The sequence below is a fragment of the Psittacula echo genome (genome assembly GCF_963264785.1).
Source record: "Psittacula echo genome assembly, chromosome: 12".
In the NCBI taxonomy this organism is placed as follows: domain Eukaryota; kingdom Metazoa; phylum Chordata; class Aves; order Psittaciformes; family Psittacidae; genus Psittacula; species Psittacula echo.
In genome coordinates, this window is record NC_137747.1 from 1,016,149 (window position 1) to 1,088,237 (window position 72,089).

The 72,089-nt window shown below is 43.1% G+C and overlaps 1 protein-coding gene across 1 annotated transcript; it reads left to right on the forward strand.

The window, feature by feature from the left end:
- Positions 1–12,239: 12,239 nt before the first annotated feature.
- BMP7 (bone morphogenetic protein 7) lies at positions 12,240–57,186 on the forward strand (the record flags this gene model as incomplete). Its single annotated transcript, XM_080628023.1, has 7 exons — positions 12,240–12,750; positions 36,620–36,812; positions 47,553–47,701; positions 52,665–52,862; positions 54,516–54,592; positions 55,199–55,309; positions 56,531–57,186. 7 exons carry the CDS (start codon positions 12,240–12,242, stop codon positions 56,678–56,680), a joined length of 1,389 nt encoding a protein of 462 aa, XP_080484149.1. The 3' UTR covers positions 56,681–57,186.
- Positions 57,187–72,089: the final 14,903 nt, after the last annotated feature.

Genomic DNA, 72,089 nt, shown 5'->3' on the forward strand with positions numbered 1-72,089 from the left:
TCACTTTTTACATTTTGCACTACAAGGTCTAAGGATGCTTTGTACTTCTCTGTTCCTCAGCTAAAGAATGTATCTTCCTACCAGAGGAGCGCGGGAGGAGAGAAGTAATAAAAGTCACAGTGCTCTGGCATACATTGGAGTCCCTCATGATTCCCTTTGAACTGATGTTACTGGAATGCTGAATCGCTGGTTACACCACTGCAGAATGACATGGGAGTCATGAGTTATAGTCACAACAGCTACAACTTTATTAAATGCACACCAAATAAAGCTAGTATAATGATCTTTTCAGGTCAAATAACAGCAGATTCCTGCTGTGTAACAGCAAGGCAGTATACCAGCTATATCTAATACATGGAATTGTGTAAGGGTTAAATCAAAGTGTAAATGTATCTGAAATTCCAAAATTAAGACTTCAATACTTTCCTAACACACGATTGCCTGAAAAGTGGAACTAATGAAGTGTGCTTTTTTTTATGGATTTATGTTGCATCTCTTACACCTTCCTATTGGAACAAACTGGGCTGTCCTCTGCCATTTCAGTCTGCAATGCCTCCAGCCCCCTGCATCCTTCCAGCCTCTTGCCTCTCCCCAAGAACAAGCAGTATCTCTTATTCTCTGGGCGGTACCACAGCATGCCTTGGCATCTTTCCCCCAGCCATCCCTTGACTTTTTTGATTTGGCAGCTAAAGACAGCAGTGCTTTCACCAGGGAATATCAGAGAAATGTGCAAATCAGTTGAATGGCTTGCTGTTGTCAAGCACAAAGACCTGGTGAATTCTCCCTTCTTCCTCAATGGGAGCATTAATGAGGATTCCTTCTCCTACTTAGGTGCTAATGCTTGCAAAACAGGTAAGGACGTAGTATCTCCAAGACATCTGTGTAACCTGCGACAAATGTGTCAGCAGATTGGAAACTGGGTCAGACAAATAATAAGATTGTGTAAGTAGTTTCCCTAGGGAACCAGACTAAGAGGTGTGATAGGATCTCCACTGACCAGAAGTCAGTAGGATCTTGTTTATATATTTCATCTGAAGTAGAGCATCACCCAGTGCTTCCCAAATTACAGGAAGTGTGTGCAGCACCTGTTCAGACTACCTGTGTTAGCTCAAAACAAGCTAGACCAGGTTCTAGGAGCAGAACAAGAAACTTGCACCAGAGCTCATAAATTCTGTGTCTCAGTAGGTGAATTAGCCCAGCTAGACCAAATCCTGGGCTGGAGATTACTTAGATAGCATTGCTGTCCCTGCATAGCATTCATTTCCACTTCTAGACACTTCAGTTGTTCAGAAATGAATGTCAAAAGTGAAACATTGCAGATATGGAATCTGTACAAGGAAAGGGAGCTGAGAGGCACATGTGACATCAAACATAACTACCCCCAGAATTGTTCGATATCATTTAATTGCCTGGGGAACTGGGCAAGCCACATTCAACATCCGATGCATAAAATATTTCCTTTCTATTTTCCTAGGAAAATAAGGCATTGACTGCATACATAATCTATAACAATGCTTTATTCAAGGCATGCTGAACTGGACTGACTTCATCTACAGTAATGGGATAACTGTTTTCAAGTAGGGCCATTAACTCAATAATCAGCTTTCCAATAACCAGTTGCAGAAATGGCAAACATCTTTAAATTAAGTATGCTGATGAATGAATCGAGAGTGCTGAGGCATAGAGATAACGTGCTGTTCAAACACATGTGCTCCACCTCTACATATGCCTTTAGATTTCCCTGAGAACTTGGAAGTCTCAGTTCTTAGTCAATAATGCCTGAGGGTGCACAACGTTTGGAAGTGTGTTTGTGGTAGGATCAGGCCTGGGTGTAAGACAGACAGCAGGGAGGAAGGAATACAAAATAGTGGGAGGTTGGCAGGAACACAGGCTAAACCAGAAAGAGAAGCTGAACATGTGTGTCCAGTGGAGCTTGATGACATTCAGAATGGGACTGGGAACGAGGATGAAAGGCTTGGACTGACAGATCCATGGTTGGTTTACAAGTGCTTTTTGGCATCAGAAAATGCCAACTTGCAAAAACAATATTTTTTTTTTAAAGTAATATATTGATTTCCATGGCAATATAATTAGGCAGGTTAAGGTACTTCCATGAGAAAAATCTCTTCGGAATGTGAATGGAGCAGAAATGTGAATGTTACTTTATTCACTCCCAAAGAAGGAAAAATACCCAGACCCACGCGAGCACCTTACCAAAACACAGCAGAATAAATATCTGTCTCTTCTCTATGCAGATACTTCCCTTTGTTTAAAAAAACAAAATTCCCTTGGCCTGAGAGAGATGGAGCGATGGAACACCCTGGTGACTGACTCTCACCTCTGAAGTACAGGACTCCAAGCAAGCTCTTTTTTAACTCACTTCAGAGCCCAAATTTGAGTCTGACAAAAATAATGTCGAAAACATTATGTCAAATGTCTGTTCCAAATCCCATAAAGCATTACTTGGACATGGCCCAAGTAAATACCCCAGCCACTGGATGTTGGTTATTCTGGGATGTCTCATTCTTTCTATTCAAGTTTTGTTTTTTAAATCATTCTGTGACAAATCTAAAACAAATGTCAAAACCCTTAATTTTTTTTTATATACGAGATTTTTTTTTTTTCTGTTTCTGGACAACTCTCATTCTCAGTGCACCACTCTTAATTCTTCAGTTCATTTCTTCTAACTTGATCCAAGCTGCTGGCCTTCAGGGGAGTGGAGTCTTTCAGCTCTTGCATAGGGAAAATTTATTTGATTTGTGCATTCTGTATTGTCCTATGTCACAGATGTTTAAAGTGTGACATAAAGTGCACTTCACAAGCATTTGGGGCCCATAAGCTGCTTTGACAAGAATTCAAGAAGATAAATAAGACAAAATTGCTTTGATATGACATAAAGAACTGGCTGCTGCCAGTGTCTGTGAATCAGAAAATTTTCAAGATCTACGTTTTATACCAATACACCTGTGTCCTACTGTTTTTAGTATAGGTTGAAAGCTTGCAGTAAGCTTTTGTTTGCACTGGGATAAATAACTACTAACATTAGTAAAATCTAAGAGAATAGCACGATTGGTTGAAAGACAGGAAGAAGAGTAGTTTGGCTCAGGAGATTCATATTTAACCAGATTCATCACTTCAAAAAGAAAGCAATTTTACATCAGTCAAAGTTAATATAAGGTTTATGTCATTACTTTTTCCTCTTCTTGACACTAATGGAATCATACAAAAACTAGGAATAAATTATCTTCTTTGACACTGTTGTTCTTCATGATTAACAGTTATCACGTCTCTAATAAGACCCATAAACACGAGAGTGTCTAGTCAAAACATTAAATAAAATCTGGTTTATATAGCATTAAACACAGAAATCCATTTGTTTATTTATCCTGACAGATTAATTCCCATAAAAGTCTGTAGATAGATTCAGAAAAGAAAGTGTTTTTTCAACTTATCCACCTGCACTTCTCAAGCAGTCTCTGAGGCAGCAAATTTTAGTCTGATACAGTGAGTTGGGTTTGTTGGGGTTTTTTCCCCTGCCAGAAATTTTCAGTAAAAACAATCCTCAAAGGTGTATTTTTGAGGAAAGATGTGACAAAATCAGTACTGTTCCTTCCTGCTACCACATTACACACCATATTTAATCCTGAAAACTGGAGCTACAGCACTCTGTGCAATGCTTACATGCATACAAATCAGAAAAATAAGATCACATCAATGGAGAACATTGGCCCGTGCTTATGGACCTCGACTATGCTGCCATGAAAAGGCGTTTTCAGGAAAGGCTAGGTCAAGTCTCAGCTGCTCCTGCTCAACTCTATCCTTTAACAGAAGCATTTTCTCCATCCCTAGCACAACACCACAGCTTGCAGCAAAGAGACTAATTCAGCTCTGCGTTTTATTAGCTCCCTTGATGTCCAAACTGCTCTTCCATACATACCAAATATAGTAAACAGTAAATGCTCAGCTTTTTGTTCTTGCCTCAAGGCTTAGAAACAATTTGCAAATCCTCTCAATTCATTTTATGTCCCCATTCCTTCCATTAGACTTGCTAACAGTACCTTTTACAAAGAGTCTTTTGTTTCTACTGGAAGTCTCTTGAAGATTTGACATTTCTCTTTCTCTCAGTATCCTGTCACAGGGCACTAGACCCCCATCCTGCACTTACCCAAATCCTTCCTTTTACCAAGACACACTGATACCTTCCACAAAGGCAGGGTGCAGACACTATCCCTAATCAGGAAACAAAAGCCCAAAGCTGTGAGCTGCTGAGCACTTCCCAGAAATGGCAAAGTGCCCTCAGACCCCCACTGCATCTTGCAGACGTGAAGGTGTTTTGAATCTTGTGGCCATTACTTTTCTCCATGATTCAGCCTTTACTCAGAATATGTGGTTCCTGTCTTAATGGATGTTCTCTCTTCTCCTTCCATGATCTCTTCTATCTGCTTCCAAACGAAACAGTAGTCCATGGTTTAAGTCAGAAATACCTCTAGTAAATCAGATGCTAGAACACAAACTGCAGCTTCTTTCAGAAGAAACTGGCATTTCTGTTTGCAAAGTCAGTGTAATTGCCAAATCATCCAAATTATGGACTTCTGCTGCCTGACCTATCGTCACTTCCCTGTTACATACAATGAAGATGCTCTGGAAATAAGTTTCTGTTAAAGTGGAAGGTCTGTTGTGCTATTCTTCTGATGTACTCAGGACACAGAAATAGGGACAGAAATAATCAGGAAGTGATTCATAATCTCCATAGCTCTTAACTGCATGAAGACACACTGTCTATGCTACACATATCTGTACTGAGTGTCCTATATCTGGAAGAAAAAGAGTTTGGTCCTTAGTGGTTTCAGTCCTTCACTGTACCTCCAATTTCTCTAGAAACTAAACAACTGAAACCTTTCCCTTGCTTGTGACAAACACACATGCCCTGGTTTCATGACAACATGTTATTCATAAAGATGATTTTAACCCCCAAAACAAATGTGAGGATCTTACTGGAATGTAAAAACCTGAACCTCTTTGGACTTTACATTTTTATTTTCATATGAGCTTAACAGATAACAAGTAATCTCCTCAAACAAATTTAAGCTTTTATATGGGACTCATAAGAGTCTATTTTATAGCCCCTTGATTTAAGTAAACAAACAAACAAACTGCTTCCTTCTGCTCTTTTCCCGGCAATCCAAATATTTAGAACTCTTTATAGAATGTTAATTGTGGAAATTCATGCTTTTAAATTATGCTTTTTGGGTGCCTTGAACAACAAAAACAGATTTGCTCTTGTGGTCAGACCACCAAAGCGGAGTAAAGTGCAGTAACTCTGAGAGTTTCTGCCCCATGTTCTGCTCTGCTTGTCCTTTTGAACGGGGTCTCAATGAAGAGCCTTGTTGAGACCTCCACTGGTGCCACTGTTTATAGAGGGGGTCATTAGGAACTGTTTAGTCAGAACAAAAGGGGTTTTGTTTCTATTGTCCCACTTGCAGTTTGACAATGCCTTAACTGAAAAATTATCTTAATAGTCTAACAGTATATATTTGCCTATGGGGCTCAGACAACTGCAGAAAAGGCTTTGGATGAATGCTGAAAAGATGCACTTTACAAAGCAAACTCAGTGCAAGCTCAGCACTATTTAGGAAGCAAAAGATTTCCAGCTGAAAACTTAGAAGTCCCAGTCTCAGAAAGATAAACTCTGACAGCGCTGCACTTACGACTAAAGGATCCTCCACTAAAAGAGCAGCAGGAATACCAATCACTCCATATGCTATCACGGGAGAGCGCCAGGTTAGACCCCTGGCTGGTATAAATAAGCATACCTCCATCTACTCATACAGTGCTATGCCAATTTACACCAGCAGAGGAAACAGTCCCTTCATATTATTTTAAAATCCTCCAGCATAAAAATCCTCCAGTATAAACCTCTGATTAAGGATTTTCTGCTGCTAAAGCTCTAGGAGATTGCTTGTAAGGTGGCAAACCTCCTCCCTCGGTCAGACCAGGAGCTGGGACAGTCCTTAAACTATAGAGAACCGCGGCCAAACCGTGCTACTCTGCGCAACTTGGGACGGGATTTTTGTGGCTGGGGCTTTAGAGAATCAAATGAGTCTCCAACTTCCATCTTATTTCAGACTGGTTCAGAAACACTGCTATAAATCACTGCAGATATAAAAAAAGTTATTTTAGAGGCAGAACCAGAGACCAAAAATGCATATTGTATCTCTGCAGCCCCACACAGCTCGACACTGGCAGCTCAGAACTTCCAATTTGAGTGGCTCTAGTATGTATTCAAAATAAACTCTGTTAAAAGAATTGTTCCTATGGAAATGAAATATAAATAAAAAGTAGAAGCTTGAGACCATATTAAGATAATGTTGGACCAAACTCTGCTTCCTGCTTACTTAAATGCACAAGATAAGCCTCAAAAGCAGAGAAACTGTGGGGTGCAGCTGTCGTATATAATCCTGCTTCCAACAGACCTGTAAAACACCGTCTCCAAAGATCTCTTTGCTCCAGCAACACAAGTTTTATGATTCAGGGGCATGGTACATATGGTTTAGCATACACACCCCAATTTTCCATGCAACCTCCCCTGTTAGGATTACTAATACTTGTGGCATGAGTAGTTCGTACAGCAGCTGTGTGAGGGTTATGCAAGCATTTATGTACACATTGGAATAAAGGCTCAAAATAATGGTTCTTTGAGGTATTACTCTGCACCTGCCTGGAAAGAAAAAGTAAAGCCATCCAAATTTGTCCCATTGCATTTCATAGGTCAGAATCAGTTATTGTTGTTCCCTTTGAAAATAATCAAATAGGTTTTATATGCTTTTTGTACATGGCTGAATGTAAAAATACCAAACATCTCTACCTTTAGTGAATGCAAACAGCAGAAAATTAAAAAATACTCTGCAAGACATAAATATATGTTAATAAGAAGAATACTGTATGTCTGATGATGGACTATAGAAGCAAGGATGATCATATATTATAAGAAAACTTTATAACTAAGCAGACTTTCAGAGGCACATTTCCAAGATGCTGCAGCACAACTTCAATCTGCTCTGAACAGTAACATGTAAGTGTGTTCTCAGTGCAGTTTTTCCACAAATATAAGCCTAAGATTTCAGATATTCAGATTACACTGGTACCAATGAAGTAAATGCCTGGGTTTGTGCCACAAGCTTCAACCAAATCAAGTGTGCACAGAATAATTTAATAGTACAAAATTAAATTCAGTTTTGTTTGGGCTGCTTTGGCAATATATGGACCTAAAAGTGGTCCCACATTAAACAATATTCATGTGCATGTATCTGTGCTACAGAAGTATATTACTTACATAAAGGCATTATTGAAGTATAGCAGAGTATGCACACATACACATGCTCCTACCAATATACAATTACATACAAACACACGTGTAAAATATAACACAGGTCTACATTCAAGCTGTATATAGATGTGTAATTAATACAATACTACAAATGCTTCAATGATATGAACTCATTTCAAACGTTCTCTGGAGTAAATAGTAATAAAAGAACCCCCATGGAGATCCAGTTTTATAAAGTGTTGCTGCCCATGGCGGGGGTTGGAACTGGCTGATCTTTAAGGTCCCTTCCAACCAAAACCGTTTCATGATTCTATGAAAGTGAAGTCCTTTGAAGTGCTGAGCAGTGAAGGACTGAACTTTGTTCACCTTACTCAGCTGATGGGCATTAGATTCAGCACGGCAGTCCCATCTCATAAACCCAAAGATCATTTTCTACTTCAGCTATCACTAACATCTCCAGGGGCTTTCATACCCCAAACCACAGACTTCATTTCTGACTCTCCTCTGATCAGTAGCAATGAGAATCAATACTTAATTTTTATAACATAATCAGTATAGTCCAAACCAGCACAATTCAATCCAGATCTGTTCAAGTTCCTGGATTAGAGCTAACGGCTTAGCCATAATGCGATTACTTTCACATTCATGAATATGTTCTCAGTAATAATACCGAAGAGATGAATAGAAACTTTTGATAAAAAAGATCCAATATAGCACAGTTAAACAGGTCAGCTAATTACACAGTCTTATACAAATAATAATGCTATTATTTCTGTTATATAAGGGCTTTGCATGCACAGGGCCCAGAGGAACAGTTCAAAATTCCCCAAACACATACTATTTTAGTGGGAATATTTGGAAGAAGAAAAAAGTTTGCCATAATTTAGGACTCGCACTTTGTTCAAGACAAATGAGAGAAGATGCAAAACAGAATGGAAAAGAAACATGGTTAAAGTTAAAAAGAGGACATCAAAGTAGGAAGGCAAGGAGCTTGAAACTGACTCAGCAGAAAAGAGGAAATAATGCTTTGTGTCTGATTTTCAAGAAGTCATGAAAGGAGCTTGTGAGCAGAACCCACACTTTCTAGTGTCCATCTGATAAAACTGAATGCAAATGACCAAATTCTGCCACTGGCATGTGCTTACTATGAGTCTATGATGACAACAGCAGCACATCCAAATTCATCAACCACAAACCTGCATATTTTTGTCCATTTCATGTTTTCAAATCAGACGCTTTATTTCCTAAATACGTGCTTCCAACTACACTGACTTCCACACAAACAAACACAATGGCAGGAATTGGAACAAAAATCAGATAAGAGCATACACTCAAAACTCAGAGATCAAAAAGTTGACTCAAGTGGTAACATGGCTTGCACAGAACCTCAGAAACATTGGGAGTTTGTTTTTATATAAGTTATCTGAAGCAGCAAGTGCCAACAAACAGGGATTACTTCATCATGAGCATTTAGTTTTCCTTCCCAAGAAGGAGAGGACAGACAAGAGAGGTAGAGATGAGTAAGAGGAAAAACTGGTTTCTTAATTGATCCAGGAAAGAGGAGGAAAAAGACAATGACATGAAGGTGCCAATATTTCAGCAACCTGAGTGGAACTGATCCTAGAGGAAGCAGGACAGGGTTTATGCAGCAGGCAAGGACAGGAAACATTGTCCATGGGAAAGGCAATCCAGTTTGTACCTTTTCTGTTTGAAAGGTAACTGAAACTGAAACTCAGATCTGAGGACCGAACCACTGCAGTTTGAGCTGCATCATCCTTTACTGTACACAGTAGAATAAAGGCTGCTCTTTGTTATGTCTCAAAGCAAGCTGGAGTCAAGAGCTGAACACCTCACATTCAAAAATCCACATTCTTCTAACAGCTTCCCTACCTCATCACACACTCATTAAGAATTTTTCTTGGGCTGTTTACACACAAGCTGTACCCCATTGCAAACTATCATATACTTATTTAATGCTGTACCTGGTGGAACAGGATCAGAAAAAGCTGCTAGAAAAGAATAAACTCTTACAACTATTCCTATGAAAGCACAGGATACAGTTGCAGTGTTGCTCCCTCTTTAAAAAAAAAGATATCCTGTGATAAATAAGGATGTATCTAAACAAGGATGTATCTAAACTTGGATGTATCCAAACTTGGATGTATCCAAACCCAGACCAGTTAAACAGACAAACCAAGAAGGAAACAGAAATATCACTTTTTCAAGAAATCTGTCAAATCAAGAGGTTTTAAGGTTTTCTTTTCCTCTGATGCTTCTCCCATGACACATAAAATCATAGAATCACATACAGCTTCAACAGCAGTTACCAAAGGTGTTAACAAGTCAGGATCCACACCTCCCAAACTATCTTTTCTTTCTCTTAGACTAGTGCCATTCCAAAGCACGACACTGACTGAAATTCAGTCAGTTTTCAAACGTGAGGTACAAGCAATTCAGGCATAGGTAATTCAGGCTGCAGAGACACCCGCTCTCCAGTCCACTCCTCCATCCTTACATGTTTTCAGCCTCACTGTCCATGCCCTGCTGCTGCTTGAGGAACGACCAACACTCAAAGCTGGGGAAAAACAAACTGCCTACAAGGAGCAAAGAACAAAGTGAAATCACGTTATCTGCCACTGAAAGGGAGAGCGGAGGGATACTGAATCATCTGCCTGCCCTTGCACCACCAGTTCAAGCCGACCCAAAGCAGCCCAGCCCAGACACCCTCTCCTTGCCCCCAGCTGCACATTCCTGTGGCCTCCCTAGTTCCAGCGCAGTGTGTAGTCAGTCAGAACGAGGAGCTGACCCAGCAGTAAATTAATTCAGCAAAACCAAATACATAAATGATTAAAAAAAGAGATTACTTTTAAAACCAGAATCAGGTTCCTGACCTGTGCGTGGCTGCAAGTGTTAGCATCGGCCTTGGGGAGGGGTGGGGCTGAACAGCTGAAGGCCCAGGCTAGGGTGGGATGAGAGGAAAACATCTCTCTCAGGAGAGCCTGGCTTCAGGTCAGCTTAAATTGATCTAGAAACCACACCTTTGGCAGGAGAGAAATTAGGCAAATACTTGCTTGGGTAACAGCAAGTTAATGCTGCTCCTCAGGAAGCACAAAAGGTGCTGGAGTTTGATCTTAACTGGGCATCCACAGTGCAACTGCTCAGGTCCTGGTGTCTTTCTTAGTGGGGAGCAATGGGAAGACAACTACAGGGCTGGCACCTGAGCACCCCCCCTTAGCACCAGTGAGTTTAGCAAGTGCTCTCATGTTACCCAAGGTGGATGTGGTTTCACAACCTTTCTTCCCTCCACCACTCTCCCCGAGCTTGAGACATTGCTAATCATGTGTTAGGACTGAGCTAGGACTTTAATGCTGGTTCTACCACTATTTCAATAGCTCTGTGAGTCATTTTGATGTCATGCCTCAGTTTCCCTGTTATTAAGAGGTACACATGCATGTATGCAAACACAGTAAAGCACTCAGCGTGTTTCCCATGCAGCTTTTCTGACTAGATACCTGTTGTTCACACTAGGATTTTAAGCAAAAAGAGCTGAAAGAAGTGCTGAATATCAGTTTCCAGAACAGATGCAGGATCTGGTGCTGAACAGTACTGGATATTGCTGGTCTGAGAATATCAGATGAACATCTACCAAAAAACCAATGCTGGCCTCCTTTATCCCCTGCCCCTCTTCTTCCTCCTTTGCCTAGGGAATGAATCTTAATGCCAGCATAAACTTAGTGTATGTATATGTATAGTTTCTGAAATTACCTCAGCCCGGATTCAGTGACCCAGATAAACGCTTCCATCCTGCCTTCCCCTTGCTCTCCAAGTACGATTTGGGAAGCAGTAGTCTACATTTGTTATCTGAGGTTATTACTGTTATTTACTGTTGCAGTAGACATCTACTTGGACTAATCAGGACTGGGGCTCCATTACTGTATGTGTTACACTCACTGAGTTAAGTCACTGCCTTAAAAAGTTGACAGTATTCCACAAAGATGTGTATGTACCAGACAGCAGGAGGAAGGGGGGAGGCAAGAGAGCAGGACAATGTGATAGCATCAACCAGCCGTGTGCACAGGCTGATGGTTTCAATCCAGGTAAAAGTTGCTGGTTTTATAACTCTTCTATAGTAACTCCCCCTCGCATTTCTAGTGCATTCACTCTCTTTGCTGCCAGCTGGAAAAAGTGACCCGGGGCTCTCTGCACACGAACATACGTGCCTACGTGCGTGCATGTATCATCATCGCAGTCTAAATAATTCAGTGCTGCTGGTTTTGTCCTGGGCAGTCTCTCCCCATCCGTACTTATTCAAAAAATAAGCTGGAAAAGGAGGAAAGCAGCCTGCCTGCGTCCGCCTGTTCGTGCAGACTGAGGGCAGACTCGCATCTCGCCACTCTGGGAATTTGGGCCCCTTCCTTATACATAAACCACCCTCCCTCCTGGGGTGTCTTCTTAACTAAGTTGGAGTTCATTTAAGCACTTGGGACCAGCTCAGCCTCTCCCCCAAGCCTGAGCAGCCTCCACAAACATCCTGCAAAGCAACCTGATCAGATGTTCCTCCTCTAGGCAGTTACACGGATTTTCTCTCCCAAGCGGTTTGGAGCGGGCGAGCGAGAGCGCTTGGGTTTTCCAGCCTGCTCCTCCCACCAGAGACAACCTCCCGCTGCCTCTCCGCCGAGCAGCACTGCGCACACGGCTCCGCCGCGGCGTGCGGGACGCGGGCACAGCGCACCGCTCCCGCTGCCGCCGCCGCTGGGGGAAACGCCTCGGGCCGCCGCCGCTCCGTCCATGGGCCGGGGCCGTTAGGCAGCCCCCGCCGCCGGGCCATGCGCGGGCTGCGCCGCCTCCGCGGGGGCTGCCGGCCGCCGCAGTGAGCGCGGGGCCGCGCCGTCCGTCCGCGCCCGCTCCGCGCATGCTGGTGGGGCGCGTCCCGCGGCGGGGCAGCCCCGCGCCCCCCGCGCCGCCCCTCCTCAGCCGCCGCCGAGCCGCGATGCCGGCGGCGGGGCGAGGGCAGCCCGCCTCCTGGCTGCTGGTGCTGGGCGCCGCCGCGCCCGCCCTCTGGCTGCGCTGCGTCCTCGCCGACTTCACGGTGGACAACGAGGTGCACTCCAGCTTCATCCACCGGCGGCTGCGCGGCCCCGAGCGCCGCGAGATGCAGCGGGAGATCCTCTCCATCCTCGGCCTGCCGCACCGCCCGCGGCCCCACCTCCACGGCAAGCACAACTCGGCCCCCATGTTCATGCTGGACCTTTACAATGCTATGTCCGTGGAGGAGGGAGCAGCGGGGGCCGCCGCTGAGGAGGGCGAGGGCTTCTCTTACCCCTACAAGCCCATCTTCAGCACCCAGGGCCCCCCCCTGGCGAGCCTGCAGGACAGCAACTTCCTCACTGAGGCTGACATGGTCATGAGCTTCGTCAACTTGGGTGAGTGCCTGCCTGCTGGACACGGGGTGATGGGTGGGGAACCATGCTATGGGAGACTGGAGCAGGGCCCTGGCCACCAAGGGGAGGGCAGGGGCTGGTGGCCCTGGCAGGGAGCTCTTACTGCATTGGGCTGGATGGGTGGCAGCCCACTTGGGCAAGGAAGGGCAGGTAGCAGCCCTTGGAGGTGGTAGCAAACGGCACCAGCGTGAAGAGGGCTGGCTCCAGCTCCCCACCACAGCATTTGGACAGCCACAAGCTCTCCATCCCACACACCAACACACTTCAATTTGTTGTCTTCTCCCTTTGATAGTTTCTTGCCGCACCTCAGGAATTGGATTTGCAGGTAGGAGTTGAGCAGAGCTATCCTGCATCCTGCACAGCCAGGGAGGACATGACACCCAGGCAGGACCATGGGTCCCAGTATGGCCCCCGTCTGGGATGCATGGTCACCAGGGCTGCCTAGATGGATAGTTCCCTGCAGCATCCCAGCACCATGTTCCTTTGGTGGAAGGGGCTGAGCTGCTTGCACATATTTTCCTAACTGCTTGAAAGGGATTCCACGGTGAATCCTTATTTACTCCTGCAGCTTTTTCTGTTGACCCCAGTTTATGCAGCTAACTTGCCTCTTTTCACAAGCACATGTGGATGGGTTTATGCAAATGATACCAAAGTTGGCATGCTTTGTATGCAGCTCGCTAGGCCTTTCTAATTGGATGCCACGGCCCAATCTGATTTCCATTTCCTTGCTGTAGATTGCACACCCGTGTGGACTGACTTGGCTGGATTTGAGTAAAACATTGTCAGGATGAGCATTCTATTTTAAATATATAATTATAGACCTGGTTCACTCTAGCCATTTTTAGACCTCCTCATGTGCAGCTCTGAAACCACCACACGTACAGATTGGGTGACTGCAAGTTCAAGAGAGAATCTTAATAGTATTTCCAAAACAAGATCAACTCAAACTTTGTTCCAAACAAAGGGGCATTCAGAGAGCAAGAGGAGCCCATATCTGTCATATAACCCACGAGGGATCATCCCCATTGCCAATAAATCCATTGACACCTTTATGGATGTCCCTGTTCTGGACACTTCCACTGTCCGGAACTACAGAGGCAACAAAGATTAAATCACCACCTAAATCACCACCTCTCTAATCCCAGCACTTTAACTAACTTGAAAAGACCAGTAGCTGTAAAGGCGCTGTGACACTCGTTAATAATTGTCAGACACGGTAGCCATCCCGGCACAATTCTTGCATGATAGGGAAACATGGGACGCTGTGGGAGATCTCTAGTTTGCATGAGCTGCACCTCCTTACTAAGGACCGTCAGCTTCACCATGGGAAGCTCTGAATTACATCTGGCCTGGGGGCTGCTGCGCTCCTTGAGAGCACTGGTGCTTTCCATTTGGAATTACAGTGTTTGTCTAATCGCTGCTAGATACTTAAGCTGATCAGCAATGGTACATTTAAAATCAAATATTTGAGCAGCCAAAAGTACCAATGGAAGTCAAATATTTGACTTTAGAGATAAGAGTGATCTTGCTAACATTGTTCTCTGTGGTTCTTGGGTCCTACACGGTGTACAGCCAGAGTGCAGGGAGAGTCCTGAACAGAAGACAAAGGCTCATGAAATAACGATAGCAAAATTCACACTTCTCTTTCCATTTCGGCATAGAGGAGAGAACCTTTATGAAACATGTAAGTATCTAACTGAAGGGAGTTTAGCCCTGGGGAAGGAACTCTGCTCCATGGATGTAGTTATTTACTGCACAACTTGCATCAGTGAAACGGCAGTGCTCCCATCCCATGCTTCCTCTGTGAGGAAAAGTCACCTTTGCAGCCCATGGAAGTTTTACAGGAAAGGAGTTCAGGTCCCTGATTATTTTGAGTACAAAGGAGTGGAATCGATCCATGAACTGTAAAATAAAAATTACATTTTGGATGTGTCTGTTTCTATGTGAGAACTTTTTATTGAGCAGGTTTTACCTGTCTAAGCTCTGTGTAATCAATAATCGACATCCCAACGTGATGGGATGACTGTAGTGGATATATTCATTCATTTCGACCTGCTGGGTTTTGTAGTCAGCTTAGAAATTCAGAAGTGTTCTTTATGTGAAATATCATGTAATTGAATTGCTGTCAGCATGGTCAATGAATAGTAAGAGCACAGGCAAAATCCAGCAGTTTTAGGAGGACAGGTGGAATTATTATCAGGAAGGCACATTTTGGGAATTTATCTGTGCTGTTTTGTTCCCTTGTCAGCTGTGCATGCCAGGACGAGTTTAAAAAGGACACAGATCTATAATAGCTTTCTTCATCACTGTGCACACCTTTCATCCCATTATAGTCATTGGTCTTTCATCTTTATAGGACAAAGACAGGCTTGTTTATGTACATTCTAATGAATTAGACCAGCCACTCACTCCCATATATAGTCAAATACAACACCTGCTTTGAAATATACAGTTTTCTATGACATTCAGGGAAAATTAGAAGATCTGTTGTAGAACTGATATTTTTTTGGAGACTTTCTACAATGATCCCTTTTAAAGCAGAGCTGAATTCCTAAATGTAGACTGTACTAAACTGTGTCCTACTTTTGTAAGAGATACTCTGTGAGCATTGCATTTCACAGGTAGGCTTTTATTACTGTACTAGAGCTGTCACAATGAGGAAGTGTCGCAGCATAATAAAGCTTCATCTTAGAATGGAGGAAGTAAAAGTGAGTAAAGAAATGATACTTTTAAATTTCCATAAACAAAACATGTTAATTGCAGGCTTCCAAATGCTAATCTACAAACCCACTTCTTTTTCTTTTTTATTTTATTCATATTCTTTGTCTATTGATTTTACGACTTTATAGGAGAATATGAATAATAGTGTTTACACTGCAAGATTTACTGGGTTATGTAGTAAAAAATCCCCAACAACACCCCCCCCACAGTGATTCCTATGGAGATACTGTGTATATTTGTTCCAGAGAATTTATACTGGGTATTGGTAGGGAGGAACCTGAATACAGGTGCTCCGTTTCAGGGCTGTGTTGCATGGAGCTTTGTATTAAGCATGTAATGTTACTGTAAAATGTCAACAATTAATTAGATTTAGATTTATGACCAGTTAATTCACAGGCTGCATTTTGTCTTAGCTTACACCTGTGCTAAGTTGGTTGGGGAATGGATTTGTGTCAAGAATGAAGTTACATGTAAATTAGAAGAGAATTTAGCCACAGTTGTCTAAGTTAGTCAGTTAATTACTGGCTAATTTGATAAAATTTATTACTATAATTTCAGTATTTGGAATTTCCTTCCAGATCCTGTCCAAAGCACAGTTTACAAATGGATCCATTTTAGGAACTGAAAAAACGCAATGCATTTTTTGAACAAGTTGAAATTCAAGTTTATAAACAGCAACTAAGGAGTAAACATCCTCTAGATTACTTAGAGGCTCTCTTCTAAAAATAATTGAGTTGTTCTTATGCGGGTAATCTTGCCTTGGTAAACAGACTTGCTGAGGATGTTTCTTGAGAGAGTGATATGCAATTTGTTAATTTGTCTCGTGGTTGATTATAAAATGAACAACATTGTTTAATCCTGGCAAAAAATAAGGGGGGGGAATTAGTCATTCTTGGAGCACATGAAAGTGGCTTTTGTTAATGTAAATCAAGAAACTGAAGAGCCCCCAAGTTTCCTTTTATTTCATACCATCTGGCTATCCTTTTTGTTGACAAGTGTTTGGCATAGAGAACCATCTCTTTGCCCTTTAATAACAGGCTTTAACACTGTAGGGTATTAGAAAAAGATTCTATAACAGTTAAAAAATTTCCTTCGGGGAATACTTTATAAAGTGAGCACGGGCTGCAGGCATTTGCAGCTGTAACCTGGCTTGTGTTAAAATTTGGAAGGGGCTGCCTCGCATTCCAGCTCACTACAGGCCTTCATTGGTGTACAGCCAAAGGTTAATATAGATGTCACACAGTTTTTCTTTGGAGAGCCTCAGATATAAGAGTACGCGTACAGCTGTGTTTTTAGTAACCCTTTCATAATCACTTCTTTTAAACCTCATTTTCCTGCTTATATAAATCAAAGATTTTCAAGGATATTTGACCTGGATTTGAACTTATTTGATCTTCACGTATTTCCCACTTGAAACAAAGCAGATTAAATGTTAGCCCTGGATGCCTGGTCACGATCACATGGTTTGTCCATACATTAGGCCAAACCCTCGGCTTTTTTTCCCTCTCTCCTCCACCTCACACTGTTATAAGCTCTCAAGCCTGAACAGGTACATCCTGTAATTGTTTTGGATATGCATGGATGTATGCAACACTTAGTGGTATAAGATCAGCTAAAGTAGAAAGCTTGAAGCAAACGAAAGGTATGCAGTGCACTGACCATGCAGCAAGTAACCAGCAGCTATTCCTTGACAGTACAGAGCTAATCTAGAGAGAAATTGATTCATTTCCTAATTTTCAGGTGCAGCATGACAGAACGGAACAGGAATTATTTATTTCTGCCACACAGGTCTGGTGAGAGCAGAGAATGGAGCATCCCAGATGTCCTCATGCAAGGACAAAGGCTCTGTGTGGTGGATTTATCCCAGAGCAGGGTCTTTCCTCTATTCCCACGCAGCCTGTCCTGGGGAGGTGAAGCCCCCTCCCGGAATTGTAGTTTAAAAGCCAAAACACAACAGCTTGTAAAGTGCTTTGAAGGAGACAAGCCTTGATGGCCAGACCTTGTGATGCTGGTAACGGGAGTTAGGCACAAGTGAAGCGTACAGGACCTGCTCCCATCCGGGCGCTGCTTGCCGTGGTTTTGCTTGAGACTGAGTGTGTGTGTGTGTGCATCCCCCCCCCGAACCCCCCCCCCCGGCACTCCTGCTGCAAAGGATGTTTAATGGCCTAAGGGCAGGCAGCATGAAACCAGGAGTTAGGTTTTCATCTGTAAATAAGCTTGAAACAGGTTTTTGGGTAAGGGGGATAGATGGGTGAGAGGAGGTTACACAAGTGGTTGGAAACATTAATTAAAATACAGATTATAACTATTAAAGCCTAGTCACAGCTGTTGACAGGCTCCTTTTAAATAGGACACTGCAATGTTTTAGTTTAATACATTCTGGCAGTGTCACCGGGGTTAAGGCTAATACTGGGATGTGTGGATCCTGTCATGTTATTGTCAGGAGGAATGCAGGGATTAGGTTTAAAAGTGGCGGTGGGTGAGTGGTGCAGCTGTGTACACTTATTATAAAAGATTTAAGTCCCACTGGTAAAATCAATATATTAAATTGCAAAAGCCTCTGTTTTTAATTAGTTTAAATCAAATATACTGTTAGTGCCGTTATGGCTTCTATCCTTGAACCAAGTGAGGAAATGCTAATATTTATATGGAAACTGTTAATTTCTTGTTAAAATGATAACACATTTAGTTTTATGCCTCTAAATTGTTCTAACTGGATGAATACCACTGAGAAGTTGCAACGATGTTGGAAGTCATCTGAGCAAGAACACAAGTAAGCCAATTTTGATAGCATGGCAGATATACAGACTACCTGTTGATACACGGCATTAAGAGACCATGATATTTTAAGCCCTTTTTCAGTGGTACAGTCCTTCTCTCTGGGGCATTCATCAAAATACTTAGGTGAATTAACTATGTATTATATATATATATAAAAAATATATGCTAGTATATGTATATATTCTCTAGAGGGAAGGAACTTGAAATGAGTGAGCTGTTTAAATTAGTAGCAGGATGATTTTCATTCTCCAACTGTTCCAAGTAAACGCGACTACTCACGAGGACTAACCACATGGATAAAGTTCCACGCGTGGATGTGTTTGGAAAATGGAAACCCAAGAGAAAGTTCTTGGCTTGATCGTCGTTGGTGTAAATTGTCACATTTCTACTGAAGCTGGCCCTGTGGTCTCATTTATACAACCATACATCCAAAGTAATTCCCATAAACTCCCTCTTGATTTACAATAGCACAATTGAGAACAGAATTGGGCCAAAGAAATGCCCCTATGTTGAAATTATGAGCATTCAGTAGTAGAAGTGCTAGAGCTTAACACAGTTTTCTCCCCTAACCTTTGAATTGTTTTTGAGGGAGGCTTCCTTTGCTGCAAATAATCAAAACATGAACTAGCTCCTATTAGTCACTCCTTGTCATTATTAGCCCAATCCACGTTGTTGAACTACAGCTGAATTCCCATCTTTGCAACAAACAGAATTTAACAAATAATGTTTGACAAAAATATGAATCTGATATTTCTTAATACAAGGCATATTTCATATGGAGAAACTTCAGTGGTGAAAGATTCCTGGTATCAAAATATCTGAATCACAGTACAAATAAACAGCGTGTTGTAAAGACTGCAGGGCCAAATTCCATGCTGGAGTGATTCCACTGAAGTCAGTGGAGTTGTGCCAGCAGATAAACTGCCATCTGGATTTTTTGGTGTATATGTGAAAACCAGAAGTGTTTAAGGTTTTGTCAGTAAACATCTTTGCTATGAAAAAAATCACAGGTAACAAAGTTTAAACTGACTGTAATTCAGATATCTCTCTTGGAAATCCTTATTTTGTTGATGAAAACTATAGTTTGCTGAGGCCCTTTTTATTTGAGTATATGTTCTACAATTCCATTATTTCTACCTAAATTTACCTGATTTACAGCAGGTAACGTGAGAGCCATTCTTGGGTGCAAGCCTCACAGTGCCGTGCCTTGCACTTTCTTTTACGCGTTTGTGTTATCTACATCTTGAAGTCAGCGAAAATCCTTTAGTGATCCAGATTGAGTGGATTGAATTAATGGCAACTCTGAGACTACAAGTTTTAGTGTAATGGCTTTATTGTTTCGGAACTAAGATGCTTGCAATCCAGTTCCTGTGCAAACATGTTTAACGTGTGTTAATGTGTTTCCAAACCAGACCCTCTCCGCAAAATTCTGCTTTTCATTAATTGACATCAGTAGCATGGTACAGTATTTCAAAGCACTGGCCAAATATAAACTGTGTTTCTAATTTCCTTACTTTCCTGTGTTTGGAATGCCAATGTTAATTTGTTCCCATGGAAGAGTGAGAGCTGCCAACCACAGTTTTATATAAATGGCTTTACAGTGCAGGGCTGCCAACATTAAATGATACTTATGAATTTTCATGACATTTTGTATTTAATGCTTGTGTGTGTATGTGTGAGAGAAATAGAGATATATGGGATGCTGAACAGCACAAGCATTGATGATCAAGGCAAACGTTTGACGAAATTTATCCTTTGAGCATCTGTTACTTCATGTTTCTTCTCATTTAAGGTTTTTAAATTGTCTATCAGATATTACATAGCATATTTCTTGTGCTTAGGAAAAAACCTATTTTGCAGTCAGTTTTGTTGCTAACTGTCCAAACAGTTCTCCCCACCTAGTAATTCTAGTTATTTATTAATAGATGAGCAGAAGGGCTTTTGTTTGTGTTGTTATTCTGATCATTATGAACTAGATTGTAAGAATGTGGTATTACTCAGCATGATAAAATGCAAAAGTAAGAAAAAAGCAGCCACAACTAAGGAATAAGGGAATGAAGAGATTTTGATTAAATTGCCAACAGATACTTTTTTCTTTAAAAGGAGTAGCTACATAAAATAATTTGCTTTCTTTAAGTCAAGCATAATCATAGTTTCTTTAGTAGAGTGTATTGTCTTTGTATATGAAACAAATGTTCCCTTTAAACAAATCTGTTTGATGATGGTGAAAACAAGGTCTGTTTATGGATCTCTCCTTTTATTCCTGGAGGATATTCAAAACACAAACTGTTCACGTTTCGGTAGATTCCTCTTAATGAGTGCTATGGTTTATCTCTCTATTTTCCCATTTTATTGGAACAGGTGCCGTGTCTGCCATCTGTGCCAGCCCTGTGCTATACCAACAAACAAAGTGCTGTTTTGGTTCACTGGGTTTAGAAGTCTCCTGAGAGTAAAGAAATGAAAGAGAAAGAATTTAGAAAGTGTCTAGTGAAGGAAGGGCACTTCACGTAATGTGCTTTGTCACTCAAGGCTTCCCGTAAATTACCTTAAACTATTTCTAAACTGCTTAAAAAATTTTCTCCTTAGAGTATTAAGTTTCCGTTGCATCTCGGAGGTCCCACGCTATTCTTTATCATCTTTATCCCTCTGCGGTAGCTTCCAAGTGCGACTCTTTTGTTGTCACACTGAATTAAATTCTACAAGAGCAAAAATTCTCTTTTTTTCCTTGCCTGAAAATAGAATTGTAAATTTCCAGTCTCGCACTGTTTCTGATTCCGCCTCATTTAAAAGATTCTGCAAATACTGCAAACAGCCATCCGAGTTTAAACAAGATTATGTTGTAATTAGACAGACAAACTCATAATTATTTAAGGACTAAACCACCACTACCAACCCTTTCAGGTTCATTTTGACAGTGTTTATCCAGTGTATCTGGAAAGGCTTACAATTAAAGTGTCTGAAGGGTGGGGATGAGATTTTTCAGCATGCAGTCAGTGCTATCGGGTCCACCTGGCCTGGGAAACTATGCAGGCTTTGTAGTAGAGCAAATCCTTTAACTTAGATCTTCATGGCAAGCTCTTAAAAGCTACTTTCCTTTTGAAAAAGAAAAGGGGAGGAGGAGAGGGAAGGCACCACTTCCCCTTAAATAATAATTAAAACAAGCAAATGCCTTCTTAGGCTCTTTACGATGAGGGAACACTATTGCACTGATGGGGCCGATGATCCCGCAGTGCACCATAGAATCGTAGAATAATAGTTAGGGTTGGAAAGGACCTTAAGATCATCTGGTCATTTCATAAAGTTGTGCCTATTGTGCACAACTGCTTTTCAAATGAGCAGAAAGCTTCCTGTCATCGGCCTGCAGCTCCCAGTGCTCAGTTCCACCCTGGCACAAACACCCTGGTGTCACCGTGCCATATGCTCAGCTGGAGCAGCCTGGCACCAGGCCACCCAGCAGTGAAGTCACCCGCTGAGGGGCTGGCACAGCGTCTGCACCAGGTGTGGGGGGCTGTAAATCAGGTTGAGCTTTGACTCTGTTACTACAGCCACTGGGTCAAATCCTGTCTTCAGGCACCTCGTTTCGCTGGCACCAGTGGGGCTGCCTCCGTCCTCCGATCTTACCAATTGTTCTTCCCACAGCACAGGGGCAGTAAAACTTTTTAAAAGAGACCAGAAGAACCCTGGGAGAACTACTAAAAAATGCTCATAAAATAATACAGCATCAGTAGTGGGGAGTTGTAATTCCAATGGAGAGACAAGCTTCTTACCAAGTAAGGATTAGGAACAGGGCTGGTAGTATTTCACTGCTTGTGTATCTGAAACACCCGTTGACTTTAATGAGCCCTTCAGCACCCCAAGGGAATGTAAATGCAGCTTTATCATTTAAATGGAAGATTAAAAATTACTGTAATTTAGAAATTCTGAATTCTGGTGCTTACAACTTAGTAGGTTTTAAAAACTATCCTTTTTTTTAACAGTTTATTTATATCAACCAAGTATTTATAATGCCATGAATGATAATCATTGACAACTAACAGGAATCAATCCCTAATCATATCTCTTTTCTCCGCACATGTCCAATGCTAGCAAGCTGCTCCTTCCCTGATTCTCAAGGTTAAAACTCACTGCTTCTATTGCTAAAAATATTCTGAACATTTTAATCTTGGTACTTTCATTTGTTTATTACTGTGCAGTCATTATAATCCCACAGGGACTTTTCAGATGTTAATAAAGAGTACCGCACATCACTTTTCCTGAAGCTTGTGTGGCACTATAAACATCATGCTGAGTTTAAGTTCCCCTTTCTGGCCATATCCTTACAAAATCCAGCATTTGTTAAGAGAAAGGAGGGGATATTTTTCCCCCTTCTTTTTAGCAAAAAGAAAAGGGAAAAAAAAGAAGTAACTTTAGCCTCACAATCTGCTGGCTACATAAAGCAGTTGAGGCAGGGAAAAACCAGAACTGCTAGAGATTGGTTGTTTCCTTTTGGAGGAAACAATAAATGTGCCCACTTGTATTTTAACAACATTACTACTGGGCCCCCTAATTACACAAATATACTTGTAATAAACTGCAGAAGAGCTGAGAAAGAATCATTCTGCACAGATCTTTCTCTTCGGCTCAAAAAGAAGCTTTTGAGTAACCACTTTCCTAAATCTTGGCCCAAATCTGAAGATGAAGATATTTCAGCACTGTGTGATGAATCATTTGTCTCCTGAGGCAGGTGAAAAGGAGAAGCAAATCAGACATGTGGTGTAAAACTTCTGCCATTGGTGTGAATGCAACTTTGACCTCTGAATACAATAGTTCTTGCAACTCGGTGGCATGCATTATAATCAAATTACAAGAATACTAGACTCCACATCCACAGACATCTCTAAGTGTTACACGACATTACGTTACCTGACACAGGGAATACAGAAGTACCTGGAAGAATCCAGAATGATGCAGAAAAATGTTCAAGCAACCCACAAATACTGTTTTAGAAAACAGTACCTGTCATTTTGCTCATTAGTCCACGACTGTGAGATGAGAGCTATTTCACTGAAAATATCACAGAGTAGGGGAAGAATCCAAGTCAGCCTGCCTATAACATGCTGAAAGCCTTTCCTCCCCATGTTAGCAGTTGTAGTCCAACAAGAGAATAGTGACTGATAGGCAGTACAGACCGAGATGGAGAGGAACCATGTGTGTTCCTGCTCTTGAGAGACACTGTCCTCAGCTCCATACTCTCATTTCTGAGCTATTTTTAACAGTTGCACGCAGCAGGACGTGCACTGTGTTCCCTCCACTCAGACCAGACCGATGTGAGGACATGAGGGTGTATTACAACAGCTCATCTTTTACCCCAGAACTGCAATTGCAAAATTGCGTTTGAAGACACAAAACCCAAAACAAAACAGAAAATGCTGTTGTTAGGGGCTGACTCAGGAGGCCTGGATGGCCCAACCCTAGCGAGAGGCTCAGTGTTGGGAATCCAGCCCTATGATCCACAATGTGGTATGCAGGGTAGGTGCAGCTGATGTCACCGATGGGCTTATCTCGTACCAAGAGAAAAATTCCTCTGGTATAATAGGGATCATGGGCGGGAATTAAACTGAAAAGAAAGCAGCTCCTCACCTTCAGGTGCTCTTACGCCTGGGGCTGTGGCCACCAACATTTGAAGCGCAAAGGGGACACATGCACACACTCTATACATGCATATATATAAATATATAAGTATATAAATATTCTTCCCTGTGAGGGTGCTGAGGCGCTGGCCCAGGGTGCCCAGAGAAGCTGTGGCTGCCCCATCCCTGGCAGTGTTCAAGGCCAGGTTGGACACAGGGGCTTGGAGCAGCCTGCTCTAGTGGAAGGTGTCCCTGCCTGTGACAGGGGGCTGGAAGTGGATGAGCTTTCAGGTCCCTTCCAACCCAAACCACTCTGGGATTCTTCTTGATGACATTTCTGAAATAACAGTTTAAACTTGCCATCACTCTTAAGACACTGGCATTTTATGTCTACCTCAGGAATATATGTGGATATCATGAACTTAGAGATCTTAACTATTCATAGTTCTCAGGCCCATATACCGAGTTATTACAGGAATAAACAGTCCCCTACCTGTTTCTCAATAAAAATAAAAGTGTTGCATAGCAAACATTCCTAGAAAGCAAAAAGATCTTATGCATAAGCTATGAGTCCCATCACAGGCAAAGGTCAGAGAGAGAGGATGCGCAGTGGTTGGCAGTGATGGTCATTTCTGGGCAATGACCTCCACTCCGATTCCTGTGTCTAAGACCCAGGAGGCTGTGCTCAGTGCCCCACCTGATCCCAGCTGTTTGGGCAGCACAGAGGAAACATGATAAGCTCGAGGGCAAATGAGAAACAGGTCACAAAGTCACACTTCCACGAGGAAGGGCACTCTGGAGTATCCTGTTAAGCAGAAATTGAGGTCTGTAATCACTATTGTCCAAAATGTTTCCTCCCATCCCTTCAAACACTCTATTTCTATGTAAAAACCGTGTTAATATCACTGGACCTCCCACATGCAGGCCACCTGAAACACACATGATAGGTGGAGCAGCCTGGATGCGAAAGGAGCTCTGCTCTTGCAGGGATTTGCCCTCCAGGGCAGGCAGACCTTTCCTCTGAATAGTTTGTTGCCCCCTGATCTCCCTACACTTGCCTGACCAAGAAAGGTGCAGATGTTATTGCACAGACAAGCTCAAAGGTCCAGCCGATCGTGGCCTTATGGCGCAGCTTGGAGTGTATACATTCCAAGCTGAAATTCTGTCGATTCCAATCAAAGGCTGAGATTCTTATCTGATGGTCACATGTATGATATCGACCAGGTATTTTGTAATATCCCACAGGTTACTTTCTCAACCAGACCATAATCTGGGATTTCAGCTGGGAAATCCAGCGAGTCATACCTGGATCCAGCATTCAAACCTGGAAAACTGGTTCTTCAGTTATTTTCCTTTTATCACAGTAACCACAAAAAAGGCTCGATTCCCTGTGCCTGCGACTCCTGCTGTGTTCCTCCCAGACACGCTGTGCAGGTGTAGACCCACACTCTGCAATATTTGGGGAGATGCTGGTATTGTTGTGGCAATACAATATTAAAGGAGGATTAATTAGATTTATGGTATTTATTTGGGCAGCTGTTCAGTAGATGAAAGAAAGTCTAATGCAAATGAAATGAATAAGCCTTAAGAGGCAAATGTGCAGTCACTTCTCCACCTGCATCCCTTAGCACGGCCGGTGCAGAAACGGACACATTCCTTTGACAAAAATGAGGCATTTGAAGATTCCATCAGCTGCACTTTCTCTTTCAAGTGTTGCCAATAGATGTACAATATATACATGTGCTTTTAAAAGACTTTTATTTTGAACTCAAGATGTGAATCTATGGCATTAAGGAAAGCAGAACAATCCTTTATTTAGCTGCACCTGCACCTTAATGCCTAATGAGTTTAGTCTGATGGAATCCAGACCTCAGGAAGGATTATAAATTCTCATTTGATTTCATTTACTTCTAAAATACCTTAAACCAGCTGTACCAGTCCAGAATCCAGTCCTTCTTTCTATATCAGTTTTACAAATGTTGTTGAATCTTTTGCTGTATTAAGTAACTTTAAGCTATATAATAATACCGCAGTAGTAATAAGGAACAGAAGGCAACTTGAAAAACTCATGTAGTGGAAGATAATTAACAGCTTGAAAAGCATCAGTTTATGAGCACAGCTTTCATAAAGTTCTTCATGCTATGATTCTATGCACTAGAAGCAAGGTTAGAAAAAAATAGGAGCTAAGTTGGTAGGCAGTATGCAGTATCCTGTCAGTGTAAGGCAGGAGTCTGGCCTTGCCGGTGGGAATGAACACCCCCTCCAGGGCATTAGTGGTACAGTTAGCCGTTTCTGTCTGTTTTGTATAAACACATCAAGAGACGCTTGGGCAGAGACCTCCCCAAGATGACTGACACAGGTTGTTTATTGTGAACAATATCTAACTTATCAAATACATTTGAAGCCGCCTTAGTTTGCCCCAGTTTAGTTACTGGAATTCAAGAGCATAATCTGATGCCATCGCATCTCTGCATGGTCAAACCGTAGCATCAAAGAGTTACTGTATTAAGATCTGTTTTTTCTTTGCATGTCCGCTGCACATGCCTTCTTGCAGATCAAGCTGCCTGTGCACCCTTCCACACTACCAGTTGCTACTGGGCTGTCTTCCTTTACCTGTGGTTATGTTAGCACTGGCTAAAATCACTTGAGGGAGATTTTCTTGCCTTCCTTCTGATCTGGTATTTGGTCCAAGCTGAAGAAGAACTGGTTCACACTTGGAAGCTTTCAAGAATGACCTGGATCCTCTTATTCCAAAGTCTGCATTTCATCCCAAAGAGCCCATTTTAGGTTTCCTGTAGCAGTCTCTCACACTGCCCCTTATCTTCCCTGGCTGAATACACATTATTTTTGAGCAGATCTGTTCAGCCACTTGTCTCCCCTTCCTTGGGCCTGGGGATGTGTTTCCATCTGCTCAGTGCTGTGTGTACAACCAGACAGGGCAGACTGCTGGTTTTTGCATCAGTGAGTTTTTGAGAGGCCTCCAGCAGGTTGCAGGAAACATCTTGGGCCCCATTTGTCTGCTGGTTGGACTGGGGGATTATTTTTCTCCATGAACCATATTGTCACTAACTTTTTCCTCTCTTTGTGCTCTGTAGCCTCCTCCCCCTGGAGGTGCCCATCACCCTGCTTTCTCCTCTAGACCAGTACTGCCCTTCTCTGTGCTGTGCTGCGCTGCCACATTGGTCTCCTCATCCATTCATTCTGATCCTCATCCGTGATTCCTCCCCCTCCTCCCCAGGCTGCCACTATCTCCTTGACCCTTGGATGCCCTGGCAAAATGTGTTACTCGACGTTCACACCTAACTCGGGCACAGCTTCCCTGTCAAGTTGGCCTCATCACCAGATACAACTCACTGATTTCAGAGTGCCAGGAAAGCAGCCTTCATGTCCCCTGAATTACAAAAAGAGAGAGCAGTGTAACGTAGCAGTCATCTCTGTCCAAAGAGGGAAAGGAAAAACATATTCCCGCATCTTCACATACCTCCTACAGCTGCAGCCAGAGGATTTAGGGTTTAGGGGATGTGTTAGCAACATGCCTCTGCTCTTAGGCTGTGTTCTTCCATGCTATCCATTACAGTGCAGGGAAAAGAATGCAAGAGTAATGATCAGTTTCTCCCTGTCATTTTGCTCACTCCTCAGTTTGACTACAGGGACATTCCTAGAGGAGGGTGTAGGGAAGAGCTGAGATTGCCTTTGGTGGGGCAGGAAGCTTTGCAGCTGCCTTAGCCTGCTCTGTGCAGCCCATGGTGCCCTTGGGGAGCTATATGAGTTCCTGGCTTGGAGCTGCTGTCCAGGGGCACCCCCATCTTTCAGATACACAGGGACATGCAACAGCGCCAATCTGTCGAGGGTAAATACCAGCCTCAGTTAACCCAGCTCCTGGTGAAAGCATGGGACATTTTGTGATGGCCACAATGCTGGCAAGTTGGGAGGACATAGGAGGAGCCAAGGTTTGCAGCATCACCACATCCTCAGCTTGCTTCCCTGTCTTGCTGGAAAAATGCCACCCCAAGGAGCTGGGAAAGGAAGACTGCTGGGGGCAAATGCCCAGGTCAGCACTGCCCTGGGCCCCCCCTTCCTGGTGAAAAGGGGCAGAGAAACGAGATCTGAGAGGTTGATGGGGGATATTTCCTTATATTGGATTCCTGGAGGATGCAGGTAGAAAGAGAGGGAGTCTGTCTAAAGAAACCGCTTCATGGAACTCCCATTTATTAACAGCAATCATAAGTGCATTACAGCAGCTACAGATGGATTGCAGCACCATGTGCTGCTGTGTTTCACATGCTAAGGCTACGAATAAGGTATTCTGAAGAAACATAGCTCTTCCCTGCTTATTTAACTTTGCTTTCCCCAGATGCACATACAGACACTGCAAACTCAGCATCAGGATTCACGCCACGACCAGTCTGTTTACTATTAGGAGAGTTTCATGTTCACAGAGCAGTCCCACGTGTAAATTTTTCACAATACTTTTCAGCTAGTCTGGCTCTGATTTCAGCAGAGAAACCACAGCGTAAATGGGTACCAGTCAGGGTGCACTCGGAAAAGGAAATGGATTACCTGTGCATAACCTGCTTAGATATTTCGTGGATGTTCTTTAAGGAGAAATAGGGTTTTTTTACCATCCAGTATTGCCTTAAAGTGCCTGCAAAGAAATCGTGGCAGGGGAATATCTCCAGATGCAGGAGGCAGCATGCACGCTTCTCCCTGTCCTTTCCCTCCCAATTATTATGTTTCCCTTTTGCCATCTCTCATCCTAAGGAATTTTAACTTAAAAGTCTCCTGGGTGACACATGGGGCAAGAGGATGTGGTGACTTGCAGCATCCTCTCATCCCCACACTGCATTCTTTGGCAGCATGGATTGCAGGGAAGCAGGTGGCTCCCCATCGCTCTCCAAAGCCCTGCCTGAAACGGGTGCGACATTAACCCTAACGCTGGAAGAACATCAGAAAGTGCCCAGGCTTTTTGTTAGAGAAATACCCATTTCTGTCCTTGCTAGCTGAAGTTTAACTTGGTCAGGAAGAAATTGCTGCTGCTTCGGAGATAATTAAACCCATCTTCCCTCAGCCCGCTGTTTGTACACGCACAATGATACCATTGTTCAGAGTCATGCAACACATATGCTGACATTAAAGTGTTTAATCTTGTAGTACAGTATTCCATTATTTTTTGGACATCTGTACATGATAGAAAGGGTACGTATTAAGGGATTTGTTGACAAAGAAATGGCTAATGCTGATACATGTGTGGACTGAAAGGATCTTTCCAAGTTGTGTTCAGCAGCAGGGAGAGTGCTCCTTCCCAGGCCCGAAGCCTGGCACAGATGTGATATGCACTGTTGCTATTACCACTTTTCAATTTATAACAAGGAGTCAGTGTTTAGAAGAATTTTGGAAGCTCCCTGCTGGGTTTGTGGCTAGGTGGTCTTGCTGGCAACACCACCTTCATGCTGAAAGCTGAAAAAATGAAGTGATGCTAAAGGAGGAATATTAACTCCAGAGGGCTTTCTTCCTTTCCCCTTTCGCAGCAGAAATGTTTAGCCCAGATTGCTTTGCAGAGCGAGCACTAAAGAATTTTGAACACCCCTGTTTCTAACTTCTGGGGTTGCAGTCAGGATTTATGGAGTCTGGTTTTCATCTAATTTGAAATTAATGCATTAGTCCTGGTTTCTGCCCATGGATGGGGCAGGACTTTGCCCTGCTGCACACTGAATTTACCATGCAAGAAATAGCTTCTCACCTTCACCTCCCTTCACCTGGCTGTAAAATGGGTACATGAGCACTGAACATCTTGGTGCAGGTACCCTTCTGCTGAGCTCTGCTTTGGCTCAGAGCAGCCCCTTCTGCACAGGGCAGATGGGGACAACACTGGTTATGGGATGCATTAATGACTTATAGAAAAAACAGACTATTTTTTGAGTCAGCTTACCTCGCAGACCAAAATCAGGGGTACATTTGTTTTTCCTTAGGTTTCTCCAAAAACCTGCAGTAAGTTTTAGATGAGTTGGAAAGCTCCAACCATCCCATGTAAAGAATCCCTCCAAATACTGTTTTTATCACTCTTAAAAAAATAATCCCATCATACAGCCCAGGACATTTGCTCTACTCCATTTATAGGTCTCCCAATTTATACTCTTTTAACTGTTTCTTCAAATATTTCTGTAACAGCTGCTTTAGCTGCCTAACGTCAGCAAGTAAATCTTGTAGCTGAGAGGATGGAGCAAGTGAAAACCAATTACAGAACTTCTCATTCTCAAATTCTTGCCATTATAAATTTCCTGCCACTGCCCCTGTAACTATTGCTGTTAAGCCCAGTGACGAGGGAAACGTGTGGCCTGGCACGACGTTATGGCAGTCTTTATTATACTCCCCCTTTTCTCAGAAAAATATAAGGAACGACCTTGCACTTCTTGCTCAATAGGGAATCCCACTGAGCCCAGTAGACTCTGCTGCACAAACTGCTGGATCCTTCCCATAATCGGTTTCCTCCATCTCGACCCTCACTAACATAAGGAGAAAAGGCCTGTATTTTATAAGTGAAATGGTGTTACCCACCAATTTAGAGACAAAGAAGTGCAATTTATAGAGGGAATACTTAATGCCCATCAATTAGAATCCCATCAAGAGGTCTCCAATTTGGCATCCTGAAAGTTTACGACACAGTTTCAGAACCTTCTCAAGCCCTGACACCAGGAGGTGGCCCTGCCCTCCCCTGTCCTATGCAGGGAGGTCCCGGGTCCTCCTCCTGCCACTGCTGCTCTTGAGTGAGCTGGGTAAGGATGGGATCCACCTGAAAACTCATCTGTGAAAGGGAAAACTATTTTCCAGTTGAATACGTTTCCTGACACCCCACTGGGGTGGACCTCCCCTTTGAAAGCAGTAACATACGTTGCTCGTGGACCTGGAGGTCCCAGGGCAGCTGGTTTCCAGGAGTCTCATGCTCTACATTGAAATGATGCAAGAGAGTTTCTGAAGTTTTGGCTTCAGTCTCAAGGGGTGGTGATGAAGGGAATTAGAGGTGACTTTTCTTGGAAAAATCAAACGATTTAGCGCTGCTGGCTGGAGGTGGTGTAACAACCGTTCATGGGAACGCTAACGCTAGCATCTACCCACTGGCACACTGAAGAAATCATGCTCATTTTCTGTAGCTCTGCAGCTATCGGAGAGAAAGCAGATAAAGCTTTTCCTACCCACTAAACTCACCTACATGACTTCTCAGGCCCTGGGGCCCGCAGGCACAGGTAGGCTCTGAAAACCTGTTAGACCCTGATACCGGAGTGTGGCTGGGTTGTTTTTGGCATCCAAATCCTGAGGGGTTACTTAGGCAACTGCTGATGGCTCTGCAGCCTCCTGCCTGGCTGAGAGGCTGAGGCGAGGGAGTGTTGTCTTTTGGAATCTATTTTCCTTTCACTTATCTTTCAGTCTCAGGAATTCAGGACCTTTAATCTATTTGAGATTAAAGTCCTTTACAAATCCCTTCTGGCCTTTTTTGGGAGTAAAGAAGTTACAGACACCCTACTGCACATTCCTTGCGGTGCTTTTTCTCGTGATAAATGAGAAACAAGTAGCACTCTAATTTGTTGTGAGCACTACAATAAATGAGACAACTACTCTTAAAGTGCTTTATAAAAACAATTAACATATTGTCAGGTGGAAATGTTAACAGGAAAATTTAAGTTTTTGCTTGTTTAAATATTCAAAATATATTCCAAGTGTTATCACCCAAATGTGCCAGGGAGGAGGAGGCAGAATTACCAAAGCTTTCCCAGTTTGGCAGCCTGAGCACAAATCTACTCGTCTGGTGTTTACTCTGCTTGTGAAAAAGAGATTTCTTACATCTTCAGGAAAAAAAAAGATCATAAAAATACTGAGATAGCTAGATTGGCAAAAGGAAGGCCTCCCGTGAAATCCATTTAAATGAGTGGAAATATTTCCATTGACTTCCCTGGGGTTTGGATTAGCTCTTTAACATGTCTGTAATAATTATTTTTTAACACAGTCATTCTTGGCAAATTATTGCTGTGATTCACTGGGTTTTTTGCTTGACACACGGAGTTAGTGATTGACATTGTGCTACTGCACTCAGTACTAAGGCTAAAGCAGTCTGGTTTCTTTGATGTTTGTAGAGTGTACCGTAATATTTGCTGTCCTGTGTCATGCTTTGCCTACCATCAATCTGTATGATAAAACCAGTGTTCACAGAATTGGCTCAGGTTGGCTTTTCACTTACCAGGAGTGATTTACAAAGAATCTGAAAATAGTTGGGGCTCTTGTTTGTGGTCTCAACATACTTTGCTGTGAAAATGACCAAATGTGGGACCAGTTCAAGTTTCCCAGCTTTATGCTGATGTGTCATTTGCTTTAGAAGTTTGGGTACCCTAGGGTGTGAAACGAGGCTCACAAGCTTTTCTGTCCAACAATACTTTTCTATTACTGGTTTCAACTGTGTTGCTCTGAGTTCTAGATGTCAACAATTACACTTTTTCATTCCTGCATCTGAATGTTTTCAAGTTTCATATCTGAAGAGTACACTTTAGGACATGTCAAAACAAGTACCAAGTATTTGTTGACATTTTATCTCCAGCTTTCCCATATTTTTGGATCTGATACCTGGCTACTTCACACCTGAAATGCATGTATCCATCCTGTTTTCTTTTAACCATCCCTGTTGTTGCACAACTATGCCATCCTGCCTCCTCTTGCATCACCATAATGCCACAACAGAGTCGGTTTGGGGAGACAAAAGACTTCAGAGAGATGAGAGCTATATCTACATCAGATAGATGAGAGCAGTCTGTGCAGCAGTCAGATTGTGGATAGATAGTCAAGGCCAGACTTTCAAAGATGCTGAGTTTACTTGCATATTTGCAACAGAGGTGTGGCAAATTTACTGATAACCACTAACCTAAGATATTTGGTTGGATCACCTTAATTATCCCGTACACTTTTTAGTGTCTTGCTTATTTTCTCATGAATCCATTCTCCGCCTCCATCCCACAGCTCCCAAGCCCCATCATCTCAACCTTTCCTTTCTCAAAGGACTATGCCAAAGGGAGTGTCTGATGATCCTCATCAACCGTAGCTACAATTAACTGCCACACTCACCATGCCAAAGAGTTATTTTGCACCAGCAGATTTTGAGCCATGTGTTAAATTAGGTCAAAATTTGTCTGCAGTGGTTGTGCGTCCAAAATGCTATGCCAGTTCTAGACATGAGGGAGAGACACGAATTTACACATGTATCACCTGTGAGTGACTTTGGGTTGTTTCTTTAGGAGAGGAAATCCACTGTTTTCCCAAGCTAAGGCACACATTCTGTTTCATAGCAGTTATTTTTCAGGGGTGTTCTTCCATTTCATATTTTACAACCTTTGATTGCACATCCAGAGCTTTGGTTTCCTCTCCAAGCAGCTGCCTTGCCAACGCATTTGAATTGTGACAGTTTCTGAGCTGGAATTTCCAATGTTTGAAATTAGGAACTGGGCTCATACCAATCACATTCATTAAAAGCCTTTGGGTAGTAGTGATTTGTAAGAACTATGAACCTGGGATAAACATGAGTTCAAATTCTTTACTTAGAAGGGCTATTAAGTACACCCAGCAAATACTCAATACTGCTTGATGACTTTTAGGGGAGCATTTAACACATAATGGCTGACAAACAGCTGAAATTAAGTCCTTCAAGAATGACCAAAAGGTTCTCATTATGGTATGTTGTGTCAGTGGGGATAGTGGATTTTATAGATCTTTAGTGGAGAAACTACAGTTGTATTCGAAGAGCTGGAGCAATTCTCTTGACTGTTTGGGTGAACATTTAAAAAGCCACTCTCCTTCCTTTTTCTCCTAAAACACCACCCTCCCTCTCCCCCCATTCAAACTCCTCAGGTAATTAATTGGAAACGACCCAGTTGCAGTGTTGTCAAAGGTCTGACTAACACCCATCAAACCCAGGAAACTCAGGCTTCTTGAGCGCTCCCCTGCTTACCTCGTGCTGTTGTGCTGGAAGTATTACTGGGGTCTACAAAAAAAACACATGATCGTATGTACTGTACCATATGTTCACAAAAACAGCACACAGCAGCGTGAATTAAGGATAGGATTTCAGCCTTCATAATGAAGAGTCTTGCTTTTATGAGTACGAGTCAGACCCTTAACATTATTTTAACATAGATTTTGGTGTTTAATTATGTAATAAGATTTACTGCAGTCATCTAACAGATGTTGATTCAGGGTCAGTGTTTCTCATAAATTAGTTCTGAAAGGATTTGTTACTTCTGGGTCAGCAGATAGGTCCAGAGTGCAAAGAAAAAGGGGAAAAACAATAAACAGAGTTGAAGGGTTTCTTGGGATTTTTTCTTCAGTTACATATCCACATATTTTTGTGATCTTGATGACTATAGCCACAGGAATGTTTGCTTTAACACTAAAGATGGCTCAGGCCAAAACCCTATATCCAAACATCTGCAATGCATGGGAAAGTTCAAACTTCAGGGCTTTCTATTTTATGACCCTGGCCGTTAGTTTTTCATACTAATATGACACATTCTTCCTAGGGCTCTGCATTGCGAATCCCTGTGAACTCCAGCAGCACCTGAAAAAGTTTCATCTTCATGTGTTTGTTGTCAGACTTCATGTATCAAGTGCAGCTAAAGGCCGGTGTTGGCCGATGTAGTTGTCATCACATACATACACTGAGAAGGTGCACCCAGCTTCCTTTGAAAATAGCCTTCCCATGTCTTTGGAAGCAAATTATACTGGTACATCCTACTGCTAGACCTCTCTGTAATACACGCTGCCGGTGATCTTATCTGCAATATAACTAAAACCACACGACATTATATTCATTCTTCTATAGTTGTGGTTAAAGGAACTATACCATATTAAAAAACTTTTTCCTCTCCTGTATAATTTAGGTGCAGACAAATTCCTTTGAGGCTGAAATCGTACTCTTTATATCTTACTCTACTGAGACTACTTTGGAGGAAAGGGATTGAGGCACATTCAATAGTGTTTCTAGGAGTTACGGGGCAGTTTTAGCTTGCCAAGTGTTTTACAAATTGTGGTGAATATTCACAATATTCCTCTGCTTCAGGGTACGAGAGACTGAGTGATCTTCCCCAGGCTGTACGAGATGTTCTAGGTAGAAGCACAACAACAACTTTGTTCATCCAGCGCACGCTAAGACTGCTGAACCTGTAAAACCATTTGCTGAACTTAATTGCCTTTGCCTTGGAAAGTTTAGGGGTTTCATACCTAAAAAACTCCACTATGATGAATCCCAGCTATTAGAAAGAGCTCTGAAGTATTTCCCTAAAGAGCAATCACACAGTGGCAAACTGCGAGCCCTGGACTCCTTGCAGAAGTAATGTGTGAGAGGAGGAAGAGCCTGTGGCCAGCTGCTGAGCCCCGGCCAGCAGAGCAGCGCTGAACCTGCTCCGTGTGAGCACTTGGACACAGCCCGGATCCCGGAGCTCCCCACGCTCCATCCCTGCCACAGGGGAGGCCCTCACGAGTGCTGATGTATGTTTGTGCTGTGCAGCGCTATAAATCTAAATAGCACTTTCCAGACTTAGGCTTGAAACTCCTCTTTTTCAGGAGTAATTCTATTTAAGTCAATGGATTTACACAATGGATTTACTGCTGCCAGAAGAGAATCAGGCCTGTAGAAAGACACATTCTTTGCCAAGAAAATCTCAGAGCTAACTACTTGAATTGTGCAGTTGAGCTGCGGGGAGGTCAAGTGGACAGATGACGGGGCTGGGACATATGGGAAGTCCCTGCTTCAGACCTCAGCTCTTAAAATGTGAGGTGACGTGACCTCTGGCAAGTCAGTTCATCTCCTCATACCTGTTTCCCCATCTTCCTTTGTCTGACTTGCCTATTTAATTTGGAATTTGTTCCAAGAAGGATGCTTCACTTCATGTGCTGGGACCCGGCACTGACACCTCGCCTCCCCCTTGCTGAAGGACAGTCAAGTCTTTCTTTCCTGACAACACTGACCCTCAACATCTACAAGCGGTGTTACACACAACCATCAGCTGCCTATCAGAAGACAGGCAGACCTGTCACTTGGTGGGATAATGCAACCATCCTAACACTGGCTTGGAGGACTGGCACTTTCTGTTATTTCACAGTCAGGGTTGGGAGGTGGAAGAAGGTCCTTATCTGAACATTTGCTTCACAGCTCTGATCACTAGAGATGCTTTAGAATGAAAGCTTTGACCCTTCAGAGTGGGGCTGTGAGCTTGTGATGAATTCAGCTGGCACCAAATGTGGGTCACTGGCGTGAAAAGCATCAGGGGCTGGAATTTCTATATGTGTGTGTGGGTATGCGTGTGCAGTTTTCAGAAGCAGAGTCAGGCCAGGAACCAGCACTCCTGAAAAGCCCCATCTGTTTCTTTCAGCTCCTTCCCACAGCAGCTTGGTCGTTATTGGTGGCAAATGTCCAGAGTCACTTGTCAAGCACAAAGCTGCCAAAAATCATTAAAGCACAGTGGTCACCCACACCCCATACCAGCCAGCTGGAAAACTGTTTCGAAGAGTCTGATAAACACATACATGCTTATAATAGCCCAGAGAGAATCATGTATTTCCTACATGCTTTAACAAAGCAAACAACAGTATGAGATGCTGCAATCAGATATTCTTGCCCTTTCCTGTTGTGGCAACTCGCAAGCTTGTTTGATGGCGAGGGGAAAGGGAACAAAGCAGGTGGCTAATGGGCTGTTTTTCTGTTTCAGTGGAGCATGACAGAGAGTTTCACCATCAGCGCTGCCACTACCGAGAGTTCAGGTTTGATCTCTCCAGAATCCCAGAGGGGGAAGCGGTGACGGCTGCTGAGTTCAGGATATACAAGGATTACATCCGCGAACGCTTCGATAATGAAACTTTCCAGATTAGTGTCTACCAAGTACTCCAGGAGCACCAGGGAAGGTGAGTGACCCACAGGGAAATCCCAATGAAAGCTCAAGCACAGTATGTTCTTCAGAGAGTTGTGTCCAATACTCCTAGAAATACTGGTGCCATCAGCAAAAGTGTCTCAAGAGCTTGGTTTAGGCATCAGTGTTATACAGTGAAATTTCAGTCAATGCTAATGCATAGCTGCCAAGCATGGTCACCCACCGAGGGCGTGGGGGTACCCAGAGAGCATCCCCAGAGCTTCCCTGGGAGCACTCAGTAGCTGAGGAGCCAACAAGCCTGGCCGTGAGCTACTGCAGAAAAAAATCATAAACTCAGAGTGTTTCAAAGGTTTCTGGAAGACCTACTCTCTTCCTCCTGCCGCTTATGGATTCCGAGGTGGTGAAACCACATCCGAATGCTTCCTTTCTAATTGTAGCTTAATTACTAGCCTTTATTACCAACGGCATTTGAGATCCCTAATTAACAAAGACAGATGACACCATGCTTTTTATATTGACTGATGGTTTTGCGTGTGCAAAACTACAAGATGAGCTATTAAATCCATTCCAAGCAATTATTAATGTATGCCAAGCTCCCTGACAGATCCTCCAGGGAACTTGAATAAGAACATATGTTCAATTTTCTCATCTGTTTTTAGTTCCAATTAATCAGCAATCCCCAACCATTTATCAAAGGCAGTTACTTTCATTTGCACATATTTCTTTTACGCACAGATCCTACCAAAAGTGAGATTGTATTTATTTACATGAAAAGTATTTACAGTCACATGCTAGTCAGAAGTTATTCTTTAGCACAGCTAAACATGGGGTACTAATACTACAGCCCTAATTTAAGTTTATGAAAAGAGAACCACTAGGGATTTAAAGTGGGAAAGTCCAAAAGGGTAAGAAAAAACCAGTGTAATCAGGACTCTGGCTTTATATTTTTATGAGACTTAATAAAAATGCAGAAAAAAAAATTGAGATATGATGGGAAACCTTATCAACTTCTTTAAATGGTGAGCATTTCTACCGGCTTCGCTGTATGGTAAAAGGGTTCATCCACTGGTGTGTTTTCTCCTACATCTGAAATTCTAATTTTCTGGCTTAAAATTAAAGGTTTCCTTGGCCTTTCTAATTAAATGGTTACTTGCAGGGTTTGGGGACTATGCTAATATTAATCTTTTTTTAATCAAACAATGATAATTTATCCATTTTAACCAGACTTTCTTAAAGGAGACAACAACAAGCCACAAATGTGCACAGGACCCATTAGCTACTCTGCTTACCGTAAGCATGTAAGTTTATTCCATCTAAGACTCTTCCAGAGATAGAAGCCTCCCTTTGCTGCCTTTTGGGAGTTATTTAGGTACAAGTACGCAGGGATGACTTTTCACTCTTGAGAAGAGCAGAAACAAGAGATGTGTTGGCAGATGAAGGGGCCCTAACCAGATTGTTGGAGCATTAGGGAATTGCCAGAAACCTGTTCTTGGAGTAAATGTCCTTAATCAGATGTCAGGGAAGTCCACATCCTGACGCCTGCTAGCAATGTTATTGTCAGAATTAGGATGATATTTAGTGTCTTAATTTTACAGTGATACAGCCACAGGTTTGTTAACCACTATGTTTAGAGAGGCTGCAAGGTGCCCACTGGGGATAGTTACATGAGGAGCAGCAAATGTTTCTGCAAACTGTCTCCTTCACAAATTCTTATTCCTAAAGGAAAAAATGTATGCAAAGGGCTGGCATAAACATGAAACACTGGCTGGAAGAGGTGAGAAATCTTGCTAATTATACAGATGTTCCAGTTACAAGATTAGATGCAATTTCACTGCATCATATTCACCACAGGAACACTTGTTTTTAACAAGTGTTCGTGCACATTCTCCCTTTGCGTACATTTTTGGCACAGGCAATGAAGAGTTTTGAAGAGTTTGTCCTGAAAAAAATATTGCTGTTGGTTTGGACTGACCAAAGGTAAAAATATTGTCCCTAACATTTGTAAAAATATTTTCTCTTTTTCTGCATTTTTCCACTGACATTTTCCAACCGGCTCTGTCACAGACCAGTCATCCAAGGCAGTGTGTCATTGGGCAAGTGGAGAAAGAAAACAAACTCTCTCCAACGTTGATCAAAAAACACCCATTCACTTTGATGCTTCCTTGGCTGTTTGTCTCATCCTGAGCAGGCTGGAAAGTCAGACCTATCTGACGTTGTTAGCAACAAGAGCAAAACAAAGCCAAACCCTCCCCCCCACGCAGGCAAGAAAACCTTTGCTTGTGTTTGGCTTTGTAGACTCTTTTCCCTAAAGCATGGCAGGTATAATGGACAATAAAAACTCAAATGGCTTCCCCTTTCCCTGTGCTTTTGTGATGGTGCAAGAGCAGGGGGATATCCCAGGAGATTGCTGGAATTGCCTTTCGGGATCTGGAACACCAGGTACTCTCCAGTCCTGAGCAGCTCCTGTCTAAGTGCACCAAGGGACAGAAGCTTGGTGCCAGGCTCCCCCGAGGCAGCTGCAGCATCATCTCTCTTTTGTAACACACCAACACACAGAAGAGATCAGGACAGCTAGGGACACGAAACCAGCATGGGAGGCAGCTGGGAAGCCCAAGCTGCGGCTGACTGGATCTGTTTTCTTTTGAGGGTGAAGAGACCATCTGATACGCTGAAGGCTTGATTTTCAGTTAAACCTCAGATGAGCCTCCAGTTTGGAGGGTGTGATGGTGTGCCCTCAGTTCAAGTAAACCATAAGTACGAGCAGTTCAACAATTAACGACTTGCTTTACGAGTTCAGACAGGTTGGCAGGTATCTAACCAGCAACAGCTCTTGTCTGCAATTTATTGTTCAGTGAAAAACACAGACATTGGTTTTTCCAGGCAAACAGCTGCACCCACAGCACATTATTCCTGAAACCCTGCCCCTCAGTAGTACTGACATTTAAACACAGAGTGGAAGTTCTCCTCCTGCTCAGTTGTGGGCAGACAGACACCTAACAACCTTGCCTCAACCTTTGCAGCAGAAGGGATGCCATTCTGGACTTTGACTAATAGACATTATATCTCTGTCAGACTAACGATGTTATTACAGGTGTTTATCGGGAATCAGAATAAATAATCAAATACTCCTTTCTGGCCTTTCCAAATCTATGAATTCATTGCAAGGCGAGCTTGTCAAACTGGCAGCATCTCCTTTATAAAAAGGCATGTATGGCATTCCTTAGGCACAAAGCATCAGATCTAAACTTTAAGCAAACAAGTACATTCATGAACAAAAATGTTCCTTATATCATAAACACTGTGCAAACAGTTGCTGTTTTGACTAATATAACATGTCTCAAAGCTTTCGTGTGCATAACAAAGGCCAATGAGTCATGTTCAACTTCTATTTGGTCTTCATGGTCTCACCCGCAAGGCTGGGAGAGAGTTCTATAAGGCCAGTGAGTGGCTTGAGAAGGGTGCAGAGCAGCAGGACATCAAGTCCCTGTTTGTGGTCACTAATCTTGCTAGTGGGAGCTAAAGGTTGCCACCAGGGATCTGGATGCTGCTCAAGCCTCCAACTCCTCCCTCCTGGGTGCTGCGGGAAAGCAAAGCAGATTCCAACTAAAGTTCTCTAAGCAGATTCCAGTGCTAGGGAGTGAACATCACAGGGCACAAGGCTTGCTACAAGGTGGTGAAGGTCATTTATCTCAGGCACCTACGTAGGAGGTGTTAAAATAAAGCTTATAGATATGAGCCTGAGAAAAATGATTGAACTTTTACAGTGCAATCATTGAATAGTTTGTGAACTAATTTGCAAAAGAAATACCTGTTGCCCTCAGATTCTCCCTATTGTTGTGAGCAATGGCCAAAGCAAGAATTTCAAGGGGACTTAAGTGCTGAAGAGGCATACAGGTATGCAGCGGGATTTCTAACAGCAGCCAAGCAGGTTGGATACCTGACTCCTATTGCAATGGATTGAACTTGTGTGTTTTCAAAAAGTTCCCATGCAGTTCTGGGGTAGATTATCAGTCAGGGCATCATCCTCAGTGTATTAACCTGAAGCTACAGAAAAGATGTAGGTTGCATAGCTCCCCTCAACATAGAGCTCGATCCTGCCCATCTGTCTGCACCTTTAGAAGCTAAAATAACTTGGCCCAGAGTAACATCTCCAATTTCATTGGACCCAGCACTTGCACTGTGGAGTAAATCCCAACCCCTTTGAAGTTGATGGGAGTTCTGTTACTGCGAGAATAAAGCCAGGTACTTGACCAGCCTTTGGTAATTGAAATGTAGTTGCTACATGTTCACTTTATGGCCATTATGGATTTCACAGGCTTCAAAGGCAGTGGATAGTTTGAATGCTCATGTTACCAGCCCTACAGAAAAATAAGATCTTGCATGATGCATTCCTGGGTTTGACTTGCAGCTGGAACGCTTTAGTTTGTGCTTCAGAATACACCACTTCTTCACCCAGATCAAACCTGAGCCCTTTCCAGACCCCCTTTTCCCATTGATTGGAGTCTGCTTCCATGTTGTGGGTTGAAACATGTAATTCTAGTAACGAAGGCTTAAGGCCCACCCAGCCCGTGAAGCAGATGTGTGACTCTTTTGGAGCTTTTTTAAGTACCAGGGTGATCTTTCCAGGGATGGTGCTGCAAAGAAGAGCACAGTTTGTTTTAACGTTGCACCGCAGCACCATGGCAGTATCTGCAAGTACCGACGCCATCTAGAAAGGTGCTGACAATAGCTTTGATTTTTATTTTTATGGTGACTTCTCTGCAAGTCAGTTGATGACTGTACTCAGCTCTTAGCAAGTAGGGAGCTTTAGTTCTCTAAGAACAGAGCTGCATCTAGTTATCCCTTTCAGACCATTCCTAAAAGCCACTACAGCCTGCAAAACCTCTGACAAATCTTGAACTCACTTAGCAAAGCACAACTCTTCACAGGCACTTGAGTAGCTGCAGGAGGCATTTTGCATACCCCAGTGAGCTCTTGCTCAGCTAAGTGATGCACTAATGAACAGCGATTCAATGCTGAATAGAAACAGCTGGATATAAAGTGTCAGAGAGATGTACGTAACCTCATTTCTCTCAGCGCTGCTTTTACAAGAGGCTTAGTATTTAGGAAACATGTTGTGTCTCTCTGTAACAAACTCCCATTGCCACTGTTAATCAGTCTTTGAAACCTTGATCTTACCCTTCTCAAACACTGCCTAAGAAAGGGAACACCAAAACACACAAACCAGAATTAAGAGTTTGGTGAAATTTTAAAGTCAATGTAATTTCTGCCAAGATTCACCAAAACTCAGAGATCTGTTTCAGCACCAGCACAGCCAATTCTCAGACCAGTCCCTGGAAACCACCTCCAGCAAACTCTATTCCTGCTGTGGCCATCCCTTCACCTGGAGGAGACTCCAGGCTGTGCCTGGCTGGTGGCTCCTCCTGTGGGCATGGGGAAGGCTTTTATCAGCGGGGAGGGAGAGGGAAGGATAAGCGGGATCCCAGGCAGGGAAGGGAAGGTGTGGGAGGAGGGCTGCACCAGGTCTGTGTACTGAGGGTGTTGCAGACATGCCAGGGAGAGGCCCAGGGAGATCCTGGGGCCCTCTCAAAGTAGGAAAGTCTGAAAAATATTTTCCTAAGCTTGTCTTTGGACAGCTGCAGCCAGCTTTGAGCAATGACACTGGAGCGAGCTGGAATTCGGACACCGTGGCTTTCTGATGCAAACAGATGTCTTCTAACCCCGCATCTCCTCTCACCCTCCCAGGATGCCCTTTCTGCCTTCTCCTCCCTCCATCTGCTCAAACCTGGATGTGGATTGCCCCTGTTCCCTCATGCCAACTCTGCCCTTGGGCTGCCTGTCAGTAAACTTGCTGTCTTGCACCCAGACGGCCCCTCTAGGGTTAGAACACCAGTCAAGAGAATAGGATCATGCTCCTGGTTTACTGGCTGTGGTTTATATGTCAAGACAGTAAGACATTTAACATACCCGTGCCTCGAGTTTCCCACTTTAAAACAGAAGCGGAAGGGCTGACCCGTATCTGTAAAGCCATTCGAAGGCTGTTGCAAGGTATCACAGTATGGTTATTGTTTGAAATATCATTAAATCTGTAATTCCTCAATCTAGAAGGTAGGGATTAGAGCAGTGCAGCTGCTGGGCAGCCTTGGTGTGCTCTTTGGGCTGTCACAGTGCCTGAATTTGGGGATTACAAGGGACTTGCAGGACCTGCTGGCAGTGGCCCTAGGCTGGCTGCTCCAGGACACAGCCAGGGCTCCAAGTCTGCTTGCTCCCAACCCAACCCAGAGTGCCAGCACATCACAGAAATCAGCTTGTCTTGCAGTGCAATGAAAGCTGCAGTCACCTCCGCTGCTGCCGCTGCCTGTCCTTCGTCCCATTTATTTTTATCCCACTTGGAAGTGCTCGTTAGTGTTTACTACCACTTGTCAAACAGCAGCTTGAAATAACAGAGCCGATGAGGGGGATGGGGAAGTGAGTGAAGAACACAGATGCAAAAGTAGGGGCTGTTCAGTAAGAAGACTACTCTAGGACAGTGTAGAGCTCATAGGTTTATAAGTGCAGAGTTTCATCTCCTGTTCTCTCTTGCTACTGAAGAATTGCCAACTTGTATTTCCACCAAGTCTCTCTTCCATGATCTTCCTCGTGCCCCAACTTGTCAAGGCAGCTGATAGGGGAGATGCTGCGCTTATTTTTAGAGAGGTTTCTAGTGTTTATGGCTTCAAAATAAAGTATATCCTAGAGGCTGAAAAAAATACCCCAGTAAAAAGCAAAGAGCTCATGCTTCATGGTTGTTCATCCTTTCTCTTACTTTAGAATTAATCACATTGCAGTATGGTAACTCTCTTCCTCACTGTTTCCTTTCAGGGTACTTTTACTTGCCTTTTCTGCATTTTGTTTCCCCTTATTTCTCCATTCATCCCCACATTCCAGTCTTTCTCTCTTCCACTGGTCACCTGTGATTCCTTTTCTTGCTTCACTCATGCCATCAGCCCTCCATGGCCCTTTTAGTAGCTTGAGCCCTTCCACTTCCATAACTCCAGACACAATCTCACATGCATCATCCACAAGCACCCTCACTGCAGTTCTTCTTACTCACCCTGGAGTCTAGAAAATGAGTTCTCTAAGGCAGATTCACAGACCACACAGCTGTTACATGACCTGTAGACAAGTTTTTGGGATGCCTTTCTAGTGGGGGTGATTCTCCTTTCTGGTATCCAGTGCCAGACACTTACCAGAGCTATTGGTAGACAAGTGCTAACCTCCTGTCCTCATCTTAGGCTCCACTGATAGCCTGATGCCTTAGAAAACTGAGCTGAAAGCCCTGAGCTTTTCTTATTGCTAAAAGCTTTGACACTCCTGCTGATGTGGGTACTTTGAGCACTGAGCCATTCTGATGTGGTCTCAACAAAACATACATGTGGTCTGGATCCAGACTTCATAATTTATGTAACTCTAATCTCAACATTAAAATTTCCATGTCCCAGCTTAATATTCTGTAAAATGCGGATCATGTGTGTTTTGCTATCTCTTGGTCTGGTAGGCGGTTCAGTATAGTTCCTCATGTGCTCTGAAGTTCTCAAATGAAGGGACTGAATGCACGGCCAAGGAACCAAAGGGCTTTTCTGCCTCCTGGTTGCAGAGCCATTACTGAGTCCCTTCAAGAACGTTCTAAATATGCACACAGTTGTTAGGTAAGGGACCAGTGAGTGTGATGAGCACTAGAAACCTCCTTCCTTTGTGCTCAGATCTTTATCTCAAAGCTAAAACCCAAACCAGCCACATTAGACTTTGCTTGCACTATCCCAGATGACAAGTTATTAGATGGACACTCTCAGAACACATTTGAAGTCTAAGCAGAGTTAACATTTCTCTGCCATTTCTGTCTTGTCTAACAATGATGTCTAAAGGGCTTGCTGTCTATTAGCTAGTGATTTAACATTGTTTGCCAGAAGTCTTTGGAGAGGAGAGCATTTCACTTAAGGAGAGGTTGTTCTTTTTAAAAGAACAAGAAGTTTCTTTTCATCGGAACAGGCACCACAATCTCAGGAACCTCTGCTTGCGGCTCCAGTCAGGTTCTGCGTCCTATTCCTGGCCACTGCTGGTGAGCCAGAGTGGAAAATGCTAATCCAGGAGTGCTTGAACTTCTCCAGAGAGCATGTGACATGTGGCTTTTTGGGTCCAAATGTTCCAAGTGTGTGTGGGAAGGACATTTCACTTTAGTGGGTCCCTTTGATCTCTCTCACTTCGAGCTTCCCCTCCAGGCCTATTGTTTGCACATTGCTGTAACTACAGGAAAACAAACGCATTATACAATTTGCCAGACTGACTCACCCTGGTACTTGATGCCTGATGTTGTCTGGTTACCCTGATTGCATCATGTCAGCATGGGAAGCTTAAAGGCTGGTTTTTCTGAGTAATAATGCTGCATTTGAGCAGTAGCTAAAACCAAAAAAATAAAGTTATCATTATTGCTATTATCTTCAACCTGCAAACTACAAGAGAGAAAATCTAAGCGAGCCAAGTCCCTATGAACTAAACCTTGTGTGAATCATGAGTTCCAGTCAGGGGCCATGCTTAAATGATGCAGTATGCGAATATAAAAACCCTTTACTTCTGGAAACTTGTACTCAGCCATTGGAACGGGCCAATCCGTACTACTCCCTCGTCCCTGGCTCCTCTGGGATGCGTTTTGTTCAGCGTGTTGTAAACAGGGAAGGATGGGAGGTGTCCACGCGGCTATGTCATGCACTGTGGGAACAGGGCCATTGCTTCTGGGTGGGGATGAAACCCCAGGAAATTCGTCCCCTGCTTAGAGTTCAAGCATCCTATGTTCTTGTAGCTGATGTCTGTGTGGAGGGAGGGGGTTATCTGTCCTCAGCTGTCCTAGGTGCACCCAGCAAAGCTGACTGAGCTCCAGGCAGCAGATGGGTTGAACATCTCCATTGCTGCTCCACAGCCCCTTCCTGAGCCACCCACTTCAGCTGCCCAAACATCTACTGAAATGCTCCCCATACACAAGAAAGAGTTGCAGCACATTCAATTCTGATGTACGGCTTCTTCCACAAACCCAAACTCTGCTTAAAAAGAAAGCAAAGCTCCGTTTCCTCCCATGCCTTCCTCCATGGCAGAGACATGCTGGATGAAGGGAGGAATCACAATCATTATAACCCTGTACCTGCAAGACATCTCTTGCAAGCATCAGACCTTGCCTCCAATTTGTGAAACAGCTGACAGAAAACCAGTGCTTTCCCACAGGCTGCCACATGCAACACTAACTGCACCCTCAGCAGCATTTGCTCTATCTACATATCCAGCTGTGTGTCATCCATAGGTATGGTGCATTGGTGAGGAGACGGCAGAATCCTTCTCTTAATGCACCATGGGTGATGTGCTCACCATGTGCTTCTGATTTCAGAAGTTTAATTTCGTGTAAGCCATTGCAAAGCCAGAGGCAGTGGCATCTATTAGTTCATGGAGGAAGGACATCATCTCTTACATGCTTCGGGCCACTAAGGTTGAAAGGGAAGCTAGATAGTAAAAAACACTGCAATAAAACTCCATTTCTGTTTTGAGTCAGTTGTGTGGGACAAAGGCCTTTAATTTCTTGGTATCTCGCAGGGCAGAGAATCACTAAAAGCTACAAGACAAAAGCCTCTGTGCTGACAGCACTTCTCACATTCATTTTTGGTTACTTGATATTTCGTGCAAACAAGAGGCATTGTGTAAACTAAGTTAAATCTATCTATTTGCACTGACAAATCAATAGTGATAAAATTAATAAGGCCTTCTTTAAGCTTTGAGGACATGATTAAAGGGCTTTCCAAGGAGAGTTCTTCATTCAAAAGGATATAATTACACTTAAACAAGTTATCATGTTTGTGCGCTGTCAGTACAAAAGCAGCTCTTACGGGACTTGTCTAGACACTTCCACCGTGTTTCTTTGTTCTTCTTGTAAAGTCATTTTTTTATACAGCAACTGCACCAGTATCCAATTTTTTCATCCAAGTTCTAGGTCTTTCTTAATTTCTGATACAGGAAGTTTCCTTCCTTTGCAGAATCTGTGCTTTCTCAGATTTTCATTTTACAGAACTCTGCCAGGCGGTGTTTGGTAAATCCAGACTAATATCACCCTTTTCAAGCGCATGAAATCCTCTCTTATTTTGGATCGTTCTCATTTTCTGGTATTAGTTCTTCAACCAGAATAACTCGTCAGCGGCCTTTCAAAAACATGCAGCAATGAATTGAAAGAAAATTGCCACCCAAAGTAACACAGACCTATGACTGCGCAGAGGGTTATTGTCTCAATCCATTATCTGTAACCTCAGATGAACACATTAAAAAAACCATTACATATGTTAATATATGCACTCTAGTGTTCCAGCTGGCTTGCACCAATGCTACAATTATGCGTAAAAGTCAGGAAATGATGTGTGGAAAGGATAATGAGCAGCATTGTCTGCCCAATTACCAAGTTTGCATATGCAAACAATAATTTTGAGAAGCTGTGCTTGGCAAGCGCTTGTTCTGAAGTTGCGTCAGCAGCTCTAAGGTTAACTGTAACAGCAGAGTAACCCAAAACCACCTCAACTCTGCTTCAACTCATCCTCCCTTTTTTGAAGGGAAGAGAAGTGCTTCATCTGAAGGTGATAAGATGGGAAAATGTGCCAGCTCTGGTGGAATCTGCCTATTGCCAGAAGGCTTAAAGCATGTTTGTGGATGCCTATAGACTCTCCAGAGGAAAGTAAGGGTAACTGGGAATTACACTGTTGTTTTTCAGGGATTCAGATTTGTTTCTGCTCGATTCTCGGACAATCTGGGCTGCAGAAGAAGGGTGGCTGGTGTTTGACATTACTGCAACCAGTAATCACTGGGTGGTGAATCCCCAACACAACCTTGGCCTGCAGCTATCTGTGGAAGGCATCGATGGTGAGTGTCACACATCAACATCAAGCAGTGAGTCTCTGTTTCAGGTACACAATTCCCAGCCAGGGGAAGCCTTAAACGTTCAATACTCCTTCCTTTGAATAAAATTTATTGAACATGTGCTTCGTGAACTTGCCTAAAATGGAGATAGTAATTATAACAAAATAATGCATAAACAAATTTCAGATGAAGGATGTACTCAAATGTTGTAACAGACTGGTAAGCTGCCTGCAGTCATTTCAGTATTAGCCGTGCACACCTCCTTGTCAAGGTACATAATACTCTGCTAATTTGCAAGTAGTGCAGTCCAGTGGAGGAGAGAGGAATAAGCTTTGATATGTGCAGAAAGACAACCAAGGTGTAAAAGGCTGGTGTTAATTGGCACAAAAGTTCTTTTAAATTCAGAAAACAGCTAGGAACCATTTTAATTTCCTTTGCAGTAGAAAGGACTAGTAAAGTCACGTCTGGTCGAGACTCCAGGGTCTGCAGAGTGTTTATGGTAAAAACCTGTGAGGTGTGGGATTGGTTGGGAAGGTCTGGCTCTGAAACATCTCCAGAAAGGATATGTTTAGAATTAGCAGGGAATTCTGCTAACCAGGTCTTAACTAAAAAGTCATGTTTGTCTTAAAGTTAAAATGCTCACTTGGAGGCTTGTATAAGGAAACCAAGTTAGCCTGGATCTTCTGGGGTTTCGCAGGACCTGAGACCATCTGAAACTGCCTGGCTGCCCTACAGGGGAGATTAAGCAAAACCCAGCTCAAAACTATTGTATATACTCCAGATGTAGTTATCTAAGGACATATTTCTATTCTCCAGATATTCATCAATGCTGTTGGGTTTTATGCAACACTCTGAACTTTTCCAGGATGTGGTATTTTGCATAAGGACCGTGCAAAGCAGTTTTGAAACAGGCTACCTACCGTGTCCATTTACATGAAAGGGTGATTTTACTTATGTGAGACCTGCATGCTGAGAAGTGTGCAGGGTTTGGTTTAACCTGCCCTTTCTGAGTGATCAGCAAATGCAGAAACCCAAACACAGACACAAAGCAGGAGCTTCACCATGCGAGTTGCTAGTTCCCACCCCAATGACAGATGCTTTTTGCCATCTTTGTTCAAAGATTCAAATTCAACCTGATTTGCAAGTTAAGATTAACTCTTAAAACAGTAAAGCAAGTTAACAGCCAAGACAAACTTAACCTGTTTTCAAACACTTGTCCTTATTTTTAGTTTCTAGCTTGCCTCCTAAATGAAATACTTGGAAGTACAGAAGTTGTGTCCATGATCATGGCACATTTGCTCAGCTGTGGTTCATATATAGGGAAGCCATCAAGACCCAAGCGCAGAGCCGACATGATAGCCGAAAGTAGGTTTAGTATCTCCAACCACCATGGATACACTACAGTATCACACTCACACTTTTCTGTCGATAAAGCCTTATCACTCTGTCTTCCCCCATCCTCGCCTAGTGATCTTACAGCAAAAGTAATCCTGTTTTTCAGCATTAAGGAGGAAGGCAGCTGATTTATGAATCTGTTACAGATTTCTATAGAGACTTTTCAGGATCCTGCATCCAAGGAAATGCTGCAACTTTGCATACACTTACAGTAACTCTGGCTGCTCTCCTGGAGCAATTAGAAGTGGACCCTTAAAAGCATACAGCCAGATCTATCACAGAGAACGCTTTCAAAGACATAAACTCCCAGGTTCAGTCTCATCTGTTATTTGACTCAATGAAAATTAGGAATCTGATTATTTTTACTGCACTCCTGAGAAATCTAGCTGAGCTTGTATGTGATTTCAACCCTTTGAAAAGTAACTTGCTGCTTTCTCAAAGCAAATTAACAAAATACTTTAATCAGCCTGCCATTAAAGTTAGAAAAGCCAGCTGCAGTGTTTAAAAGGTAAATAGAGAGATACAAGACCCAATTGTGTGCTTGTCTTCTGTAACCAAGTCCCTTGGCAGCATACCTTTGCATTCACGTTTCTCTATCATACACGTGAAATTTTCTTCCTATTTTTGAATGGCAAGGACATGTTCTTCCTTGCTCCCCAAGTTTCCCTTTGGATTTAGACCAACTGTGTGTCCAAGAAGAGAGCTGCCTTTACACCTGGACTGCATATGAAAATCACATGCTGCAGACACAGCAGGATTTTGATGCAGCGCTGTACACTTGGGCAATCCCCAGAGCTTGAAGTGAATTAGATAAAAAAAACACCCCAACTTTTCTTTGTGTCTGTCATTACAGAGATCTGTAATCACAGAGCCAATACAATCTATTTAAGAAAAATTTTGACATTGCAAGCACTGTCCAGATGAAATTATACAAAATAAATTAACTGATTGTTGTATTTCTTTATAATCGTGCCAACTGAGTCTATCAACAAGTAGAACTAGGCTGGAATCAAAGGGTATTTGTTTACTCTTAGAAAATGGGGATCAACTCAAGCAGCAAGCAAAAGGACAGTCACCTTCAGTGAGCTCTGAGCCCAGCACTCAGGACCAGCCCCTGCCTGCTGAAGTCCACTTAGTTTGTTACTTAAGATCTTATGTTTGACAGTATTAAAAAAGCAGCTTCATAAAAGCAGATAAAGCTGTGCCCTCTGGTTCAAGAGTACATCTTTAGTTGTTTTGGGAGAAGTTTATCATTGTCTCATGGTGACTACACACGTCTTTGTGTTTAACCTTGCTTTCTGGATGTATAGGAAAGTTAAAGTGGATTTCCCCCATCTTTATTAAAAAGAAATGTGCTACTTTGCATACAGAGCATTACACTGCCACCATACTGGTCCTGAGCATGACATGTTGATGCTACACAAGGAATTAATTGGTCAGATGCTACTTATCACTGCACTAATGCAAATTCATTAAACATATCAGTGTGAAGTCAGGTCCCCTCACTCCATACTGCTGCTCTACTCCCTAGAGGCATGGTAAAGGTAAAATCAGTTACACTAGAAAAACCACAGCCATAGATGTACTCACTAGTTTAAACAGCTTTGGGAAGCAGAAGGGCTTCTTCAAAGGGGCAAGAAAAAGCCTGAGGAGCAGCACTCAGTGAGCAATAACTCCTGCAGCTGAGCTTCTTCTCAGGAAATAAGGCTTCGATCTGGCAAAGCCTGAGCACAAGTGGAACTACTTACATATTTAGCATCAGCTACTTGCTTAAGCACTTTGTGGGCTCCGCCTCCAATGTTTAAAATGAAAACTGTTTGAACAAGCTTCCGGAAAGCAGCTTAAGCAGAAGCTGTTGATACATGTCCACATATAAATCTACCTACATGGGTTTTTACATGAGCTGGTTTTGCCCAAGCTTAACTGGTGCCCTGTCCTGAGATTAGTTTTGCTTTATCTAGTTTGCAAGGTCTGGCCATGCCAGGCACTTGTCCTGCTGCCAAGCTCCCATTAAAACACCTCTTGAGACAGTCCTCTCCACACGCCCCATATGCTGCAGCTTGGGACTTGCTCACTGGGCTGCACACTTGTAGAAAGGACTTCAGCCAAGGCCAGTTCATTTCTTGGCCTTGGGCTTTGACCCCAGCCCCCTTTTTCTGGGTCTGTCACACTTACCAATCTTTTGACCGTATACAAGAGGGAAGATGGAAATACTCCCATAAAGACACTACTTTATAAATAAGCCTTGGCATTTACTCATCTTAAAACCAGCAGTTACAGAATTGCACTTAGAAATATTGCAGGTTATCAGCTTCTTTTCACATAGTAGTGAGAAACTGGTAAAATAAGGACTTTTTTTTATCAGGAATCTGTAGAGCCCCTCACCTGCTTTCCCTGGCCAGGCTGCCTTTCAAGGCTTCTCTAGGAAATAAGGAATAATTTTTTTGATATAAGGAAGAAGTTCTTGATATAAGAAAGAAGTCCTTTACTGTAAGGGTGGTGAGGCACTGGAATGGGTTGCCCAGGGAAGTTGTGAATGCTCCATCCCTGGCAGTGTTCAAGGCCAGGTTGGACATTGCCTTGGGTGGCATGGTTTAGTGTGAGGTGTCCCTGCCCATGGCAGGGGGATTGGAACTGGATGATCTTAAGGTCCTTTCCAACCCTAACTATTCTATGATTCTAAGGAAAGAACCAGCTCTCCTTTGGCATATTTGTTTTATGGCTGACAAGGCCCAGCTCTGTTCTCAGCAAAAGGATCACAAAAGCCATTAACATAACTTTGACTTAGCAGCAGTACTCAGTAGCTTGGAACAGGATGATTCTGGATATCACCCCTGCATTTCACAACAGCACCCAGGCATCCTTTGGAGGCAACAGAGAGAAATACTGAGTTTCCCACTGCCATCCCCCCCCTCCTTGCAGTTTTTGTAAAGAATTGATTTCATTCTGCAGATAAACCACCTAATCATATTTTACCAAAATTCAAATTACTTTAAAAGTCCAGGATGATGGAAGCATGAATAGCAATCAATAGCTCTGCAACACAATTATCGGATACAGTGGTGCTGAGATACAGCAATAAGTAAAATGTCTCTAAATGTCTGAAGTATTTGTTTCTCTCAGCCACAGTGTATCTGGAGCTCTGTCAACCTTTTATATGAGGCATTTTTATTTTAAGTTAATAACCTTCCAGTGGGAATTTAGTGTTCCTATGGGCTGAGTTTATGGCTCCTTTTATAGAATCACTTCAAATTATAGGTTGGTGAACTTAAAGAAACCCCTCTAAAGAATGCAGGAAAAGTTAATGCTAAGTGGATTTAGGGTAAAATAATTATATGTAGGACTATTTTGTGTAACTTTTACATGGAGATATAAAATGAAGTTAGCTGCGCTCGGCTGCTTTTGTCAGAAGCAGCTTTGCCGATCAAGTCCAGGCCCTCTGTGGATTGACACTTGTCTGAGAATCACCTTTACCAACCAGACAGCAGCTCTTCTCCTTGCTACCCTTACTACCTCTGCTCAAAATGAAAAGTTACTGCAGGCTCTCTTATCTCTCCATTCTGTTATTAAGGGCAAAGCATCAATCCCAAACTGGCGGGTCTTATTGGAAGGCATGGCCCGCAGAACAAGCAGCCGTTCACGGTAGCCTTCTTCAAAGCCACTGAGGTCCATCTCCGCAGTATTCGCTCCACAGGAGGGAAGCAAAGGAGCCAGAATCGATCAAAACCACCAAAGAACCAGGAAGCTTTCCGGGTGTCAAACATTGCAGGTACAGCACGGGTTTTTATCTCTGTTATAATAATCTATTTGTTATCTCTCTGGTCTACTGCTAGTGTTCAGCTGCAGGTTTGAAACTACTTGGATTATGGATTATTACAAAAAACTTAGAAAAATAATATTTCTTTGAAACAATGTTAAACTGAGGGGTTTCCTAACCCAGTCATTTTATAAAGGCACCTAACCAGAAAATCTCCTTTTCTCTCACATGAAATAGATTCTCATTCTGAAATGTAAGATAATTGCACTAAAGCAATGAGTAGGTGATTAAAATAAGGTATTTCAGTGGATCTGAATCAAAATGCTGTAGATTTTCGGAGTTGGTGATTTTAAGTTTAGCCTCCAAAACGTTTAATAGCCCCAAAACTTTTGCATGAAGAGGAAGCCCCATTGGTTGCTCAGGATAACTGCAGCTATTCTGAGGGGAATCCTAATATGGAAGAAAACTCCATCAGGCATTTGAAATAGAAATGTGGCTTAATTATGAGATACCTCAGAATAATGGGCCCTTTGGTGACCTTCCCAGCAGGAACCACAGCACAGGGCTAGTGCTGCTGAGGGGGTCCAGCTCTATTCCTCCAAGTGCTTCACGGAATGGAAGGAGAGCTTGCAAGAGGTGGAAGGAAAAGGACAACACAGGGCACAGTATCATCTTGTGTGACTCACCTTTGCCTTGGGTTGCTTGTGGTTACCTGCAAGGCTACAGGAGAACTCTCTCCCATCAGTTTTGTTGCGGCTTCCCTATATTTAATCAGGCCATTCCCGTCCTAGAACTAACCGTGTTTTCCTGCAGCCCTGGCAATAGGTAACCCTTCTCTGACCTGCCCAGGTGTCTGTTGTTCTGCACCTCTCACCTGAAATCCAGGAGTTTCTTAAACCAGTTTTCCATCGCTTACATTTCCAAACTCTGGGTCTTGCGGTTCCCCCAGCATAGATGGTCTGAAGTTTAGGCATGCATTTTTATCACCCATTTTCTGTATCAATACAGTTTTTAAAGTGGACAAAAGACTTCCTGATTTCTACAAGTAGGTTAAAAAGTCCCATGACCAGTGTGCTGCTTCCAGCTTGGGGACCCCACATTGAGTTAGCTTCCAACAAGAAGAGTGGAAGAAGCATTTCCAGTGCTTCTACTTGAATCTCCAGCTACATGTCCACACAATGGTCATGGTTGTTCAGATCCATGACTCAGACCCATGCTTTAGTCTTTGGTTTCAGTACTGTCACCCATTTAGAGAAGTCTGTAATCTGGATCCAGCTGCACTGGACAGAAGAAGAAACTCCACGTTATCTTAATGTCATGTTGCTTTTGTAGGCCTGAAGGTGCAACTATCACCAGTAACACAGGTGATTCAATGACAGGAATTTAGGAAATAGGTAAAGGGTGCCTTTTGCTATCGCTCCTTTCATAGGTTCTCCATTTATACAGTAGGCAATAGTCAGCTGCTGTTTGCTACTATGAGGTCAGAGAAAGCCCAGAAAGGAAAAAAAGGCAAAAAAAAAAAAACCCCAAAAAACCCGCTAAAGAAAGAAGCAAGCCACAAGTGCATCAGCCGAGCAGTGGTGCCTCACTCTGTGCTAGGGCTCTGCTGAGGGCTGTGGGTGCTGGGGCAGCCCAGGCTCACAGCCACCCATTCTCCCCAAACAGAGAACAGCAGCAGTGACCAGCGACAAGCCTGCAAGAAACACGAGCTCTACGTCAGCTTCAGGGACCTAGGGTGGCAGGTAAGGACTGTGTGTGATCGGGGTGGGAGCTGGGTGCCTTCGCACATCAGTTAGAGCTGCAATAGTGAGCTCCAGCCCTGAGGGAAGAAATGGTGCATTGCCTTCAGCATGCTTAAGAAGTGCTTCTGCAAAGTTAGGGTATACTAATATTTAGAGTGAGACTGGCTGGAAGCTCAACACACTTCAGTCCTTTTGAGAAACTGTGGCCCTGAAGTTCCTCTGTCAGTGCTGAACACACATAGGACCCTTCAGTTTAACCTAGCAGTTCTATTAGACCTGGTTAAAGACATTTTAGTTTCTGAAAGCCTGTACCTGCACTTCAGTGATGAGTGAAGTGATCCATGTGGTCAGCCAGGACACTGCTGAGTGGATAAGCAACTAAATCCTGAAGTTTAGCTGCTCTGTGGACACATTTGCTAAGTGGGATACATCCCTCCGGGAAAAGCACCTGCTTTTTTTGAAAGGCCAATGTACCAGGCTTTTATTTTGCCAGTCACTGTAACTGTATGTAGATGTATGAGCTGATAGGTGTATGTGCTGTTTTACTTCTTGTTTCACTGCACACTACTTCTGCCTTCACAATCTAACATCTTCAATTGCACCAAGGACTGGATCATCGCTCCGGAGGGCTATGCTGCGTATTACTGTGAAGGAGAATGTGCTTTCCCGCTGAATTCATACATGAATGCTACAAATCATGCCATTGTACAGACACTGGTAGGTGCACTGTAGCTCTTAGTGCAGAGTTACATCTGATAGGTGCTACTCAGAAATGAGTTTATAAACAAAAGAAATCTGTAAGCTGCCAAGAGAAGGAAGGTCTGCATTAGCTTGCTGATGCCTGCAGCATTTGGCTTAACATGTCTAGCCAAGTGGCCTGAATTAATAGTTGGCTAGGAATTACCATCTTTGCTGCAAGCATTGACGTGCTCTCTCTAGTTTAAAAGGGCCCTATGATAGACATCTTAATGGTATAGTCCCACTGCATGGGAAGAGGAGGATGCGAGACCTACTGTGAGCATCTCTTGGAAAAACTCTGTAAGGATCCACTGAATGCTGCTGCCAAAAGTGGATTTGGGGACACATGGAAGAAGGGGTCAGTGAATCCCAAAATTACACAGCCCAGCTGCTCTGTGGGTGTATTTGTTTTATGAAATTGTGCAAGGATGTCCAGATGGGAGCCCCGAGCTCGTGTGATCTCATGTCACAGCGCCTGTGCTCAGGGGGGTCACCCAGCCGCAGCTGTGTCACCAAAGCCAGCGCACCACAGCTCTGGGCCACAAGATACACGCTGGTCCCAAGTACTCTGGCTGTGCAGCACCCCCAGCTGATCAGACTGGACACCCTCCCCTTGGGTGCCCGGCACACATCTGCAGGGCACAAGGAGGCTCATTGCACCTTCTCATCTACACCCCATGTCCTGTGCTTATCTAAGGACAACACTGCAAAAAGTAATAGGAAATGTAGATGCTTCTGGTTTCCCAAAAGAAGAAATATCTGTATGTATGGTAGAGTGGTTTTATTTGCTTCCCCCCTCGCCTCTCCTCAGAGATCCCACAGCAAGGAGCACAGGGCACCCAGAGCCCTTGTCCCCAGCCACAGGGACCCCTGCCTGGGGCTGATGGGATTTGTCCCAGAGCCTCATCTGTGTGTCCTGCAGAGTTTATCGGAACTGGTACAGTTCTGCAGAGCTCTGACAAATTGGAATTCTCTAATGAAAACCTGCCCCACTAAAAGATTTCCAGCTAGATCTGACTTGGGTGCGTGCGTCAGCCTCCCGACACGCAGGGGACATCTCGAGATGTTTGTACACAAACCCAGGTGTTCAAAACATGTCTGAGTGAGTGCGTGGGACACAGAAGGATGCCTGGGAAAGAGAACCATAAGGGAGGAGAGGGGAAAAGTAAATCTTAATGTGTCTCTACTTTCTTTCCCCAGGTTCACTTTATAAACCCAGAGACTGTGCCGAAACCCTGCTGTGCTCCTACACAACTCAATGCTATCTCCGTGCTCTATTTCGATGACAGCTCCAATGTTATCTTAAAAAAATACAGGAACATGGTGGTACGAGCCTGTGGCTGTCATTAGATTTGTAGGAAAGAAAAAGAAAAACAGGAAAAAAAAGGAAAAAAAAAAGTTATTTGTAAAGAGTGGTTTCGTATGGCTGTGTGGGGGAGGGGAAAAGGTTAGCACTCCAGCAATGGGTTTATAAAAATCCCAAACAGTTTTTAGGACCAGGCTTCTGAAAGTTCAGACAATGGAACGGTTTCTGGATCTTAAGTGGCATTTGAACACATTTTGTTTGAGTTTATTACAGACAATGAGCTTGTAAACTGAAACAAGCCAGAGAAACCATTTAAAACCAAATCTGCCTACAAAATTGGCTCCTGCAAGACATACTTCTGCAAATGAGTCTTTCTGAAGATTGCAAACTCAACCAGTGTTGATTGTAAGTTAAAACACAATAATCTATCCAAGGTGAGAATGTGCTGTGACTAATAAGCGTGTGTAGTTCCTGTAACACAGTTTGCAATAAAATAAGTGAACAAAATATACCTGGAGTGAACAGGTATTTTGTTAGAGAATTATTAATTCCATCCCTCTGTTTGCTTCAATTTCATAAGCAAAACAAAAGACTAATTACATGCAACTGCCAATTCTAAACTATAGCAGCAAAAGCTGTATCTGGATTGATGCAAATTCAAAGCCAGATCAGTCTAAGAAAAAAAGAGACAATTTTCTAATTGGCAATCAAAAGAACTGAACAAAATAATTCCAAAGAGTGAGACTTTTGGGGTATACTTTTCTTTTTGTCAACAGGGAAGGAAATTTCCTCTAGCAACCAGAAAGAATTTGGATTTGCTATGAACTTGAAACAGGAGAGCAGCAGAATGTTAAGAAACAGGGGTTATACCTAACGTTTTGCTGGGATATCCTGAGCAGCTCGGGAGTCGTGTGAGCCAGCTAAAGATCCTGCTCCTGTTTGTAACTGAAATGGACTTCACCGACAGAACAAACTGTAATGCTTTTTCAAAAGCATGGAGGCTCAAGTGCAGAAGGTGCCATGAGCTGGGCTGTAGGGCCAGCAGCACACAGGATCAGCTAGGAAACCTGGCTTCCAGGGTCAGTGGTTACAATAAACCCCCTGCTCTGTTATTGGCTTCACCTTAAAAAAAAAACAACTAAATCCCTTTTCAAGAGCTGCACAGAGCTGGAACAAGGAGCATGAAAACATCTCCTCAAGGCTTTTCTTTGTCCTTCTTTTAAAGTCACAGGTTACACAAACATCACACTTAGGTAATTAAAACTCAGTTAAAGTCGTTGTGAAGAAAAATGCAAAGTAACTGTAACCAATCACAAACCAATTCACCACTTGGCATGTGCTGTGATCACAAAAGTAGGATTGGGATAAATGTCACAGAGAGATGAAAATTCTGACCAATAAAGCACCAGCTCTAAATCTCCAAGCTTCAAAAACCTAAACCTCCAACAGATGGGACCAGAACACAATAAATGCCTGGAGATGGTTCTCTCTGTTCAGTGAGTGGACAGGGCAGTGCAGCCACAGCAGGAACTTGGCTCCATGTCTTGCCTTAGAGGAGAGTTAGAGAAGATAAATGAATGCAACCACCCAATTCTGGAAATCACTCACTGCTCTTCTTCCTTTAAGTCACAGATCAAATCCAGACCAGATGCCTCACTTTAAAAAGAATAAGCAAAGGAAGGAAAAAAATTACTATCTATGAAATAATTTGGAAACTTGTTTCTGATGGTCTAATCTCATTTAAGTCAGTTGGTGTTTTCCCAGCAGTTTTCTCAGTAGCAGGATTAGGCTCATGAGAAAGTGGAATTCTCTCCAAGACATCGGTAGGTTTTGGACCAGGGCCTTGGTGAGCAGTCGCTACACTGCCACATATGCCCAGCTTCCAATCCAGGCTACTGAAACATCTGCAGGACCAGCCTGGCTGTGGGATGCACACTCTGCAAGCACGATTCCAGCAAACTTCCCAACTGACCCAATGTGGGACTTTGAGCAATAGTTACAGACAGCCAAATGGCAGGACAACAGCTGAAGGAGCCAAAAGACCATCTCTCCCTGGAGCATGCAGGCAAGACCATCTACAATAAACAGCCAAAACTGCCTTGGTGCATCTCTTATTTAGAGTGAGGTACTGAAATCACACAGATTGGAAGGATCTTTTGACATTGTATATGTATATACACCGGTGCTTCTGTAAACCTTGTAAAGGAAGTTAAGGGGCTGCGTAGAAAGTTAAAAGCTAATCATGCCTAAACTTCCAATATTTAGTAGTCAAGGATTAGTTTTTCTTGCGGGTGTTTCAGTGTTGGTGGTCACCGCATTGGTGTATTGCATTTTTAACTTGGACCATGATATCTTGCTGTATAGGATTCATCTATTAAATATTATGTGGGGATTGTTTCTGTTTTGGTTTTTGTTTTTAAACATAATAACAGGATTTCTGTTGCTAGGCTCAACATCAGCTTCACTGTTTGTACATTTTTATGTAAATAGTTGTCACAAGCGGAAGAAGAATTATTTATTTCCATCTCCGAATTCCTTTTCAGTCACATCCAGGAAAAATGAACCTCGGTTCCTAAACACATTTGTTTCCTTATTTAAGAAGATATTTATTAACAGTTGGCAAAAATGCATACACATTTCTGGTTCTTTTCATAGAGCAGTTGTCAGAAGCCTTTTGTACAAACTAGTAAAATAAATCATTGCAACTTTACAAAAGATATCCCAACAGCATTGTGTATCTGTGTGGTTATTCCTATATTCAAAAATGCTTCCTGGCTGAGCAGTATTTAATCTTGAGCCTGTTTTCGTGTAGATCAGTCTCTATGTATGGGCAAAACCGGCACATGTGGCTATTTGGTGCGACTCCTTCAGTCCAAATACAACAGAGAGGGAAGAATACAAAAAAATATGAATATGTTTTGCAGTCTGCACTGCAAAGATCCACGATTGAATTATAGTGCAGCTGTCAGCAGCTGTTTCAAAGAAGCAGGGGGTAAATTAGTTCTGTTTACTGCTAACATAGTTCAGAGATTTAGTCATCCCAATAAAATTATAGAGGCACAAGAAAGGAAGAAAGAAACTCCAAAGGAGCATCAGCCAAGAAGCTGACATTTTCTGATTTAGATTGTTTTAGCATATTTCAGAGATGCTGCTGGCATGAGGTTTCCTACTGTGGATACCACACTGCATTGCTATGGAGGCAGCTGAAAAAAATAATGGTCTAAATCCTCATATTAACTAAACATTCTATCTTCAGGCCATAACAGCAATTTTGGGGTTCTTGTCTACTTTGAACTGTGACCAGAGTTGTGCCAGTTTATGTAGATGTATTTGCTGATCCAGGGGCTTAAATCATCAGCATTTTGGAGTTAAACTACCATCTTTTACAAGCAATTACAAATTCGGAAGTAAATTTGCTTCATGCACTGAAGTTCAGCAAAGCATCAGTGGAAAGACTTTTACTGACCTAAACTGATGCCTACTCAGCTTTTGTATGCCTAAACTAGTTCTACAAGAAGGATCCTGTGGTATTTCTCAGTATGGTCCCAATTCTCTTCATTTAGACCCAGTGTAAGTCTGAGGTGGTTCCAGCTAGGAGGGGAAAATCACATATGAAAGCTTTACAGTGCCAGTCTTGCAGCCAACAGAAACTTCACCTCTAACTTCAAGACATCTAGCCTTATAGCATGAAATACCGGTTGGTTTCCAGCTCTGCCACAAACTCACAACTTGCTGGATATGCTTTGGAGCAGCTTTCCCAGCCTGGGAGCCAAAACTTCGTTCCCGAGCTGATTGCAGCCTCCCCTCATTCCACACTGCTACTGTGGCTTTGTCTCCTCATCTACTGTTCTGGAAGAGGAATTCTTGACATGAATACGTATGCTGCCATAAACTGGCAGGGCCATAAAACTAGTGAACCAGCTTCAAAATGGTTAGATTTATCTCAGTAATGACATTTTAAAGCACATTTAAAACACTTTATAGATCAGTTATTTTAACATCCTTTCAGGCCAAACTTTGAGGATGTTATGTTTTCTTAATTGAGCCGTTTCAAAACTGTTCCAGTACTGACAATCCTTTTGTCCGTACACAGGAAACTGCTTCCATTGCTGCCAACGTTTATGTAATAAAAAGATAATGATTTAAGTAAGCCTTAGTGTAATTTTAAGATTCCTGATTTTCATGGAAGTGTCAGCTGTAAAGCCTAAAACCAGAGAGGGAGAGTGGAGCTCACACAAGCACAGCTCAGCAACATTGCCAAGGACTGCGGGATTTCATCTGCTGCTCTATTCAATCCCGTCAGCTCTGCAGGCAGTGGGAACAGACACTTTCTGGGTAAGTCAAAGCAAAAAGACTCATCTTTTGAGGGCTGAATTTGCGTCCTCCATACATTTCCATCCAAATACCTTTCCTGCTGGCTTCCACTGCTGCCACAAACACATTATTCTCTGTATTCAGCTGCTCCTTTGGAGAGAAACCTTGCTCAATTAAGCTAAAAGGAGCCTGTTTGAAGTTTTTATTTATCAGGTAATGATTGACAAGACCTTGAGGCAAAAACTAGGAGCACTTTATGCTACAGTCATTTATTACCAAAGTACAAAAGCTACACAAATGGCCACTTCGAGTTACTCTGTTTTAAATAAAAACATCTATTCCCTTTTTCTGCTTAATGCAATAGAATTTGTATTCCTAAACCAGAAACTAAGATCAGAAGTTTTGGATAACGCACACTTAATGCACTGATTTGTTTCCTAGCCTGTACACCGGTTTGCCTGGGGTCAGGCAGAAGGAGCAGACTTTTAATGTTTTGAGAGTTATTTTGATATTGTGAGGTTTGCCACTTTGGGACAGATCTGCTGGTTTTTCCAGTTAATAGAATCCTGATGTTTGAATTAATTCCATAAATGAAGACAACACAATCTTTAGACAGCTTGAGTTCGGTTTTACATTTAAAAGGAAACCAGACCAAGTCAGAGCCAGATTCATCAACTTCACTTTTTTTTCTCCATCTGGGAAAAGTACTGGGAGAACCAAGGGAGAAAAAGGGGGCTTCAGCCTCCGTCCCGTGAACCCTTAGAAAGGTAGCTTTGCACTTGACTAATATTTGCAGGCACAGTTAAGCATTTAACCATTTGCAGGATAAAGATCTACATGGGGCTGCTTGAATTAACCTCACCCCCAAAAAATGAGCTTGATGTCTGCAGTAAAACCCAACCCAGGCCAGTCAGCAGTATTCTGGGGAATGGAGCATTTGTGTCTGGAATTGGGAAGGGGCAAGTGGCTGTATTCACTACAACATCCATGGGCTTGCCCGTAATTAAAAACATGCCCTTACCCTTTCTGAATGGGAAGCTGAAGTGACTCCTAAGTTAGCAGCTCTGTGCTGCTGATAACTTTGGGCTAATGGTCTTATTTTAAGCAGCTCTTAAGAAAAAGGAGGGGGGGATGCCAGAACCTCAGCAGAACTGTTGTGCTTCAGTGCGTCAGCACCAGGACTTCACATTGATGCTACATTTCCAAAGCAGGTTGGAGGGGACGCTGTGGCTGTGAGGAACAAAAACCTCAAAAACCCACAGAGGCATTGGAAGCTTTTCAGCCTGGCTCCTCACCTTTCCTTCCATTGCATGATCTTTCCATTAATGTATAGAGCAGGCAATGGCCCTGGTAGTGGCCAGACACTAATGGTGACACCAGCAAGGTGACCTTTGGCTTCGCTAATGAAGGCAAACTGCTGCAGGCTGCTGGATTTATTCCTGCATTATTTGTTGCTGCTGTGTCAGGTGCTTCATCTAAAATATGTGGAAGCAGAGACATTCAATGTCTGGATTCAGTTATGAAGGGTCAGAGCTCAAGGATATCATTTCTCAGGCCCCAACAATTTAAGCCATTTTGTTCAGCGCTCGTGACAAGCTGTAGACAAGAGCAGACAGGTCGATGGCTCTACATCTGTCTGCCCAGAGCACAAGTACGAGTCAGCCTCTTTAAAGATAATTGGACAATTGCTTAATGACAACAAATTCCTCATTTTAGCCTCTATCTTTGACTATATAGCAAGCATACAAGAATGGAGCACAAACCAACACTAAACTGGTCCAAACCTGACATATTAAAAGTTTTGCTTCCAATTTGTTTATTAATTCTTCAGTGACCTACTTCCACTGCTGGCCTGTATTTGGCTCCTGAAGCCAAAATTTGACTCTTAAATCCACTGACCTGAGTTGTCATTCCTTAACAGGGAATGATCTGGCTGGACTGCAGTTTTAGGACTTGGTTAATTACTCCAAGGACGCATATCATAAAACTTGAAAGCTCAATTTTGCAGTGGACAGCAAGTAAGGGTAGGGCCAGGCATCTGCGAGAAGAAAGTGTGCTGCTATTCACTTTGCAACTGTACAACCAGCTGTTGAAATCCATCTTGCAGGGTTCCCCTGCAAACCCAGCCAGTGGTTTTGGAGAGAAGGAACATGACACTCAGAGGTTGGGCCACCATCGTCTTACAGCAGCTTTAATCAAGAGATCTTTTTCCTAACAGCAAAGCAGACATTTTTGTTTAAATTAGAGAAATGCACAACTGACTCCAAGTTCAGCCCATCAGTTGTTTTGGTTTCACATGACTACTGAGAAATCAACTGTAAAAGCTGGTGCAGTTATATACACACATACCATGCACAAAACTATAAATACTGGCAGGGAGTCTGGTTTAAGAAGCTGCAGTTAACATTGTGTCAGAACAGCCCTTGGAACCCCCATTTCCAGAGAATTTTATTGCAGGAGGTGGGGGGGAATAAATCCGATTTTGCTGGAACACTGCCTACAACTTCGCAGCCATAAAGCCTTTATTTATGGCTGTTACACAGCATGAAGGATTCAATTTGTCCTTTGTTATGAATTTCAGTGGATCATGTAACTGTTTATTTCCAGATATTTTTTAAAAGTTGATATTTTTCAGTTTCCAGGAATAAACAAGGCTCTTCCTAGTCCATACTAGTGGGGATGAGCTTAGACCACACTTGATAGCAACAGTTTTGGGTCCCAAAGTCCTGCAATTTTGTCCACAGAAAAGGACGAGACAAGGTGGTAAAGGACTTCATGAGGTTGGTGCGCTTGGGGATGAAGTCTAAGCTCCAAGGTGAGGTATCACCCCACCCCAACCTCGACCACCTCAATCATTCAGTCATGATTGTGCAACCATTTCAGTCTTCAGTCAGCAACGGCAGCCAGCTCCCTCCAAGAGCTGCTGGAGGGAATTCTGCTCAGAAGCAATAGCTTCCAGCTTCACAGGAGTAGGTGGAAAAGCATAACCAGTTCAAGGCACAAACGTTATCAACTCTTCCCAGGTTTGAGATTTCCTGCTTCTGCCAGCAGCTGAGAAGAAGATGCTCAACAAAAGAAAACCATCACAACCCGGGAGAGATTTACGCCTTCAGTGACATACTGTGCTTTGCAGCCTGATTCCTTTGCAGCGGCAATGTGAAGTTGCAATGACAGTCCTATTAATTAGCACTTGCAAAGCACTGTATCTTCAAAGCAATTTTGCATTCATTTATTTCATGTTTCTCATCTGGCTCAAGAGCAAGCCTTGGGAAACCTGTTATTTGGAAAAGGTAACAGCCTCAAGTTAAGAGATGGAGACTCCTTCCTGGGAGCTGTGGGAGACTGACAGCAAATTAAGCTTGCAGGTCAGATATGTTGTCCAGATGGGAGTGACAGTTTGAGGAAGCAGATCTGGTTTTGTGCTGCAGCACCTCTCAGAAAATGAAAACATCTCCGCCAACACTGCAGGATACTGGAGTTGCTTTTGCTTCATTTCCAGACCATGTGTCATGCATATGCTGATGTCTCCTCAGAGGTGTCCTCCTTCCCTTTGTGAAAAGGGTTTAGAAGACCACATTCACCTACCTCTTCTTGAAAGTTGCTCAGGAAGCGGAGAGCTAGGACAAATCATGAGGATTGTCATCTTCTAGGTCAGTCCCTGGCTGATCAGTCAAACACATGATAAATATTCAGCTTGTAAGAGCATGGCACAGATATTCTGCAGCCCTTTACCACACCACAAGTAAGACACAACAACCTTCTTCTGCAGATACATTGGGACAAATTAAATTTCTTCAGCTCAAAATACCAAAGAACTGTGTAAGCTACAGGCTTTCAAGAGGAGACCTGTGATGCTAATGTTCCTACAGCAAGAGCACTTACTAGACAAAGACATGAGCAAAGACTCTGCATCTTGTGGCAGAATGGCTCCTCTTTATTATGAGAGCAACTGTTTTTCAAGTAGGGCTTTGAGGCTGAAAGTAATGCTTCCTATTTCTCATTGACAAAGCAAGCATTAATGAGCTTTGTTGTTTCCACTGCTTCTTGATGGCAGCAGGATATAGTTCCCTCATCGGTGGGGAAAGCAGTAAACTTGACCACGAGCTACCAATCTTCTAAGGCCTTTATTAAAACCGATAACATCAAGGATCACACTGTTAGGGAATGAGTCTTGCAATGTTGTTTTGAAGAGAAGGCATTTCAGATGACACGGACACAAGCAAGGAGGGATACCTCCAAGACAGGTTGATGGGAACCCACTTATAGTACTGGGTGGTTGCAGAGAGAAGGACCAAATACTGGGGAGGCAGGCACAGACAGTTCTTCCAGCACTTGCAAGTGAGCTAGCTCCAACCATTCTGATGTTTATTTTCCAGCACTAATTTCAAGCCATCTTCCTGAAACGCCCAATTTTTTCTAGCTCTTAGCCTGCTTTGGCAAGTCCTCACCACTGCTGTGCTTTGGATGCCCTTGCAGCCATGTATGTATATGGGTTCACATGTTTCTAATACATACAATTAAGAAAACCAAGGTAACTTGACTACTGCTCTAAGAACTGGGGAGCTGAACCTCCCCAGCTTCAAGCAAAGCCTAGAAAGTAGCAGAGGGAGATAGGAGAAAGAAAAAAGAGGAATAAGGACATTGTCTTTTTCCCAGACAACAGATTTCTTTGGATCAAATAGAGTTATTTCTGATGATGGGGCTAACCTCAAGTTAAACACCTATGGAGAAAGGTGGAACATATCCAGCATCTCTTTTGTTAGGTTTCCAAAACACTTCCACATCACTTCTTTGCATACATGTGCAGGTACCACAAACAGAAGCAATTTGGCCCTCACTGGTCCTGTACCTGCATCTGTTAGGGCTCCGTGGATCTAAAGCTAGGTGAGAACAGTATTTCATTTCATTTAGCTTTCACATCTCTGAAAAATGAGAAACAACCCTATACATAGGTTGCCACAAAAAAATGTTACTACCCAAATCTCTTTTTATTGTAGAAATTCTGAATTCAGCTAGATTTCAATATCATCACTTTACAGGAAACACAAAACTTCCCATATACACTATGGTCACAAACACATCCTGGACATGACCTGTTGTGTGTTCCAACAGCTCTTTCCTGCAATAATCAATGTGGTCACAGAATATCAGAGAGATTGCATTTACTGCTCAAGACTTCAAAAAAGTGATTTTGGTTCATTTACTGTCAGTGTGACAGTAGTGACCTCAAGGGCTTGTTCTAGGCTCAGGATCCCTCAGTTTTGTCAGCCTGTAGTTGAAAGTATATGGGTTAATTGGACAGGGGAATAGCAAACCTCTCCACCTTTGTTCTCTGCCTCTCAAGGATGAGCAACTTGCAGAGGTTGCACACATTCACAGAAGAGTTTACATTTAATCAACATCTGTCCCTCCCTCCCTCCTCTACATATGAGAGTGTTCTGGAAAAAAATAACAGTTAATACTACACAAAAAAAACTACAGCTCTTCACTCTTCAGTCAGATTAAGGAGAGGCCTTTCCTGTGCTGTGACAACCGGTAAACGCTGTGACCTATACTTTAGGCCTTCATTGCTGGTCTCTACCTAAATTGCTGCTTCCCATTTGCTTTGGCCTCTTCTCAAAGCAAGCAGCACACGTAATTGCACCCCGAGGGAGATGTCTGCCTCTGATCTGTCTGACCGGTTTCTCTCACAAGTAACTTAGGAGCATCTCTGTTGGTAGTAGACAACCAGCAAATGAGAGCAGCTTTGGGATTCAGCTATCTTCCCAAAACCAAAGGATTTCCCTGTTCAATAGGATGTTGTCACATTTGGCTGCCGAAACTGTTTAGAAGTTGTTGTTTAGAAGAGTTGTTGACCAAAATGAAGCTCAACTGCTGCCTGAAGTTGCACTCACTGAGGCCACCTCATCTTTGAGAGGAAGCTGCCATATCCCATCTCAACTGTTAACTTCCATGGAGCAGACACAAGCAATGCAGAGCTTGGTCAGGCATCAATGGTGTGCGCCTCTAGAGACAGCCCACACTGCACACCCAGGGCTGCACACCTCAGTGCCAACACCCTGTGTTTCTCACACTATCCTGGCTTCTTTCACCTCTATCCAGCCTCCTTGGCTCAGGGGAAACACCAATATATTCACAGTCACTCAACAATTTAAGGATGAGGTGCCGCTGGCAAGCACCCAAACCCCCAAAGCTGCCTGGCAATACAACCAGCTGGTGCCCACAGAAGCAGCCAAGCTCATACTTTTGCCCTCTACATTTACTTCCTCCATTTACTTGATTGCATTAACATGAAAAGCAACATCAGAAAGCTTGTGGTGATGGGACTGGAATTTCTCAGCTGAATTTACTTTAACACATCTAGAATACTAGATATCCACTGAACTATATATAGATCTAGAGCTACATCTCTGAAAAGGAGAAAAAAAACCCCAGCCCTATACTTCCTAAAGCCACAAGGCCACAAAGATAGATTAACTGAATTACTGTCATTACCGAAATTGCTCGCTAAGGAAGAAACTTCTAAGCACCATGCATCGCTCTAGCAGTTTGACTATAGGAACCACTGTAATTACAAAGTATTTTAAATCATGCCAGTACAAACAAGATCTGGAAATGGAAAATACCATGCTAGTCACTGCATCTGGAAATTAATGGTTGGCATGGAAACGCATGGAACTGGTTACTCATGCTAAGCAGTGGGCACGGTGAAGTCATGTCCACCACCACTCCTGACTACCTTTGACTACAGGCAAAGGTTATTTCCACAGGCTCGCCCACGCTTCTGGCAGCCTCCAAGCCCTGCTCCTCACAGCTGGCATCACTGTGAAGGGCATCTCAGATCACAACATCCCCAAGTGCCAAGAAAGGTGTGATACGCAGAGGCCAAGGGGCAATGAAAGGCACATCAGCCCTGCTTCAGGCATTAAGTATGTGCCCTTCGCTCTGCTGGATGGCTTGCCTAGATGTGGTGGATTCCTAGTAAGGACCAATCCTTGGACTCATGGTGACCCACACTCAGAGATCATCCATACAGAGTATTTTTCATCCCCTCCAAAAGCCTTGAGGCCAATGCAGAGCAATGTTTCTACTGAAAATACACACATATAACAGATTTCTGTGAACACTGCAGGAAGCCCAAAAGTCAACATTGCCAAAAACATCCATCTTGAGTGAATGCTGTCATTCTCTCTTGAAAGACAAAAGCAACACTTAGGTAATGCAGAAAGAGGCATTTTAGTGATATATTTGGAATAAAAAAATTTAAGAACGTCTTACTGAAAACATCAAGAGTTTGTTTTCAAGTAATTTCCATTAAAAAGGGGAAAAATAAAATCTCCCAAATCTTTACAGCAACTTCCAGATTCAGTGTACACACTCCAGGTTCTACAGGCAAGAATGGCCTTTCTCCCCAGTCTCCATGAGGAGACAGCTGTGGATATACAGCAGAGATTCATCCATGTACATCACACCCAGTGTGCTACAGCCCTGATAGACAAGCAGAAGCTTCCTTCCCCACCACCGCTTGCCCCAGTTGCAGGTGCGTGCACCAACAGGACTCATCTCACCCTTATGGGCTGTGCTCCTCCACTGCACAACATCCCAAGGACTAATCTCCAAACACCATCAGCTTGGAGAGTGATTGCCCTTATGTATTGCAGAGCAGCTGTTGTGGACTCCTGTGTACAAGATCAAAGGAAAACGTATCCCAGTAAGCCAGCATTACTCAGAAAGCTGGAATCAGCTTGCTGTGGGACAAAGCTCACCACATCCCACTCAGGGCTGGGGCATGGACCAGCAGTATCACTCCAGACAGAACTTCAGGCTAAGCTCTCTCTTGTCTCGAGAACAAGAACAAATCAGCATTCAAAGGCAGAGCATCACCTCCTATGCTTGTTTCTGCACCCCTTATTCCAAGCAATGCTTTAGGTTCCCTACATGGATAAAGCAACACCCACTCTTTTTTTAGAGAACAAGCTCAAGCTACAGCAATTCAGAAGTTCAGGATCATTTGTCTGCAGGGTGGGAGAAACTTGCATTAAGCTTCCTCCTACTTTGCATGGTACTCAACCATGGCAGTGAGCAGAGCAGAGAGGGTAGCAGCAGAACAAGGCAAAAACCACACAGCCATCAGATATGTTTCGCTAGCCAGAGCAAGCAAGGCAACTGCCTAACTTTCCTCTGTACATAACCAGTCCCAATCCTGGTCATGACCAAGAAGAAAGAGAAACCAGAGCAAATCAAGCCCTTGAATAATAACTAAAATAACACTACTCAAAAAACACTGCACAGAAACTCTTCTCACAAGATTCACACACTATTTTAAACTGCAGTCTGCTCGAGATCAGCCCAACATCCCAATGCCTCTGCTTCCAGACTCATAACCAGGTTGGCTTATCTGTTGGAGACCAGTAGATAACAGTGGAGGAGACTATTCATCTGCTGTGTCCCACAAAGGGTGCCAGCTCTGTCCCAGCCTGGGCTCCTCCAGACCCTGCTTCTGGCCACTCTGACCCCACATCAACCACACTGCTATATTATTCAGTCATTCTAAACAACTATATTCATCATTTTACTTAGGACTATAAAAGATAATGCTTACCTTTGCAGTACCAGAGGCCACCTTTTTCATTTCCCCCTTGCAAAGTCTTCTCAAGAGAAGTAGGCTGCAACATACAGGTGACACCAACACTTTGTCCTTCCAGGAAAAGGAGAGCTCACACCTCCCTGAAGTCACCAAAGCACTAAAGACCATGAGACTTCTCACCTCCTCAAGATAAACCCTAACCAGGACTCCAGCACCAAGATCTCAGCTCAATTTCTCAGTAACTGGTTCAGTCCTTTCTGGAAGCTTCTGATTTTCACCTCATTTGGTGATAATTTACCCATCAGGTTTTCTTAATCACAAGGCATCATTTCCTCCTACCCAGGTGGTATAGCTTAAGTCTGGAGGAGCCTGTATCTATCCTTCTTACTGGATCCACCTAAAGAGCTCACTAACAAAGCAATCATCCATTTACTAAGTGCATACTGGTGTTCACCACCTAATTGTGTTGTGGTGTTACACAGCCTTTCAAAGACTCCTTTGCCAGCCCCAAGAAGCTACCTGTATGCCTGATCCCACTGTTGGGTCTGGGAGAAACCTGCCTCTGTCCTGCCTTCGTCTTCCCAGGGGCTCTCACTGTGAGGCCTGCCTCTGAGCAGGGGACTTGGGCTGCTTTCCTGAGGCCAGCTGGGCAGATGGGGTGTTTCTAGTGAGACCATGAGGTCCCTGGAAAGCCTGGTGTAAAAAAGGTGTGTTTCACATCCCATGGCTGGTCTGTAATAAGGATTGCTCCCAAGATAGTCCCTTCCCAAGCTTGTCTACAAAGTTGGGGGCCCCACATCTGCAGAAGGGTTGGGAGCCTTGCCTACATGTGTGAATGTGCACGTATGGTCTCAGATGCCCAAGGCTGCACACAAGGAGGTTTGGTAGAGGCACAGAAACCTTTTTTCCCCTCATGCATTCTTTGAAAAAGCAATTGTAGGCTGTGCTATCTTTTCCCCAGTTCTGTATCAGCCTTCCAAGCACTTCCACATCTTCCTCTAGAGCCATAGCTCGTATGATTAGCATCACTTTTTTGTGGTCTTTGTTATTTTTGCATCTGGGTTCCACATTTAGGAATTCAGCACTTTATGATGCAGTGGGGCTAGAGTGACAGTGGGCTGAGCTGCTTAACTGGTTATTTACCAGTTCCCCTGTGTTCTGCATATAGATTTCCCTCCAGTTTAAATTGGCAGGCAGTGCTTCCCACACTCGCAAGGCTGTGTTTTAACAGTGAATTTGAGTCTAAGGGTTGCATTAAACCACACAATGTCTTAACACAGCCTTTACTGTATTTCAAATGATTAACACATCTGAGTATTTCAGAGCCTACTACAGAAGTTCCTACATTGAACTTTGATAATTGTTACACTCATTTCTGTACTTCAAACAAGACATAACAGTATGATACGGAAGGAGCTGGGTCTGGAGTCCTGATGTCTCTCATCATCCAATCCACAGCTCTGGGCAGGAGGTGTCACCCGTCAATGCCTCAGTTCCCCTGCCTGTAAAATGTCTATGTGGCAGAATTGTTAAATGAATTGATGTGATGAGATGGGCTGCAAAGCCATAGCACTGCATGCAGAAGGGCACGATTTGTGCCAAGGAGCTTGGCAAGGAGTAATCACACTCAGTGAGCAGACAGGCACGAGGGCAAGCACCCAGCGGCCACAGGTCCTGTCCAGTCCAGCTGTCCCACGCTAGTAACTGGATTGCTTGGGATGGGCCACTTCCAAAGCAGTAACAACTGGGAAAACACATAGCGAGTCAAAAACTGGGAAGTGTTTGGCCACCATCCACCTGCCCTCACATGGGCAAGGAAATTGCTTTCTCTCTGCCACCTTGTTGAATGGAAAATTTACCCTCTCCAGATATTTGTGATGTGTCACATCTCATAGCCTGGCGTACAGGCAGATCTGCCAGCCGAAGATTTTATAGTCCCATTAGGGAGAAGAAGGGAGTGAGCTGATCCCATGGCTGTGGAGAAACAATTAAGAGGTTTTGTTGAGTAAGATGCAGGAAACAAAAAAATGGCAATGGCTGAGTGCCTTAATTGAAATATATTTCAGATTTTCTGTTTTATCAATAAAAACACCTCTGAAATAAAAGTCTGTGAAAAAAGATGTTGTATAAATAATGCACAGATGTCAGACACGGGGAAGACATATTTTAGATTTAAACTTTCATTGAAATTTGAAGGAAAGCTGTGTGAAGGATTTTTAAAACTATACCCTTTTTGATCAGAATTCTATGTTAAAATGTAATTGCCATTTTTCAGTCTGTTCTCCATAAAAAAAAGCAAAGTTGAATTTCCCCAAACCTGCAGATTCCAGAAACCAGGTTTAAGCGTTAGACAGCTCCCAGAAACCAGTGGCTGTTTGCAGGAGAAGCTTGAAGAGACGGCAGGAGCTGGATCTGCTGATGGGAAAGGGGAACACAGCGGCTATGTTAAACTTGTGTCAGTTTAAAAACAAAGCATGTATTCGGCTGACTTTGGGGATGGAGGAAGATTTTGGCTCACTCCTTAATTGTTTAAGGGATTCATTCATTCATAG